The 72,089-nt window shown below is 37.5% G+C and overlaps 2 protein-coding genes across 3 annotated transcripts; one reads left to right on the forward strand and one right to left on the reverse strand.

Moving 5' to 3' along the window:
* Positions 1-36,630: 36,630 nt before the first annotated feature.
* Positions 36,631-48,089, forward strand: LOC110665350 (succinate dehydrogenase subunit 6, mitochondrial). The gene is made up of 3 exons (XM_021825412.2): positions 36,631-36,999; positions 40,245-40,347; positions 47,786-48,089. Exons 1-3 carry the CDS (start codon positions 36,817-36,819, stop codon positions 47,938-47,940), a joined length of 441 nt encoding a protein of 146 aa, XP_021681104.1. The 5' UTR covers positions 36,631-36,816; the 3' UTR covers positions 47,941-48,089.
* Positions 48,090-65,978: 17,889 nt separating this feature from the next.
* On the reverse strand, positions 65,979-71,490 carry LOC110665351 (E3 ubiquitin-protein ligase RHF2A). 2 transcript variants are annotated; one of them, XR_002496855.2, is made up of 10 exons: positions 71,306-71,477; positions 70,188-70,322; positions 70,059-70,105; positions 68,811-68,873; positions 68,618-68,726; positions 68,126-68,514; positions 67,822-67,929; positions 67,351-67,715; positions 66,496-66,559; positions 65,979-66,352 (listed from the first exon to the last, which is right to left on the reverse strand). XR_002496855.2 is itself a non-coding variant. In XM_021825414.2 (9 exons), exons 1-8 carry the CDS (start codon positions 71,309-71,311, stop codon positions 67,397-67,399), a joined length of 1,176 nt encoding a protein of 391 aa, XP_021681106.1. In that variant the 5' UTR covers positions 71,312-71,490; the 3' UTR covers positions 65,979-66,352; positions 67,351-67,396. The 2 variants fall into 2 exon arrangements, 1 of the variants encoding a protein (XP_021681106.1); XM_021825414.2 differs by lacking the exon at positions 66,496-66,559 and having other exon boundaries at positions 71,306-71,490.
* Between the last annotated feature and the right edge of the window lie 599 nt (positions 71,491-72,089).

The raw sequence follows: 72,089 nt of genomic DNA on the forward strand, positions 1-72,089 counted from the left end.
TCTCCAACACTCCCCCTTATGCCATTTCAGGCAGTGTGGACATGCAGAAGATGTTGGGGCTAGTCCCCTGAACCCCATCCACTGGAGCGCCTTGATGGTGTGGGTGACCTCTCCTAGGGTAAAGCGTGGCACAGGCCCCTGAGGTGACCACGACCTTGTGGCTGACCCGAACTCTGTGCAGATGGACCTCTGAACTTCTTCCCAGGTGCAAGAGATGAGCTAGACTGACCTGGTCCCCTCTTCTGCTGTCTCTCCCTTCTGGTTTGCTCACTTATTCTTACTTTTTCAACCCTTATTGCAGCTTCCACTAACTTGCTAAATTCTGTAATTCTCAAGGCAGTGAGCTGAATCTTTATGTTGTCATTTAGTCCCTCTTCAAATCTCTTACATCTTTCAGCTTCATTGGGGACTATCTCCCTTCCATAGCGGCTTAATCGGACGAATTCCTTCTCATACTCGGCCACTGACAACTGTCTCTGCCTCAGATTAATGAACTCTCTTCTTCTCTCTTCCAAGTATACAGTACCCACATATTTCTTCTTGAATTCTGAGAGAAAGAAGTCCCAAGTTATAGCTTCTGGCTGCACTTCACTGGACACAGTATCCCACCATTCGTAGGCATCATCTTGCAACAAAGATATGGCAGCTTCCAGGTTTTGCTCTGGAGTGCAGTGGAGTTGTTTTAGAACTCCGCCTATTCTGTTCAACCAATTCTCTGCTGCAACAGAATCATCTTCTCTCTTACCGAAAAAGTCCACTGCTCCAAACTTTCTTAGCCTTTCCAGGTGTGATTTCTGCTGTGGAGCTGGTGGTGGTGGTGGTGGCATTACTCCAGCCATTTGCTGGAACATGGCCTGTGGAGGCTGAGCAGGCTCTGCTTGAGCTGGTAGAGTAGGTTCTCCCCTACCCCCAGTCTCAGCTGCTGCAGGTGCAGCATGACTCTCCACTTCCTCCTCGACTGTTCTCTGTGATGAAGGGTCCATATCCTATTCAAAATAAGAAAGACAAACAGATCTGCATTAGTGTCACCTCGACTCTTACAAATGCAATGCATGGTATGGACTCAATCTAGGCCCAGAAACGCCTAAACCGTGCTCTGATACCACTAAATGTGACACCCCTTACACGGCTACAGTATATCCAAGTAAGATATGTCACACGGTGTACCGGCACACTCTATTTTACCTTAATTAATTTTTGTCATAGTTTTGAATATAGTTTATGAAATATAATTTATTTAAGCCATTTATCAAAAGTATTATTTATTTGAGGTTCCGAAAATTTTAAAGAAAATCTGGCATAGTACTGGCTAAAAATGGAGAAAACAGTTCTTCGAAACCTGTGAAAAACACTTCCAATATTCATGTCTCATCATCTCAAACTCCAATATCAAAATCTCAACAACATTCTTCAATTTCAGTTCTCAATCATCCATCATATGTGATAATCAAGTATAAATCACAATTAGATATTTACTTTTCCATTCACAAATACAATTTTCATAATTTACATGAACATCCAAATACATTACATAATTCTAAATACATATGAGAAAATAAAAATTTAGTTACAAAATGACAAAATGACACTTAGTGTCCTACCAATGCACAGCAGAAGTTGAGGTGACACGGACACTGTGCAGAACTGCAGGATGGACTCACCCAGTCTGTGGTCTACTGGGCTCACGATCTGTATCTCCAGAACCTACGCGTGGCAAAAGCAACGCGCTAAGCAATAATGCTTAGTGGTGCAATAATAAAATAAAAGAAATAGTAAGAAATAAATATGTAGTGAAAGTATATGTTTTATTTGTTTTGAATTTGTGTATCATTAACTTTGTCCACTTTCATTCATTTGTTTGCCCAAGTAACCTACACTAGATGACTGGACTGGATAAACGGGTAAACTGGCACTGGGTATCAAGTACCTCGGGCCGTCACACCATCGGTCACATATGCATCTCCCGGTGTGCAACAGAACAGCTAACAAGCTGTGATAACATCAGGCACAAGGCCAAATCTCAATACAAGGTCAGAATGGCTAAAAGCCATAAAATCACAGAATGACATATTGCCATGTGCAGTACTGCTAACTGAACCCTATTGGCATGCCAAACTATCCAAACCAATCTTGTTAGGTATACTAGGGCATTTGAAACTTTTAAATTCTTCAATTTGTGAATTTCAAGTTTTGGTGTCACTATTTACCCCATTGGTCAACAAAAATGTTGACTTTTGGATAGAAAATAGGTATATTGGTTGTGACACTCCCAACATACCACATTTTGCATTTAAAACTTGTTGGAATTAACCCCTAAATCCATTTCCAAACCTAAAACCTAGAGAGCAGAATTTTCAATTTTTATGACCCAAATTTTTGTTCTATTGGGCCCTATTGTAGTGGGAATTTGAGGAAATGGTAAACATGAAAGTTGTTCCTTATTTTGTCTAGTTGAATTTCCTTTTTTGAATCACTCCATTTGGAGTTTTTTAGCTCTAGATATGGTCCAAAAACCGCAGCTGGCCGGATTGAAAAAACTACAGAATTACCAAATCTACAGTACCATAAATAGTGACTATGACTGCCATTTGGGTTAGGTTCTGGTCATAATTTGGGGTAGGTTTCTGCATGAAAGTTGTTTGTCTATCTCTTAACTTGTTGCTGTAAAAATTTCAGGTCAATTGACCATATCTACAGTGAGTTATGGCCAAATGAACAGTTACTATTCATTTGGTCATTTCTGCAGTCTTTGGGTATCCGGATTGGGGCCAACTTTTGGTCCTCTTTCTTTGGTCTTTTGGGCATGGTTTCTTCAGAAAAAATGTGCCATTATAAGCCTAGTTTCATGTCCAATTGTCCAAACACCAATTGGACCAACACAGACAAAGATATGGCTGTCTAAGTGGGCTGGAATCACAGCCACCCTTGCTGCTGTCCCTAGGCAACATACTCATTCACTTTGCCATGCTATATTTCAGTCCAAATTATGGTCAACTTACCTAAAATGGTCACTAATTGACCATTAAAATGTTCTCTAACAATTTCCTAAGCCAAGCCAAATTTTCACTTCTTAAAACCCTAATTCCCATATGAGTTTTCACAACATGCTTTAATTAACTAACTAATCCATTATACTTATATTTACATACTTTAAACATAATCTCTAGTGCACTCCAAGTCCATCAAAACACTCAATCTTGTTCCTTACTTAGGGGCAGCTGAAATCCATGGGCTACATACACTTAACTTTTGTTCATTTAAGTCACAAGTTCATGTTGATTTCAAGTCCCTAACATAGAAAATAAGAGTTTTAAATAGATAGGTGCACTAACCTCTTGTAGGCAGATTTTTTCCAAGCTCAAAACTTCACTTTCTTTCCTTTTCTAGGCTGCCAAACACTTTCCCAAGAGGTGTGGTCAAGTTTTAATGAAAGGGGTTTAGGGTTTAGTGGTGTAACAAAGGGAGAAATGAAGCTTTTTGGTTGAACATCAATGGAGGGAGAAGAGGGAGAGGTTTCGGCTGGTAAGAGGGAAGAGGATGGCTGCTGTATTTTTTTTATTTCTTTGGTCATATTTGTCACTTTTTATTATGTCGACACCATATTTTGGCCGATCCCCAGAATCAACAAGCTTCGAAACCGATCCCTAGCACTAAGTCTCTCCTTGCCATCTAACCACGGTTCCGATCTCTCTTCACAGAAAGTTGAGTCAATGCTAAGTCCTCATATCAATCAAAGCCTTACCGGTCTCTCAAATTATTCACCGATCTCTCAAGCCCATTGTCAAATATCCTGACCAGTTAACTACATTCCCGATCTCTCTTGTCAGACGAAATTGAACTAACACTAGAACCTTGCTGCCAGTATTCATGGTCGACCTCCCTTTTAAAAGTTTAGGAATAATCGAGCTAAGCTTCTAATTCGGTTTAATGAAGATCCCGATCTTAGATGTTCAAGCCAAATTTTCAATTAAGTTCTGTTTAACGTTGGTTCTTTACTAATCTCATGCATATTGTGTTTTCCGATCTCTCATACTTAGGATAATAATCGCTTCCAGTTATTTCAATATACTCAGACAGACAAGGGTTTAGAAATTTTCTGATCACAACCATTCATCGAACAAAAAGGCATTCTATTTCATTTCATTGCAAAATTTGTACAAGTTATTCGGCTGGGGGTACATTTCGCTCATCCTCTCCCTCCTCTTCACTATCCTCACCCTCGCCCCCGAGAGCCAGGTCGGCCATCCAAGAGAAGTCCTCTTCTGGGTGACGCTTCTGGAGTTCGGCCAAGAGGTCCTTGTGAGCATTCACATAGGCACCAGCTATCCCTGTCACCATTTCTTCGTCTTTCGCCTTAAACTCCTCGATAAGTTGAGCGACCTGAGAAGCTTCGTTGGCCCGGAGCGCCCGGACTTCCTCGAGAGCACGATCCCTTTCAGCCAGAATATGATTCTGTTCGGCCAGCCTGTCTTCATAGAACTTCGCCCGCCCCTCAACTTGAGATATGTAATCCTGAGCGGATGCGAGTTGGGATCGGAGGGAAGTCACTTCCTGATTCTTCTTCTCGACCTCCTTGCCCAGGCGATGAGCCTTCTCCCGAACTATGGTCTGGTTCACCAGACACTCCACGTTCAGGCTCATGGATCGAGTCAAGATATCGTCAAGGCTGTCCGGGGATAGCCTGTCCCGATCCTCCCGAAGGCAGATGGAAGACCCCAAGACTTTGGCAAAACCGGGGTTCTCCCGAATAGTCCGGTTATTCTTCAGGGACTCGATCAACGTTTGAGCGCCACGAGAAGAGGCTCTCATAGAAGATTGAGAAGGACCCCTTTCTGTGCTTAGAGCAACTGGAGGAGGTGGACCCGGCTCTTCCTGTTGAGGATGAGATCGGACAACTTCAGTGATCGGCGGCCCGAAAGGTCGGGACGGGCCTCCTTGCGTCTCCCCTGGTTCATGGCCGGGAGTTCGAAGCATTTCCGAACGCTTCATCTCCTTTACTTTCCGGGAGATCTCTCTTTCTTTCTTCCGCTTCCTAGAACCCTCATCACCCGCCATACCTGCACAAAGAAGAGGTCAGTGAGATCGCTAAGGTCCTGAGATCTGAGATGTAGAAAATACCAGTGCCGAGGTCAGAGAGTGGAAGTTCGCGATCTTGGCCGGTGAGCAGCTGTATGGTCCAATGGTGCAGCTCGGTGATCACCGCATCTAAACAGGAATACTTTTGAGTGGTAGCCTGATTCTTCAGATCCATCACTATTAAGCTTTCCTCCTGGTTTAGGTTAATGCGCTTCGGAAGTAAGGGCCCCTAGTGCCACCAGCTACGGGGGAAGTCCTCAAAGCAGGTCGGATTTTTGCTCCTCAGAATAAAGAAGCGGTTCTTCCAATTTTTAAGGGAGGAGGGCAGATCGGTGAAGAGCCCGCAATGAGGCTTCGCCTGAAAGAACCAGTGCTCGTCATCCTTTCGGCGAGTTAGCCTGTGCAGTTCGGCGAACACCTTAGCCGTAGGTCTGATTCCCTTAGCTCGGCATAGGCCTTGGAAGGCTACTAAGATCCGCCATGAGTTAGGGTGAACTTGAGCAATGCACACTCAATGAAGTTTTAGGACCTCCTTGAAGAAGTCATCCAGAGGGAACCGGAGACCGGCCTTTAACTGTTCCTCGTATACCATAACCATGTCATTCTCTTCAAAGAAGTGATCGGCTCGGTGATCGCCGTGACACCGGATAAGTTTGTACGAATCAGGACTAATATTGTACTCCTGACTAAACGATTGCAGATCGGACTCTTACAAGATCGATGGCAGCTCGTCCATAGGGAGATTCTCCCTCCCTGAAGAAGGTGCATGCCTTGATGGTGCGATCCGCCCCCGAGCTGGAACGGAGACCCTAGTAGGTTCTGGTTGCGCGCTTGGCCCGACCACCTCTTCTTCGTCAGACGACCACGAGAACTGAATGGAAGGAGGGCTCGCCGCTCTCTGACCCTCGGCACCTCTCATTTTCAAAGGAAATAAAGAACTTAAGCTAAAAAGAAGATCAAAGCCCTTACCGGAGTCTGATCGACGTCGGAAGAACTTGAGCAAACGAGAGAACTTTGAGGTTGTGAGCGAGAGATTGAAAATGACATACAGGAGCAAATGGCTAACCCCTCACCCCTATTTATACTCTTCCGAGCATTTAATGCTCACGAGGTTCCAGGCAGCGCATCGATTAGTGGGACTCGCCAGCTGTTCTGACACGTCTCACGAATATTCCCAAGATTCCATAAAGAGATCGGTTAATTATAGAGCGGTAGATCCAGGTGTTTCGAATTACAGATCGGATAAGTGTCATTCAGGTAAAGAATTACAGATTGGATAATCATATTAGAGCTCGGAAAATAATTAATAAGATAATAATTGACAAAATAAAATCTTTATTTCCAAAAGATCGGATTACATCATTTGGGCGATCTCAAGAGATCGGAGCACATTTCCAAAAATCAGATTACATCATTTGGGCGATCTCAAGATCGGATTACATCTGATTACATCAAAAGGCTGACCTCTAAAGATCAGCGGAACATCCTATCTAAAGAAGCCCATGTCAATAGCCAACATTGGTGATCCACGAGTGTCGCCGATCGGAGCTTAACCATTGTCGGAACACCCAATGTGGAGAAACATTGTCGGAACACCCAATGTGGTGAGAAGCGAATAAGCTCGGAAGGCGTCGCGAGGATCGGCGAACATTAGCAATCAGCTCACCGAAATCGGTTCGATTATTCCGATTGGCGACTCGAGATCGGCACGATCGAAGTCCGCAACCCAGATCGGTCAATCGATTCAGTTCTCTCACCATCATCAGTTAAGGTTTTCACGATTGTTCGATCACTGGGATCGTAAATTTTCAGTCGGTGGATAAAGAAGCCCATCGGAAAAAGATCAAAAGCCACGATGCGTGGCGGAATCAACTGCGAGCAGTTAAAACAAGAAAGAAAAAGCAAGAAAGGAAAATCGAATGAGGGTTTCCTTACATCGTGGAGTTATATATAGGGGAAAATCGGGCATTTATTGCTAAGCAGAAAACGAAGCGGACGTTTCGGGAATCGAGAGGAATTAATGCTTCGACCGAACCAGGGCTGATTAAGGGATCTGAAGAATAGAGATCGGAAAATGGGGGATCAGTAAGAGAGATCGGGATAGGAGCATGGGAGGGATCGGAAGGCAAAAAGAATAAGAAAAATCCTCAAATAACCGTCGTAAATCGAGAATGCGAGGTAGTTAAAGCGTGGCGACGAGATCTCCACCGCACGCCTAAGAATTGCCGCAATCTTGTGAGTGCCGGAGTATGTCATGGCGATCCTGTACATCCCAATCTCCACCGTTGATCTCACTTGTAAGGACAAACCCGGAACCCTTGGATCAAGAGAGAAGACGACAAGACCAGCGTCTTTCGCTCTTAGCCCTCAGATCGTTCCGGACAAGAGGATTTAAGACCGTCAGATTGAAAGCAGAAAAGGACAAATATTCTGAAGAATAATCTCAGCCATTCATTTTGATTCTCTTTAATTCCTGAACATCCGATCATGTCCTTCGAAATCTTGACCCTCCATCTCCCTCAAAATGAATCCTGACCCTTCATGGGGAGCACCCGATTCCTATAAATACCTGCATGAAAAACTGTTCAAGGGACGGGCAAAAAAAAAGAGAGGTAGTTATTATAGCGGAAGAACTCTGAAACTTGATTCAGTTTGTTACTCTGATACTTTGAAGTTTTGATTAGAAAACTGAAGTGTTTTCTTGAAAAGGATTCTGAATACTGAAACTCTACATTTTCAGTTTGTTCATTATCTGGTCACACTCTCACTTTCAGCCTTTTATTATTTCTGCCTTCATTCCCATTATCCAAGCTCAGTTTCATTTCATTCGGTTTTTATCTTAATCTGATTGCATTTTAGCTAAGCACCCTTCAGTTCACAACGAACATCAGCCCTCAAGCTAATTAGTCTGCTGTCTTATTACTATTTGTCACCCCGTAGTCATTTCAATAGATTTGGCTCCTTACAGGTAAGAGCTCATATTGCCATTTTGTTAAGTGTTTACGTTTACTTTTCGCATTTTCTTTGCTTTTTTATGCATGTGATTTTCTCCAAGTTCATTTAGTGCCAAAGAACCTTAAAGAATGTTACTCTCGAGTTTATTTCTTTAGTGATCAGTCTATCATTTTATTAACCTTCGCCGTTTCTGAATACAAATTTTCTAGTTCCTAGTAGCGTGTAAGTGGTTGGGTAAAACGTAGATGACTGCAACTTAAGGGTCTCTTTTAAGAGAGAGAGCCTGAATAACACGTCAGGAAAATAGCCAAACTATTAGGCTGACGTAAACGGCAATTCGGCAATATGCCATAAAGTGGAATAAAACCAAAGTAAACGAAACAGAATAGATCGGACATTAATAGGTACTGGTAAAGTGACCTTAGGGAAGTCGACAAAATTCATCCGACTTCTCTTATTTAGTCACAAAATATCAATTAGAAGCCTTACCCCCCCCCCCCCCAACACCTTAGAACGTCAGAATCCTTAGCTTTAGGACCTTATGACATGTAGCTGAAATTAAAATTTGGGAGATTGGAAAGATCCCATTAAGGTTCCTGTTAATTTAAAAAGAGATCGGAAGAGGGTTCTTATCCGATTCTCAACTCAAAACTTTAATTAAATAGAGATCGGAGGAGAGTTCTTATCCGGTCTCAAATCAAAATTTAAATAAATACTTAATAGAGATCGGAAGAGAGTTCTTATCCGATTCTCAACTCAAAATTCAAAATAAATAGAAATCGGAGGAGAGTTCTTATCCGGTCTCAACTCAAAATTTTAATAAATATTAAATAGAGATCGGAGGAGAGTTCTTATCCGGTCTCAACTCAAAATTTTAATAAACATTAAATAGAAATTGGAGGAAAATTCTTATCCGATCCCTGAGCTAAAATTTTAATGAATACTTAAAAGAGATCGGAGGAGAGTTCTTATCCGATCCTCAATCCTAAATTTTAAATACCCCAAAAGAGACCGGAGGAGGATTCTTATCCGATCTCCTCTCAGAATTTAAGAGAGATCGGAGGAGAGTTCTTATCCGATTCTCACACCTAATTTTAACCTACACGCAAAACAAACCCAAAACCAAAAATGATATGCGACGTCAATTCACTAAGGTTGTCTCATTTACTTATGTATCTGGGTGATCCAAATTTAGTGAAAAATCAAATGTTCCTTTAGTCAAAAGGATTAACATGCCCATTCAAGCCCTTCTAACTAACGCAAAGTTAAATCTACTTACCCTTATTAAGGGACGAGGTGGGGTGCCTAACACCTTTCCCACCTGTTTACGGACCCCGAACCTAGAATCTCTGTCTTGAAGTGGTTTCATTTCAATTTATTTTCACAAATGGTTTTCTTTAGTTTCCCTCAAAACTAAGGTGGCGACTCCTCACTCATTCCCACTTCGGTGAGGGTTCGTTCAGGCGACCACAAAATCTCCTGCGACAGCTTGGCGACTCCACTGGGGAGGTACAAAGACTGACTTAACCCCGGTCTAGTGGTCCAAAAGTAGATTTAATTTTGTCCGATCAAATTATAGTTAGATGGGCTCATTTAGCGATGTTTTATACGTTAATTATTGTTATTGCGGCTAACTATTTTGCTTGTTTTGCCTGTTTTATTTCCTACAGTGCTCTTTGTTTCAAAAAAAAATGAAAAAAGGGAAAAATGGAAAAATAAAATCCCCCTGAGTTGGGAAGAGGTAAAGGTGTCCCTTCACACACTGAACACTCACACGATGTCCTCACACACTTTGGCCCTATACCCGGGCTTTCTTACCCTTTTAGGAAAGTAGGAGGGAGTCATGTAGCGGTACCCGTGGGTTCTACCCCGTTAGTATCCGTGAAGGCTTCTGCTCAAATTGAAACTTGTTCTATTCACTGTGATACTCGTGGAATTTTCCCGATAATATCATGGTTATAGAATGGGGCCCTCTTGTTCTGATGAGGGCAATTTGGGAACCTGTGGCTTTTAGAAAATTAGATCCTGAGCTAAACTATCATGATAGCTGAAAGCCGTAGTAAGCTACCTTGTAAGATAGAACTATCCAAATAGGTAGCGCTCGTCCGATATCAGGAGTCTCCCTATTATAGGACAAAAGGGGCATACTTACTCTTATCCTTTTCTGCTTTAATTTCCTTTTGTTCATTTTTGTGAGGGTAATCTTGAATTCTACTAAAACGCCTACACATTTTCCTACTTTGATAAATGTGTACATGTCATCCTGTCAACAGTATGATTCAAAATTACCCTAATTTATCTTGCTAACGAGTTTTCCCGCAGGCATTACCAAACCAAGAGTCTATAAAAGGATAGGCATCATATTTATCATGGCATCCTCGAGTCAGTCGGCAGAAGAAGTTCAGAATGCTGAACTTTGGTCCAAATCGATTCATACTCCAGTACCCCCACAAAATGATGTTTCCAAGGCACATGCTAGCTTACTACCTTCATTAGATCTGAATAAAATTGAAGTCAGAATGAACAGCCTCGAGGGTCTGTCTAATGGATGGAGGTCGCTTCCCGATCCGGTCAAGGCACGATTTGAAGAGAAGTATGGGAGGATTGCAACCTTAATGCGAGTCAGGGTCCAAATCCCGGCATTAAAGGCCATGTTGTCGGTTTGGAACCCTAAGTACGGGGTATTCTCTTTCAATGATATTGATACAGTTCCCACTATGGAAGAATATCAGGCATTATTAGGGATTCCTTATTCAACACAGAATCGGATCTACCTACACCTTGAGCATAGGCAGACCTAGAAACAATTAACACATTTGTTGGGCATCCCTTCGGAGGAGGCAAAGTCAAAAGAAACTGTCAAAGGAAACACACATGGTTGGTATTGGACATATCTCCAGAAGTGGTTAGATCAGTACCTCCAAGAGAAACAGTGGAATCAAGCTTCAGTGGCACTCGCCTTGGGAATCTATGGTCTGATTTTGTTCTCGGGACCATTGGGAATCGTAACTTGCAGCGCGGTAGAAGTATTATGGACGGTAGAAAGGCAGGAGATCAATCCGATACCGGCAATTCTTGCGGAAACCTTGTTAACCCTAACCTACTACAGACAACAGGGGAAAGGGTCCATTAAGTGTTGTTCTCAGTTGCTATACCTCTAGATTATCAGTCACATGTGTCCTGTGGAGACAAAGGGATTAACTTGGTACCTTGACCAGCCTCCCATCGAGAAGATGACCCGGTTAGTAATCAGTCCGAAGAATGAACAGCAGTGGTGGGAATGGATTTTGAGTTTCAATAGCCATGATTACTGTTGGAGGAAGCTGTGGACGTCAGGCCAACCCGTTTTGATCGGTACGAGAGGTAATCAGTTGGTATCCCTAATCGGAGTAACCGGATATACAAGTTACACTCCGGCATTGGTAATGAGGCAGTTTGGCTCAACGCAGTCCATGATCAACATTGAAGAATACCACCAAGGTCACTTCTACCATGAGCTCAAGGAAGAGGAAGGATTGAAACTGGCTCGCAAGTCTTGGGAAAACATTACTCTGATGGAGAGATCGCCTAAAGGCCCAAGTGCCTCGAGCGATTATCTTAAATGGAGAGCTGACAGGGACCGAGAACACTCAACTACAGAATTCGAGGACAGCAACCCTCGCCAAAACGTCCTATTAGAAGAAGCTGATAATCGTCTGCTTGACTCACTACAAAAAGCAAACACCGAGAACTCACAACTGCAAGAAAAAATAAAACAGTTGGAGGACCAACAGCAGAAACTTAAAAGAAAAGTGAGAAGGCTCAAGGAAGAGGCAAGGGCCGAAAGGATGGGGTTCGAAGAGCAAGAGGAACAGTGGGAAAAGGAAAAAGACTCTCTCCAAGCTGAGGTGAAAGAAGTGAAAGTGCAAAATAGTAAGCTTCAGGAAAAGATGAAATACCAAGAGGTGCTCGTTGAAGAGTATAAATAGGAAAACAAAAAGAAGAAGCTCGAATTGAAAGAACAGGCACTACTCATCAACGATATCTTGAAAGAGTGTGCTAAGGAAAGGAAAGAGAAAGAAAAACAAGCTGCTCTCTATGGATTGAAAGAGAATGTTGACCAGCTGGAAAGAACGATAGCACAGGGAAAACAAGAACTATTACTTGAATCCGAATATGCTCTCAAAGCATTCGACCCTGCCAAACAAGAAGAAAGGTTATATGAGTATCTTAGGAAATGTCATCTCATTATAAAGAACCTTCCAGAGCCTAGGCCAATGTAAAGAGTACGAATTATTCGGTTAATGAAATGATTTTTGGACCATTGTTTAGCAAATTTGTGAATGAATAATATGACTCCCGTAGGAACTCCCTCGCTAGGGTTATGTGAAAAATTGAATGCGCTATATGGACAGGTATCATAAATGCGCATTCAATCCAGTCATTCACAGTCAGACTATCGAACGATGCCATGATAAAATTGATGCGATTATCCTTTTACAGATTTCAACCTGGCTCTCAAATGCCACTGTATCCTTCGTCCAGACCAGGACTTTTAGTTTCTTTGCAAAATTCAAAGTTCATTTAAAATTTTCTTTTTTGGCTCCTTACAGGAAATCAATATTGCTTCAAACAAGGCAAGTCTGACCAAGCACACGGTTCAGCCCAAGCGAGTGTACTTAACAAGATCTCGGACAAAGAAGATAATGGAAGATCAGGAATAAGTACAGAACCTACAGGGGCAAGTTTCCGAATTGAAAGATCAGGTCTCAGAACTTATGAGACTAATGAGGGAAATGTCCCAGAATAAACCCACAACAGAGCCTAGCCTACCACTACCTCCTCCACCTCCTACAACAAATGATCCTCACCAAGCTTCAACTTATTTTACCTTTCAGTCTCCCATCCCGGACCCGACAATCACTGTCAATCCGGTTACCACAAATAATGACCTACCTTACTCTCATTACCCAACCGTTCCAAACACCGACCCATACCCTTCAAATATAATCTCTCCCATTCACTTCACCCCTCATCTCCCAACTGGGGGAGTATTCCACGCAGTGGGAGGAGAAAATAAGTCAAAAGAAAGTGAGAAACTATCTGCTCTAGAAGAGAGATTGAGAGCAATTGAAGGGCTGAATATGTATGGTTCAGTCGACGTGGCATCGCTTAGATTGGTTCCCGATGTGGTGGTGCCTCCCAAGTTCAAGGTCCCTGATTTCGACAAGTACACAGGGAATTCAGATCCTCGCATTCACTTGGCCACCTATATCGCCAAGATGTCTGCTCTGACAGAGGACGATAGACTGCTGGTCCACTTCTTTCATGAGAGCCTCTCAGGGGCAGCTTTGAGGTGGTGTATTCAGTTGGACAGGAGCAAACTGCGCTCCTAGAAGGATTTAGCTGATGCCTTCTTAAAGCAGTACAAATTTAACTGCGATGTGGCCCCCACAAGGAGGGACCTCCAGAACCTGGTACAGAAAGACAGAGAAAGCTTCAAGGAATATGCCCAGAGATGGAGAGAAAAGGCATCAGCTATGCTCCCCCGGTGACCGACAATGAGCTATGCTCTCTGTTTATCGAAACTTTGAAGGCCCCTTACTTCAACTTGATGATTGGGAACACTTCCAACAGCTTCTCTGACATCATACAGGCTGGTGAAAGAATAGAGGTCAACCTAAGAATGGGACGATTGCAGGAGTTGGTTGAGAACCCTGCAAAGAAAACTGCCAATTTTGGCAAGAAAAAGGAGGGTGATGTCCATTCAATCACCCGGCAGAATAATTACTCTCCACTACCTCAAAACAATTATCGGCCATATCCTCCCCCTCATGGGCAGACAGTTGCAAACATTCCACCTCCTTTCCCTAATTATCCACACCCACGCCCACAATACCCTCCACCTACAAATTACTAACCAAGACCATCTCTTCCTCTCGCTCAATCAAGACCACCACTAAACAACCCAAGACCCCCAAGAAACCCTGATCCACCTCTAGTGAAATATACCGATACCTTGTCGGTATAAACCAAATCGTACCAGTCCCCCTAGATCCAATTCAGCCTCCATACCCCAGGTGGTATGATACCACTGCCCGTTGTGAGTATCATGGAGGGGCACAAGGGCACTCAACCGATAACTGCGGGGCACTCAGGAGGAGAGTGCACGCTTTAATCAGAAACGGGTGGTTGAAGATTGAGGGAAATGGTTCCCTCCCCAATGTTACCTCAAACCCACTGCCTAACCATAATGCAGGCAGTGGTGTAAATATGATAGAGCCTGATGAAGGAGGATCAACGCTGGAAGTAGACAAGCTGGTTCCTTACTTTAAGGAAATTTTTGCTCTGGCAATGAGGGAAGGCTACCTCTGCCCTTAGGTAGCGGGATTGGAAGAGAGTACGGGGTGTCCTTATCATGGAGGCGGTGATCACGAGTGCGAGTGTGAGGATTCGAGCAAGAGGTTCGAAACTTATTGTCTCTCAAGGTTCTGAGATGCCAGAAAAGGTCGAAGATGGAAGAGGGAGTGAATACCACTAGATATAGCCAAAATGCTCCCCCCCCCTAAACCCAGAATCACTTTCTCACCCCCGGTAGCCTCACCACCGGTAACGGTTATCCGAGCCCCATCTCAGCTCCCTGTTACCAACACCCACGCCATACCTTGGAACTACAATTTCCAAGTCTTCACTCAAGGAGCGTCAAGCAGTATACCGGCTCCTAGCCTTGCTTCACCTCCGGCACCTCCTAAGCCATGTTTCACTCCTCATGCACACTTTCAGATGACTTATGCTGGACCTACCACTAGTGCTACTCCCCAGATCGATCCCCAACCCGTCACTGCCACAAAGCCCTCCTCCCTTGAGCAAGAGGTCGAGTTCATAACTCGAAGTGGGAGGTGTTACAGTAATGAAGAAAAAGAAAAGAGAAAAGGGAAAGTAAAGGTGGGAGAGTCATGGAAGAATGCAGAAGAGGATGTAGAGAAGACAGAGGAAGCAGTGCCTACTGAGCATAAAGAAGAGGAGGAGTTGTTACTCCAAATAATGAAGCAAAGTGAGTATGATGTGGTGGAACAGTTGAGGAAGACGCTTTGCCACAATTTCACTGCATCACCGATCTTGAGCTCAGAGGTGCACCGTCAAGCCTGCAGAGAATGCAGATCGGGCCTTTGTGAGCCCAGATCATCACCAGGCAGTTTGAAAAGATAGTGGGGCAAATCCAGGCATCCAGTTTTGTCACTTTCTCGGAGGATGAGATAGATCCTGCGGGTTTAAGGCACACTAAAGCTCTGCATGTAACAGTAAAGTGTAAGGGTTGTATAGTAGCCAAGGTACTTATTGATAACGGGTCAGCTCTCAATGTACTCCCTAGCACTACCTTAGCTAGGTTGCCAGTTGACCAATCGGACATACGTCAAAGTGCTATGGTGGTAAGAGCCTTCGACGGTACCAGAAGAGAAGTGTTGGGAGATATTGACTTGCCGCTTCAGATTGGCGCATGCACTTTCAACGTCACATTCCAGGTGATGAACATTGAGCCTGCCTATACTATGCTGCTGGGGAGGCCTTGGATCCATTCCGCGAATGCCGTTCCATCAACTCTGCACCAGAAAATAAAATACATCATGGACGGCAAAATCGTCACAGTAAAAGGAGAGGAGGCCTTGCTAGTCACCAAGCCACAATCACTTCCTTATGTGGAGGCAGCTGAGGAGTCATTGGAAAGCTCCTTCCAAGCCCTCGAGTTACAAGAAACCATCTCAGGAAATGGAGGGGCTATGGCTATGGTAGCCAAAATAATGACAAGGAGTGGGCACAAAGAAGGCAAAGGCCTAGGCGCCACATTACAGGGAATCGTTAAACCCATACCGGCTATCCAGAAGGTAGGCCGCTGCGGTTTGGGTTATGAGGAAGATGCCCTTATGGATGGGCATTTCTGGATGAGGAAAATGCTCTGGGATCAAAGGTTCGATCGGAAAATGGGAAAGATGGAAGTAGACCCGAGAATTACGGAGATCTTCACTAAACCGGTCATTCAACATCCGGCAAATACAGAAGAATCACCCGATGATCCATCCATAGATGTCATCCAACTGGATTCCTTGTATGAGGCCCTAGTCTCGCCAATGACTGAGGGGCAAGAGCTGAACAACTGGACGACCGAGGACATCCCTGTACTCAATTTCGAGTAAAGTACCTTTGGTTATCTACACTTGATCATTTTGTCCATGGTGGCAAGTGTAATATTGTAAATGGACCTTTTTCTTATGGCATAAATATTAATGAATTAATAGCGCATTTTAAATCCAATTCTCTTTTCCTTTCCTTTTGAATTCCATCCTTATAATATGTTCTATTTTCATTCATTTAGGACCATTCATCAATTAACACCTAATAATCCAATAGACTCAGAAATTCCTCTGGTTAATTTTGAAATCCCCATAACTGCCATTACTTCAAGTGATTCTGAGGAAGACCTTACAGAAGAAAGCAATGAAAAGGATGAACCCTCCCTAGTGCCTTGTGGAGACGAAACGCACACCATAAATTTAGGCACAGAAGAAATAAAAAGGGAACTTAAGGTAGTGGAGAGTGAAGAATTGGGAGATATGATCGGTTTGCTCAAAGAATTCCTCGACGTATTTTCCTGGAGCTATGATAATATGGTGGGTTTGGACCCTCAGATAGTGACACACAAAATTCCCCTAATTCCGGGGACAGTCCCAGTAAAGCAGAAGTTAAGGAGAATCAATCCCGACACACTGCTCAAAGTTCGGGATGAAGTCAAGAAACAATATGATGCTGGGTTCCTGGAAGTGGTCAAATATCCCCAATGGGTGGCTAACGTCGTCCCGGTAATGAAGAAGGACGGGAGAGTCAGGGTGTGCGTTGACTACAGGGATCTTAATAAAGCAAGCTTGAAAGATGATTTCCCTCTCCCCCACATTGATGTGTTGGTAGATAATGCTGCGGGATTGGGCAGGTGCTCATGCATTGATGGGGCATCTGGGTACAATCAAATCCCAATGGATGAGGAAGACAAAGAAAAAACCGCTTTCATCACTCAATGGGGAGTCTTTTGCTATCGGGTCATGCCTTTCGGGTTGAAGAATGCCGGTGCTACTTACCAGTGCGCAATGGTCACATTATTCCACGATATGATGCATAAAGAAGTGGAGGTGTATGTGGATGATATGATCATTAAATCCAGGGGAGAAGAAAGCCACGTACAGGTGATGAGAAAAGTATTCGAAAGGCTCAGGAAATACCAGCTGAAACTGAACCCTGCCAAATGCATATTCGAAGCGAGATCGGGAAAGTTGTTGGGATTCATAGTAAGCGAGAGGGGAATAGAGGTTGATCCAGACAAGGTTCGAGCTATTCAAGAAATGCCAACCCCAAAAACAGAAAGGGAGGTGCGCAGTTTTCTGGGAAAGTTAAACTACATTTCGAGATTTATTTCTAATCTCACTGCCAAAGCTGAGCCTATTTTCAGACTACTCCGGAAGAATAATTCCACCCAATGGGATTCAGTTTGTCAAAAGGCTTTCGAGACAATCAAGCAGTATTTGTCAAACCCACCAGTGTTGGTTCCACCCGTGGCGGGGAGGCCTCTTATCCTGTATATGGCAGTCCAGCAGAATTCGATGGGATGTGTTTTGGGACAACATGATGATACCGGCCGAAAAGAGAGGATCATTTATTACTTGAGCAAGAAATTCAATGAATGTGAGTCAAGGTACTCTTTCTTAGAAAAGACTTGCTGCGCGTTAGCCTAGACAGCAAATCGCCTCAAGCACTACATGTTGAATCACAAGACATGGCTCATCTCCAGGATGGATCCTATCAAGTACGTATTCGAAAGCCCATTCGTGCCGGGTAGGATAGCCAAGTGGCAGGTTATACTCTCCCAATACGACATAGTCTACATGACCCGGAAAGCGGTGAAAGGTAGCGTGATCGCTGACCTCCTAGCAGAAAATCCTATCCAAGATTATGAAGCTCTGGATTTTGAATTCCCTGATGAGCATATTAATGAAATAGACTGCGAAGAAGAGGGGCCAGCTGATGTATGGGAAATGTATTTCTACGGAGCTGTCAATTTGTCCGGTAATGGAATTGGAGCTGTATTGATATCCCCAGATGGAAAGCACTTCCCGATAGCCATTAAGTTGAGATTTGACTGCACCAACAACGTCACAGAATATGAAGCTTGTGTGAGGGGTCTACAGGCTGCAATCAAAATGAAAATCAAGAAGTTGGAGGTATATGGAGACTCAGCCCTGATTATATACCAAGCCAAGGGAGAATGGTAAACCAAGGATCCCAAGCTAATCCCATATCAGAAGTACTTACTGGAGCTGATTAAGAAATTCGAAGAGATCTCTTTCACTCACCTTAGTAGAGACAAGAATCAATTTGCTGATGCTTTAGCTACTCTAGCTGTTATGGCTCAAATCGAAGAGGGTCAGATGATTCAGACATTGAAGATTAAAGCAAGAAATGAGCCAGCATATTGCTTCATGATTGAAGAAGAGCCCGATGGTAAACCTTGGTATCATGACATCCTGGTCTACTGCGAGAACTGCAGAATTCCTCGAGGGCAAACCGAAACGAAAAGAGGATGCTTCGGAGATTAGCGTTGGGATACTTCCCCAGTGGTGAAACCCTATACAAGAGAAGCTCCAGCGACGAATTGTTAAGGTGTGTGGACGCAAAAGAGGCGAAGAAAATCCTTTTTGAGACTCATGAGGGAAACTGTGCAACCCATGCCAATGGGAACATTATGGCTAAGCAAATCATGCGACGGGGATATTTTTGGACTACAATGGAAAAGGACTACATCGAATATTTCCGGAAATGCCATAAGTGTCAGATCTACGCAGATCCGATAAATGTGCCACCTCACAAATTGTTCAACCTCGTCTCACCATGGCCTTTCGCAATGTGGGGCATTGATGTGATTGGTCCCATCAATCCCAAGGCATCCAATGGGCACAGATTCATCCTTGTAGCAATCGACTATTTCTCCAAGTGGGTCGAAGCCACGTCATACGCCCATATCACGCAAAACACGTTCCTCAAATTCCTCAGAAATAATATCATCTGCCGGCATGGTCTCCCCAATGAAATCGTCACTGACAATGCCAAGAATCTGAATGGTCCGAAGATCCAGAAATTGTGTGATCAATACAAAATCCGACACCTCAATTCCTCCCCATACCGTCCCCAGATGAATGGAGCGGTGGAGGCTGCGAACAAAAATCTCAAGAGGATAATCCGGAAAATGACAGTCACATATAGGGATTGGCACGATATGCTTCCTTACGCTCTCCACGCATATCGAACTTCTGTAAGAACCTCAATGGGGGCAACTCCATACTCACTGGTTTACGGGATGGAAGCGGTATCACCTATTGAAGTTGAAATTCCTTCCCTAAGGATTCTGAAGGAGTCAGGAATTGATGAGTCAGAATGGATCCAGTCAAGGTTAGATCAGTTAAACTTGCTTGACGAGAAAAGGTTAGCAGCAGTATGTCATGGGCAGTTATACCAGATGAGAATGGCTAGAGCATTTGACAAAAATGTTCGCCCGCGTGAATTCCAACCCGGGGACCTAGTTACAAGAAAGTCTTTGTCGAATCAAAAGCGACCCGGGGCAAATGGTCACCAACCTACGAGGGACCCTATGTGGTTAAAAAGGCATTTTCTGGAGGAGCCTTGATCTTGACCCACATGGACGGTGAAGAGTTTCCGAGACCTGTGAATGCTGACACCGTCAAGAGATACTATGCCTAAAAAAAAAAAAAAAAAAAAAGTAGGAGCGAAAACCCGAAAGGGCGCTCCTAGCAAAATGTGTAAAAGAAGGCGAAAACCCCGAAGGGCGCTTTCTGTAAAATGAGTGAAGGATGAAAACCCGAAGAGGCATCCTGAAAAAGTGAGTAATCCAAAAAAAAAAAAAAATCTAGGGGTGAAAACCCGAAAGGGCATCCCGAGAACAAAAAGGGAGAAATAAGGAATGGGGGGGGCATGAAACCAGGATGAAGAGGGAACTGTCACGGCATGAGGCTTTAGAGAACTTGAAATAATGGCATTTAAGGGATTTCAAAATCAGCCACAGGGAATATGTGAGATCTATCCTTGTACCCTTCTTCTTTGAAACTTCTTCTCTGTTTATATTAAACCGTAATAAAATCACACTTCATTCCCCATGTTTCTATCTTTCCCTTATATTTATCTTTCTGCAATCTCGTTATTTAATGCGCTATTTAAATCAGTTAAAATTTTTGCCATAAGATTAAGATTTGACAATTGATAACCTCATGTACTTTACTATGAGATTTGCAGGGAATGACAAAAAAAAAAAAAAAAAAAAAACTAGAGGTGAAAACCTGAAAGGGCATTTCTAGTCATATACACGAAGGGGAAGTGAAAACCCGCAAGGGCGCTTTTTCGGAGAAAGAAAAAACAGAAATGGGGCATTTGAAGAAGGAGGCCATAGGTCAAGTCTTGCAACTCGTCCTCCATTCGTCATTGCTCTTCGGGATTCTGTTAAGTACACTTCATTGGGGAAGAACTTCTTGTGTCCGGATCAGGTTTGCTTTGTGAGTGCAATTTAAATTTCCCGCCGATTTTAATTTCTTGCAATTTAAATTTCCTGTTATAATTTCTTGCAATTTACATTTCCTGTTATCAACCTCTGGTTCTTTGATCTAAGTTGATTTTAATTTCCTGCATTTAAATTTCTCGTTATCAACCTCTGGTTCCTTGATCTAAGTTGATTTTAATTTCCTGCATTTTAATTTCCCGTTATCAACCTCTGGTTCCTTGATCTAAGTTGATTTTAATTTCCCGCATTTAAATTTCCCGTTATCAACCTCTAGTTCCTTGATCTAAGTTGATTTTAATTTCTCGCATTTAAATTTCCTGTTATCAACCTCTGGTTCCTTGATCTAAGTTGATTTTAATTTCCCGCATTTAAATTTTCTGTTATCAACCTCTGGTTCCTTGATCTAAGTTGATTTTAATTTCCTGCATTTAAATTTCCCGTTATCAACCTTTGGTTCCTTGATCTAAGTTGATTTTAATTTCCTGCATTTAAATTTCCCGTTATCAACCTCTGGTTCCTTGATCTAAGTTGATTTTAATTTCCTACATTTAAATTTCCTGTTGTCGACCTCTGGTTCCTTGATCTAAGTTGATTTTAATTTCCGGCAATTTAAATTTCCTGTTATCAACCTCTGGTTCCTTGATCTAAGTTGATTTTAATTTCCTGCAATTTAAATTTCCTGTTATCAACCTCTGGTTCCTTGATCTAAGTTGATTTTAATTTCCTGCATTTAAATTTCCTGTTATCAACCTCTGGTTCCTTGATCTAAGTTGATTTTAATTTCCTGCATTTAAATTTCCCGTTATCAACCTCTGGTTCCTTGATCTTAGTTGATTTTAATTTCTGGCAATTTAAATTTCTTGTTATCAACCTCTGGTTCCTTGATCTAAGTCGATTTTAATTTCTAGCAATTTACATTTCCTGTTGTCGACCTCTGGTTCCTTGATCCAAGTTGATTTTAATTTTTTAGTCTTTTAACTTCTGTTGCCTATCTCTAGGTCACTGATTTAGGTATGCATTAGTTCCCTAACTTCGAGCACTTAATCGTCCAAAATATGGGTCTGAATCTTTACATAATTCTTACACGGGAAATCCTTTTCCCTTTGATAAAAATTATGTAAAGAGGGGCAGCTGTCGACACCATATTTTGGCCGATCCCCAGAATCAACAAGCTTCGAAACCGATCCCTAGCACTAAGTCTCTCCTTGCCATCTAACCACGGTCCCGATCTCTCTTCACAGAAAGTTGAGTCAATGCTAAGTCCTCATATCAGTCAAAGCCTTACCGGTCTCTCAAATCATTCACCGATCTCTCAAGCCCATTGTCAAATATCCTGACCAGTTAACTACATTCCCGATCTCTCTTGTCAGACGAAATTGAACTAACACTAGAACCTTGCTGCCAGTATTCATGGTCGACCTCCCTTTTAAAAGTTTAGGAATAATCGAGCTAAGCTTCTAATTCGGTTTAATGAAGATCCCGATCTTAGATGTTCAAGCCAAATTTTCAATTAAGTTCTGTTTAACGTTGGCTCTTTACCAATCTCATGCATATTGTGTTTTCCGATCTCTCATACTTAGGATAATAATCGCTTCCAGTTATTTCAATGTACTCAGACAGACAAGGGTTTAGAAATTTTCCGATCACAACCATTCATCGAACAAAAAGGCATTCTATTTCATTTCATTGCAAAATTTGTAGAAGTTATTCGGCTGGAGGATCACCCCCAGCCTGATCTACATTTCGCTCATCCTCTCCCTCCTCTTCACTATCCTCACCCTCGCCCCCGGGAGCCAGGTCGGCCATCCAAGAGAAGTCCTCGTCCGGGTAACGCTTCTGGAGTTCGGCCAAGAGGTCCTTGTGAGCATTCACATAGGCACCAGCTATCCCTGTCACCATTTCTTCGTCTTTCGCCTTAAGCTCCTCGATAAGTTGAGCGACCTGAGAAGCTTCGTTGGCCCGGAGCGCCCGGACTTCCTCGAGAGCACGATCCCTTTTAGCCAGAATATGATTCTGTTCGGCCAGCCTGTCTTCATAGAACTTCGCCCACCCCTCAACTTGAGATATGTAATCCTGAGCGGATGTGAGTTGGGATCGGAGGGAAGTCACTTCCTGATTCTTCTTCTTGACCTCCTTGCCCAGGCGATGAGCCTTCTCCCGAACTATGGTCTGGTTCACCAGACACTCCACATTCAGGCTCATGGATCGAGTCAAGATATCGTCAAGGCTGTCCGGGGATAGCCTATCCCGATCCTCCCGAAGGCAGATGGAAGACCCCAAGACTTTAGCAAAACCGGGGTTCTCCCGAACAGTCCGATTATTCTTCAGGGACTCGATCAACGTTTGAGCGCCACGAGAAGAGGCTCTCATAGAAGATTGAGAAGGACCCCTTTCTGCGCTTGGAGCAACTGGAGGAGGTGGAGCCGGCTCTTCCTGTTGAGGAGGAGATCGGACAGCTTCAGTGATCGGCGGCCCCGAAGGTCGGGACGGGCCTCCTTGCGTCTCCCCTGGTTCATGGCCGGGAGTTCGAAGCATTTCCGAACGCTTCATCTCCTTTACTTTCCGGGAGATCTCTCTTTCTTTCTTCCGCTTCCTAGAACCCTCATCACCCTCCATACCTGCACAAAGAAGAGGTCAGTGAGATCGCTAAGGTCCTGAGATCTGAGATGTAGAAAATACCGATCTTAGGTCAGAGAGCGGAAGTTCGCGATCTTGGCCGGTGAGCAGCTGTATGGTCCAATGGTGCAGCTCGGCGGTCACCGCATCTAAACAGGAATACTTTTGAGTGGCAGCCTGATTCTTCAGATCCATCACTATTAAGCTTTCCTCCTGGTTCAGGTTAATGCGCTTCGGAAGCAAGGGCCCCTGGTGCCACCAGCTACGGGGGAAGTCCTCAAAACAGGTCGGATTTTTGCTCCTCAGAATAAAGAAGCCGTTCTTCCAATTTTTAAGGGAGGAGGGCATATCGGTGAAGAGCCCGCAATGAGGCTTCGCCTGAAAGAACCAGTGCTCGTCGTCCTTTCGGCGAGTTAGCCTGTGCAGTTCGGCGAACACCTTAGCCGTAGGTCTGATTCTCTTAGCTCGGCATAGGCCTCGAAAGGCTACTAAGATCCGCCACGAGTTAGGGTGAACTTGAGCAATGCACACTCGGTGAAGTTTTAGGACCTCCTTGAAGAAGTCATCCAGAGGGAACCGGAGACCGGCCTTTAACTGTTCCTTGTATACCATAACCATGTCATTCTCTTCAAAGAAGTGATCGGCTCGATGATCGCCGTGACACTGGATAAGTTCGTACGAATCAGGACTAATATTGTACTCCTGGCTAAATGATTGCAGATCGGACTCTTGCAAGATCGATGGCAGCTCGACCATAGGGAGATTCTCCCTCCCTGAAGAAGGTGCATGCCTTGATGGTGCGATCCGCCCCCGAGCTGGAACGGAGACCCTAGTAGGTTCTGGTTGCGCGCTTGGCCCGACCACCTCTTCTTCATCAGACAACCACGAGAACTGAATGGAAGGAGGGCTCGCCGCTCTCTGACCCTCGGCACCGCTCATTTTCAAAGGAAATAAAGAACTTAAGCTAAAAAGAATATCAAAGCCCTTACCAGAGTCTGATCGGCGTCGGAAGAACTTGAGCAAACGAGAGAACTTTGAGGTTGTGAGCGAGAGATTGAAAATGACATACGAGAGCAAATGGCTAAACCCTCACCCCTATTTATACTCGTCCGAGCATTTAATGCTCACGAGGTTCCAGGCAGCGCATCGATTAGTGGGACTCACCAGCTGTTCTGACACGTCTCATGAATATTCCCAAGATTCCATAAAGAGATCGGTTAATTATAGAGCGGTAGATCCAGGTGTTTCGAATTACAGATCGGATAAGTGTCATTCAGGTAAAGAATTACAGATCGGATAATCATATTAGAGCTCGAAAAATAATTAATAAGATAATAATTGACAAAATAAAATCTTTATTTCCAAAAGATCGGATTACATCATTTGGGCGATCTCAAGAGATCGGAGCACATTTCCAAAAATCAGATTACATCATTTGGGCGATCTCAAGATCGGATTACATCTGATTACATCAAAAGGCCGACCTCTAAAGATCAGCGGAACATCCTATCTAAAGAAGCCTATGTCAATAGCCAACATTGTGACTGATCCACAGGGTGTCACCGATCGGAGCTTAACCCGCTGTCGGAACACCCAATGTGGAGGGAAACCGCTGTCGGAACACCCAATGTGGTGAGAAGCTGAATAAGCTCAGAAGGGCGATCGCCAGGGATCGGCCGAACATTAGCAATCAGCTCACCCGAAATCGATTCGCTGATTATTCCAGTTGAGCGACTCGAGATCGGCACGATCGAAGTCCGCAACCCAGATCCGTCAATCGATTCAGTTCTCTCACCATAATCAGTTAAGGTTTTCACGATTGCTCGATCACCGGGATCGTAAATTTTCAGTCGGTGGATAAAGAAGCCCATCGGAAAAAGATCAAAAGCCACAGTCGTAGCCGGAATCACTGCCGGAACAGTTAAAACAAGAAAGAAAAAGCAAGAAAGGAAAATCGAATGAGGGGGGTTTCCTTCTGTCAGGGGTATATATAGGGGAAAATCGGGCATTTATTGCTAAGCAGAAAACGAAGCGGACGTTTCGGGAATCGAGAGGAATTAATGCTTCGACCGGACCAGGGCTGATTAAGGGATCTGAAGAATAGAGATCGGAAAATGGGGGATCAGCAAGAGAGATCGGGATAGGAGCATGGGAGGGATCGGAAGGCAAAAAGAATAAGACAAATCCCCAAATAACCGTCGTCAGAATCAGAGCCGAGGTAGTTAAAGCGTGGCAGACGAGATCTCCACCGCACGCCTAAGAATCGCCCGCAATGCTGACAGGTGCCAGGGTATGTCATGACAGTCCTGTACATCCCAATCTCCACCGTTGATCTCACTTGTAAGGACAAACCCGGAACCCTTGGATCAAGAGAGAAGACGACAAGACCAGCGTCTTTCGCTCTTAGCCCTCAGATCGTTCCGGACAAGAGGATTTAAGACCGCCGTCAGTTGAAGCGAGAAAGGACAAATATTCTGAAGAATAATCTCAGCCATTCATTTTGATTCTCTTTAATTCCTGAACATCCGATCATGTCCTTCGAAATCTTGACCCTCCATCTCCCTCAAAATAAATCCTGACCCTTCATGGGGAGCACCCGATTCCTATAAATACCTGCATGAAAAACTGTTCAAGGGACGGGCAAAAAAAAAAGAGAGGTAGTTATTATAGCGGAAGAACTCTGAAACTTGATTCAGTTTGTTACTCTACTACTTTGATGTTTTGATTAGAAAGACTTTTGAAACTAGTTTTCTGAAGTGTTTTCTTGAAAAGGATTCTGAATACTGAAACTCTACATTTTCAGTTTGTTCATTATCTGGTCACACTCTCACTTTCAGCCTTTTATTATCTCTGTCTTCATTCCCATTATCCAAGCTCAATTTCATTTCATTCGGTTTTTATCTTAATCTGATTGCATTTTAGCTAAGCACCCTTCAGTTCACAACGAACATCAGCCCTCAAGCTAATCAGTCTGCTGTCTTATTACTATTTGTCACCCCGTAGTCATTTCAATAGATTTGGCTCCTTACAGGTAAGAGCTCATATTGCCGTTTTGTTAAGTGTTTACGTTTACTTTTCGCATTTTCTTTGCTTTTTTATGCATGTGATTTTCTCCAAGTTCATTTAGTGCCAAAGAACCTTAAAGAATGTTACTCTTGAGTTTATTTCTTTAGTGATCAGTCTATCATTTTATTAACCTTCGCCGTTTCTGAATACAAATTTTCTAGTTCCTAGTAGCGTGTAAGTGGTTGGGTAAAACGTAGATAACTGCAACTTAAGGGTCTCTTTTAAGAGAGAGAGCCTGAATAACACGTCAGGAAAATAGCCAAACTATTAGGCTGACATAAACGGCAATTCGGCAAGATGCCATAAAGTGGAATAAAACCAAAGTAAACGAAACAGAATAGATCAGACATTAATAGGTACTGGTAAAGTGACCTTAGGGGAAGTCAGCAAAATTCACCCAAATTTTCTCTTATTTAGTCACAAAATATCAATTAGAAGCCTTACCCCCCCAACACCTTAGAACGTCAGAATCTTTAGCTTTAGGACCTTATGACATGTAGCTGAAATTAAAATTTGGGAGATCGGAAAGATCCCATTAAGGTTCCTGTTAATTTAAAAAGAGATCGGAAGAGGGTTCTTATCCGATTCTCAACTCAAAACTTTAATTAAATAGAGATCGGAGGAGAGTTCTTATCCGATCTCAAATCAAAATTTAAATAAATACTTAATAGAGATCGGAAGAGAGTTCTTATCCGATTCTCAACTCAAAATTCAAAATAAATAGAGATCGGAGGAGAGTTCTTATCCGGTCTCAACTCAAAATTTTAATAAATATTAAATAGAGATCGGAGGAGAGTTCTTATCCGGTCTCAACTCAAAATTTTAATAAACATTAAATAGAAATTGGAGGAAAATTCTTATCCGATCCCTGAGCTAAAATTTTAATGAATACTTAAAAGAGATCGGAGGAGAGTTCTTATCCGATCCTCAATCCTAAATTTTAAATATCCCAAAAGAGACCGGAGGAGGATTCTTATCCGATCTCCTCTCAGAATTTAAGAGAGATCGGAGGAGAGTTCTTATCCGATTCTCACACCTAATTTTAACCTACACGCAAAACAAACCCAAAACCAAAAATGATATGCGACGTCAATTCACTAAGGTTGTCTCATTTACTTATGTATCTGGGTGATCCAAATTTAGTGAAAAATCAAATGTTCCTTTAGTCAAAAGGATTAACATGCCCATTCAAGCCCTTCTAACTAATGCAAAGTTAAATCTACTTACCCTTATTAAGGGACGAGGTGGGGTGCCTAACACCTTCCCCACCCGTTTACGGACCCCGAACCTAGAATCTCTGTCTTGAAGTGGTTTCATTTCAATTTATTTTCACAAATGGTTTTCTTTAGTTTCTCTCAAAACTAAGGTGGCGACTCCTCACTCATTTCCACTTCGGTGAGGGTTCGTTCAGGCGACCGCAAAATCCCCTGCGACATATTAGTTAGTTAATTGATTGTTTGAATGCAATTGGTTGTAACTTTTAATGACATCACATTATGTCATAATTTGCTTTTCATTTCATTTTTCTTTTCTTTTCATCACTACTCATTTTCAATTTAATTTTTAGTAATGTTTATTCATATTTTATGTCATATTAATTATTTACTCAACTGGACAAGTCGGCCAAAAATCACCTCTGAAGGCGAAATGACCAAAATGCCCTCCGTTTGGCTTAACGAGTCAAAATTGTCTATACCGATTGAAAAATTTTTCTAGGTATTTTCTTGGCATTCTAATGCCATAGGAACCTCAATGACCCTTCTCTGGAGTCCCAAAAATTATTTTATGAATTTTCTCTCGGGTCTAGGGCTCCTAGTTGCGAGAACCGCAACTTCCCTCTGGGTTACCCATCGCTAGGGCACCGGCTCGATTAACTTGGTTGTATTTTATTTCTAAAATTTTTCCTAAATTTTTCTTATTAATATTTGAGTTAATTATGGTTCCTGAATTTAGTTTAAATGTTTTTCCGGACGTTCTAATTGTCTGGACCGACACCGGTCACCGGAACAGTAGAATGTACGGAGTTGCTACCGGGAGGGTGTTACAGTATCAGCTGAGGGGATTAGAGTGGATCCTAAAAAGATAGAAGCAGCGATGGAATGGAAGCCTCCCAGAAATACAACTGAGGTCAGAAGTTTCTTAGGGCTAGTTGGGTATTACATAAGATTTGTGAAGGGGTTCTCTCTTATAGCTGCTCCAATGACTAAGTTGTTACACAAAAATGTGAAATTTAGCTAGAACGATAAGTGCCAAGCCAGTTTTGAGAGGCTAAAGGCTATGTTGACAGAAGCACCAGTGTTAACACAGCCAGTGTCAGGGAAAGACTTTGTGGTCTATAGTGATGCCTTGCATAATGGGCTAGGGTGTGTATTGATGCAAGAGGGGAAAGTGGTCGCCTATGCTTTCAGGCAGTTAAGGCCACATGAACAGAACTACCCTACTCATAACCTGGAGTTAGCAGCAATTATCTTTGCACTGAAAATATGGAGGCATCATTTATATGGTGAAAAATGCTACATCTATATAGACCACAAGAGTCTAAAATATTTGCCAACCCAGAAGGAGCTCAATCTTAGACAGAGGCAAAGGATTGAGTTCCTAAAGGACTATGATTGTGTGATAGATTATCATCCTGGGAAGGCAAATGTAGTTGCTGATGCTTTAAGCAGGAAGTCCATCACAGCTTTAAGATCACTAAATGCCTGTTTGTCCTTAGCTCAAGATGGAGCTATTTTGGCTGAGTTGCAAGTGAGGCCAACCCTGCTACAGCAGATACAAGATGGGCAGAGGGCAGATGAAAAACTAATGACCATTGTGGGTAAAATTCTTGAGGAGAAGGAAACTGAATATGAGGTGAAAGCATATGGGTGTCTGTACTATAGAGAAAGAGTGTGTGTACCAGATGATGGGGAACTAAAGACTAGTATTCTGAAAGAAGCACACACTAGTGTTTATGCTATGCACCCGGGGAGCACAAAAATGTATAATGATTTGAAGCTTCATTATTGGTGGCCTGGTATGAAGAGGGATAGAGCTAACTATGTGACTAAATGTTTGACATGCCAACAAGTTAAAACAGAACATCAAGTTCCATCAGGATTGCTACAGCCTATAAACATACCTGAATGGAAATGGGACCGGGTCACTATGGATTTTGTTAGTGGTCTACCTCTCACCCAAAAGAAGCATGATGCAGTGTGGGTGATAGTGGATAGATTGACGAAGTCAGCACATTTTCTGCCAGTTAGGACTGACTACTCACTGGAGAAGCTAGCAGAATTGTATATCAGTGAGATAGTTAGACTACACGGAATCCCACTTTCCATCATATCTTACCGAGACCCAAGGTTTACATCGAGATTCTAAAAAAAGTTACAAGAAGCCTTGGGCACACAACTCCGTTTTAGCACGGCTTTTCATCCTTAGACGGATGGACAGTCAGAACGAGTAATCCAGGTAAACCTAAGAACTAATTGAATTTTCGCAATTAATAAATTGAAATGATAGTAACAATGTGAATTATGTGATAGATCCTGGAGGATATGCTAAGGAGTTGTGTCATTGAGTTTGAGGAGTCGATAGATACCTCCAACCGCGCACTGTGATATAACAATAGCTACCAAGCTAGCATTCAAATGGCTCCGTATGAAGCACTGTATGGGAGGAAATGTAGAACCCCTGTGTGTTGGACTGAATTGGGTGAAGATAAGCTGGTAGGACCAGACCTGGTGAAACAGACTGAGGAGAAAGTGAAGATAATCAAAGCTAACATGAAGGTTGCCTCAGATAGATAGAGATCTTATGCCGACTTGAAGAGAAAAGAGATAGAGTATACAGTTGGCGATAAAGTGTTTCTCAAAGTCTCACCATGGAAGAAAGTACTGAGATTTGGAAGAAAGGGTAAGTTAAGCCCTAGGTTCATTGGCCCATATAAAGTCATTGAACATGTGAGACCAGTGGCCTATCGACTAGCTTTACCACTAGAATTGGATAAAATTCATAATGTATTCCATGTTTCCATGCTGAGAAGGTATCGCTCAGACCCTTCACATGTCATTTCCATGGAAGAGATTGAAATCCAACCGGACTTGACATATCCAGAAGAACCTATACAGATCCTAGCTCGGGAAGTGAAGGAACTGAGAAATAAACAAATTCCACTGGTGAAAGTGCTTTAGAGGCACCACAACACTGAAGAGGCAACTTGGGAAAGTGAAGAGGTAGTGAGGCAACAGTTCCCTAAATTGTTTGCATCAGGTAAATTTCGAGGATGAAATTTTTATTAGACGGGAAGAGTTGTAACATCCTCATTTTAGCTAGTCTATACAGTCTACTATTTCGGTGACCAGTGTCGGTCTGGACAGCTAGAACGTTCGGAAAAAAAAAATATATTTAAACTAAAGTAAGGAACCAAAAATTAACTCAAATATTAATAAGAAAAAAAATTTGGAAAAAATTATAAAATAATTTTTGGGACTCCAGAGAAGGGTCATTGAGGTTCATATGGCATTAGAATGCCAAGAAAATACTTAGAAAATTTTTTCAATCGGTACAGACAATTTTGGCCCGTTAAGCCAGACGGAGGGCATTTTGGTCATTTCGTCTTCAGATATGATTTTTGGGCCAACTTGTCCAGTTAAATAAATAATTTATATAACATAAAATATAAATAAATATAGTTAAAAATTTAATTGCAATTAAATAGACAAGAAATAGAGAGAAAATGAAAGAAAATGGATTTATGACATCATCATTATGTCATTAAAAACTCACCCAACCAATCCAATGTTGACACATGGCATAAGTTTACTTAAAAGAGACAAATGGGCTGGAAAAGGAATAAAAAAAAAATCAGACTTCTTCTCCCTTTCTCCTTCCTTAAGTGACATACCCACCATAGCCACATTTTCAAGCTTTTTCAAAGCTTGATTTCACTAGTTCTCACCCCACTAAACCCTAAACTCCCAACACAAAAAAGTGTTCTTGCATCTTGGAGATTCTTTTGAGAGCAAAAAGAAGAGGAAAACATGAGCTTTAGCAAGTGAGAAAATCTCACTCCTTTGAGGTTAGTGACCTAACCATGAATTTTTCTTTAAATTCATGTTAAAAACTTTGAATATGTGTAAATTGCAAAAAAAAATTATTGAACACCATTTGGATGGAAACCCTAAATTCATGGCAGCCATGGTTAGAGTTTGTTTGTAGTGAGTTAATGAAGTTAAAAGACCATCATGGCAGCCCACAATATGTACCCACTAAGTGGATTGATGAAATGCAAGTTAAATGCATGATTTGAGATATTAGGGTTAGGGTTTGGGTATAAAATGGAGGCTTGAATTATGTAATTATGAAAGTGAGTTTTAATGGTCAATTAGTGACCATTTGGTTATGTGTAAATAAGAAATGAGGTGGTTTGATTAGTGGGAATTGCAGTTGGTGTGGCTGCCCAAGGTGACCTGCAGAATTGGATATGAGTTCAACAGGTTTGGGTAGCCATAAATTGAATTGTAGAGGTTCAATTGGTGCAAAGCCAATTGGACATAAAACTAGACACATAATGTCACAACTTTGGTGAAGAAACCATGCCTATAAAACCAAACAAAGTGGACCAAAAGCTTGCCCTAATCCGGGTGAACTGCAGTCTGTTTTTGCAGAATGACCATTGTTCATTTGGCCATAACTCAGTGTAGAATAGTCCAATTGACCTAAAATTTTACCAGCAATAAGTTGAGATATATACCAACAACTTTCATGAAGAAACCTAACCCAAATTATGACTAGAACCTATCCAACAAGTGAGTTGCAGTCACTATTCACTGCACTGTAGATATGGTCAGTCCAGAAAAATTTCAATCCAGCCAGTTGTGGTTTTCGGACCATAACTTGAGCTACAAAACTCCAAATGGAGTGATTCAAAAAAGGAAATTAAACTAGACAAAATAAGGAACAACTTTCATGTTGATCATTTTGCCAAATTCCCACTGCAAAAATGACAAATATAACAGTAAAGATAAGGTATGAAAACTGAAAATTCTGCTCAATTAACTTTAAGCTTAGAAATGGTATTGGCAACCAATACCAACAAATTTTGAATGCAAAATGTGGTATGTTGGGAGTATAAAAACCAATATACCTATTGTCTATGCAAAAGTCAACATTTTGGTTGACTAATGAAGTGAATAGTAACATCAAAACTTGAAATTCAAAAATTGTAAAACTTAAAAGTGTAAAATGCCCTAGTATACCTAACAAGATTGGTTTGGATAGCTTGGCATGCCAATAGGGTTTTGTTAGCAGTACTGCATATGGCTTCATGCCATTCTATGTTTCATGGTTTTCCCATGTCATTCTGTGAAATAATAGTCTTTGACTATGTTATTTGAGTTGATATGCTTGGGTTTTGACCCTAATAATTATTACAGTTTATTAGCTGTTCTGTTGCACACCAGAAGACACAATGTGATCGATGGTGTGATGGTCCGAGGTACTTAGTACCCAGTGCCGGTTTACCCATTTATCCAGTCCAGTCAACTAGTATGGGTTACTCGGGCAATGATAATAAACTTTATCAATTTTTAAGTGAATAATACTACAAATAATACCAGAAATTAAGTCTACAATAAAATGAAATCATACATTCTGCATAATTATTTTATTTTATTTTATTTTATTTTATTTTATTTTATATTGTCACCACTAAGCAGAATTGCTTAGTGCGTCGCCTTTACCACGCCGCAGTAATCAAGACCTAGCCGGGAGCCCCGCAGACATCGGGACGGTGAGCCTTCGTGAGTGCATCCGGGGTCCAGAGTCACCTCACATCTGCACTGCATATGGTAGGACATTAGGATTATAGGTGGCCTTTTTGTATTTTTGCATTTTGTATTAGTTTGGATTGTAACTACAAACTCCTGTAATTATATATTAATGGTAATATATGAAATTTCATATTATTGAGATTTTCTGCCTAATTTATGTTGATAAATGAAATGTTGAGAATTATTTGTGAATATGCTTCAAGTGATGAAGTGAACAGAAAAGTTTTGAAAATAATATTGTGATTTTGAGATTGACTTGAATGTGTATAATGGAGTTTAGATTTGGAAATTATTTTGGAAGTGTTTTTAAACAGGTTCAGAAGAACTGTTTTTCCAATTTACAGCCGGCACTCTACCGGATTTTCTATAAAATTGCGGATAAATTCAGACTTATCAAAATTAAAAAATAAATGAATTATAAAGGGATAAATTGTAATAGAAACATAAATTGGTGCTCCGGCACACTGAGTGACATAATTTGCTCGGCTACACTGTAAACGGGTAAGGGGTATCACATATTGGGAGTATTAAAACCAATGTACCTATTGTCTATGCAAAAGTCAACATTTTAGTTGACTAATGAAATGAATAGTAGCACCTTAACTTAAATTCAAAGAATTGAAAATTTCAAAAGTGTAAAATGCCCTAGTACACCTAACAAGATTGGTTTGGATAGGTTGACATGCCAATAGGGTTCGGTTAGCAGTACTGCACATGGCATTATGCCATTCTGTGATTTTATGGCTTTTAGCTATTCTGACATTGTGATGATACTTGGCCTTGTGCCTAATATTTATTACAGCTTATTAGCTATTATGTTGCACACTGAGAGATACATATGTGACCGATGGTGTGACGGCTCGAGGTACTTGATACCCAGTGCCAATTTACCCGTTTATCCAGTCCAGTCATCTAGTATAGGTTACTTGGGCAACCAAAAATGAAAGTGAATAAATTTAATGAAATTATGAAAATAACAAGTACAAAATAAATAAGATTACCAATAGTGATCGAAAAATTATCAGCATAAGACATCAGAACATGCATTGCATATTTATTTTCTGTTAGTTTTTTTTTATTTTATTATTGACACCACTAAGCATTATTGTTTAGCGCGTTACTTTTTGCCACGCGTAGGTTCTGGAGAGATAGACAGAGAGCCCAGCAGACCACAGACTGGGTGAGGTCACAGATCTACTTAGAGTCAGAGTCACCTCTCATCTACAGTGCATCATTGGTTGGACATTTAGGTTTCTTTTGAAATTATGTTTTTGTATTTTGTAATAGGTAGTAGTTTGTGATTTGTAAATTATGAACTCATGTAAATAGTAAATTTATGAAATCATATGTTGATGTACATATTTTGAAAAATTTTGTTAATTAATATAATTTGAGAATATCTTCATGAAATTTTAGTTGATTTTGAATTTGAATGAAATTGTGGATTAATGTTGAGAATTTGAAATGATTGCTAATGTTGAGACTATGTTGATGGTTATTGGAGTTTGAGAATGATTGAAAATGATTATTGGAAGTGTTTTTCACAAGTTCCGAAGAACTGTTTTCTCCATTTTTAGCTGGTACTCTGTCGAATTTTTTATAAAATTTTCGGAACCTCAAATAAATTTATAATTTCAATAAATGATTTAAATGAATTATATTTCACAAATTGCACTTCATAACCATTAGAAATAAATTAAGAAAGAATAAAAAAAATTGATTGAAATAAAATATGGTGTTTCGATACACTGTGTGACATATCTTACTCGGCTATGTTGTAGACGGGTAAGGGGTGTTACAGAAAATTACCATTATAGGAGCTAAATAATTCGATGGTAAAGAGTTTATATGATTGTGTTTTTTTAAATTAAGAGATTAAATGAATTTTAAACTAATGCTTAAAATGATTGAAGCTAATAAAGAGTAAACAAAATAAAATAGGCCAAATGTTATAAAAAAAAAATCTAAAACCTTATGCGTTTTTGTAATTATAGCAAAAACTTTTTTTTAGGGTCAAATTTAGTCTAATTTGAAAGTTTAATATTTATTATAGTCCGGTCAAAATTTAGGATTTGAGGAGCACTAACATGGCGGCTAACATGTCAAAATATTATTATTTTATATGTTATTATTGACATGACATAATTTTAATGATTAAAAAAATTAAAATTTTTTTGACTTTTGTCGATTATAACCGATTCTATAAGTTTATTTTATTTGTACTCAATTGATTATTTTTTATTTAATTTGGTCAAGATTAATATTTTATTACTTAATAAAATTGTTAAAAATGAATATTTATATTATTTAGAATAACAAAAAAAATATTCTCTCTTTTTTTTATTTTGGTATTTATGTACCTTATTTATGAAAATAAATAAATTTTTATTTATTTAAAATTAAAATATCCCATCACTCATCTCTCTCTCTTCTTACCCATTGTTATCTCTCTCTCTTTTCCTACCCATTGGCATATATATATATATATATATACACCCTCCACCCACTTTTTTCCCTTTATATAATATCCCTGTATCTACCCCTCTCTCTTTCTCTCCCACCCACTATCAACCAATAATATATAGACATTTAACCATATATATATAGACATATATATATATATATATATATATATATATATATATATATATATATATATATATATATATATATATATATATATATATACACCCTCCACCCACTTTTTTCCCTTTATATAATATCCCTGTATCTACCCCTCTCTCTTTCTCTCCCACCCACTATCAACCAATAATATATAGACATTTAACCACCTATTTATTATTATTATTATTATTATTATTATTATTATTATTATTATTATTATTATTATTAACTAAAATGATGAATATTGTTATTATTGACATTTTTATATGAATTTTTAATTTTTAAATAAATAAAAACATATAAAGAGAGAGAAACAGGAAATTAATTTTTTATTATATTAAGTAACATAAATATTTATTTTTGTAATTTTATTAGGTAATAAAATATTAATTTTTATTAAATTAGATCAAAATTAATCAATTAACTATAAATAAAATAAAATTATAAATTAAAAATTATAAATTTTTTTAATTATTAAAATTATGTCATATCAATAATAATATATAAAATAAAAATATTTTTATCACGTCAATAAAAACATAAAAATTATTATCATATTAGTAATAATATAGTAAAAAATAATATTTTTATCACATCAATCACCGTATCAGTACCTCAAATTTTCAATTTTAATTAGACCATAATAAATATTTAACTTTTACATTAGATCAAAATTGATAAAATAAAAATTCTATAATTTTAAAAATATGTAAAATTTTGAATTTTTTTAAATATTAAGCTAATGTTTGTGCTAACCAAACATATTTTTAAAATAGTTATAATAAAATAGAGGTTTTCCTTGAATAAATAAAAAGCAAAATTTATTTTTTTTAATATAAATTTTTATTAATTTAATGGCCCTTAAAAAAGAGGAATCTCGGGGAGAGTAGGGTTTAAATGAACAATATTTTTTTATTAACCATTTTGTCAGCATCGTAACGAAACGTGGCATGCCCTTTTCTCTCGGTAATTTTCAATAAAATAAGCATATTAGCAGACAAGCAGACAGAGAGAGCAAGACGGTGATAATTTGATTCTTCAAGTCTTTGATTGAAGGTGAAAGAGAAGAAGATGGCAGATGATTCAGAGTCATTCTTTAGGAAGCACTGGGAAGGTTACAAGGAGTTTTGGGGTGAGAGATTTTCCTTTCTAGAGAATTATTCAAGGTTCATCAAGCGCGATAACCCTCTTCCCTCTTGGTCTGCCTCTGATGTTGAAGAGTTTATTGCTTCAGATCCCGTTCATGGCCCTACTGTAATATTCTTTTTCCCTCTCTATATAGATTAGAGGCTGTCATTTTATGTTCATTTGGGCTCTTCTTATTAGACTTGATTTGGATTCCTGCCCTTTATTTTTTTGTTGTTGTTGTTGGATAGATTTCTGCTATCGCTTTGTAAGATCTTCATCTAAGTATCTCATATTATGGGCTATGGCTTATCCTTTTTGTTTTTTGCTGTTTGTTTCTACTGGCTTGGATTGGCTTTTAATTTTCGTTTTGATGCTCTTGGATTCCATTCATTTTGTTTGTGCCTTTTTTTTTCCTTGGCCTGCTTCTTCGTATATGTTGAGAATTAGAATTTTGTCACTATTGCTGAATTATCATATTGGGCATATCTCAGTACGGCCATGGCTTTTACTTGTCTTGACTTATGTGTCTGTGATTAGTCTTATCTTTGGTTGTTCATTGGATATCTTTTTTTTTTTTTTTTTCCTTTGATTTTGTTAATTTTGTTAAATTACTTTTTGTGTTTGATTCTTAGTTGTTGTACTATGACTCTCTTTGTAATGGGTTGCATATTTGGTGGTATTGGTAGGATGGCTTCTCTTTCGTAATTGGCTTCTAAGTATAACACTCTTAATTAGTTTGTATTCACAGTAATACATGTTAATTTTAATAGCTTGTAGATTTGTAGACTGTTTAGATGAGGTGAGATTGAACTTCAATCTCTTCTTGAGTCTTGACAAGAAGAATATACAAATGCATGTTGAAGGCAATTTTTATGCTTATGATTATGTTTTTGCTATGGTACACTACCAGCTTAAATGTTTCAGCCAACAAGATAGTGAGTGTTTTTCTAAAGAAAATTGTTATTTGTAACCAAATAATGAACGGGACAAGAGAAATTCATTGGTTATCTTCTTGGCAAAGAGGTGGGAAATCTGAAGAAGGGCAGAAGTTGAGACGTGGAAAGGCTCATCACATGATCGGCATATAAATGCATGTCAAAGGCAATTTTCATGTTTATTATCATGTTTGTTACTATGGTACGCTACCAGCTTGAATGTTTCAGCCAACAAGATAACGAGTGTTCTTCTAAAGAAAATTGTTCTTTGTAACCAAATAATGAAAGGGACAAGAGAAATTGGTTGGTAGTCTTCTTGGCAAAGAGGTAGGTGATCTGAAGAAGGGCAGAAGTTGAGATGTGGAAAGGTTCATCACATGATCAGCATGTAACTAGAATGAAATTTTGTAGCCTGGTCTGCTGCTGCTTCATCCTTTAATAGTCAAATTTTAAACCACATCTTTTTCATATCTTTTAAAAAAAACTATTGAATCTTACCTTCTCTTTTATTTTGTGACTCTCTTTCTAAGGTGAGGGAGCAGGATTTAGGAAGGATGTTGTTCTCTTAACAGTACCAATTCTGAAGTATCACCTCAGAATTATATGAAACCCTTTTTCGTTGAATGGTAATTGTGGGACATATCTAAAAAGATTCAGACAAAGGCCTGATTTTACTTTTAACCTTGGTTGCTTATGGGCATATGCTACAAATACTCTTTTGGTTTTGTCAAGATTTCAGATTTAATTCCTTGCCTAGAAACTACAACGATTCAGTCTACCTAGAAACTACAACAATTCAGTCTATCTTGTTGTTCTTACTAGAGAGCTTGAGCTGTTTTCATGGCAGCACATTGAAGGACTGTTAGTGCATTTAAGTGCATCTAAATGCTTTAGAAAATAATTTTTCATGACCATATTTGCCTTGTTTACCAAGGTAAAAAAAAGAACTAGTGTGTTGGAATTGCTTTTATTTATTTATTTATTTTAAAATCCTCCTCTGGTGTGCATTTAAGTGCATCTAAATGCTTTAGAAAATAATTTTTCATGACCATATTTGCCTTGTTACCAAGGTAAAAAAAAGAACTAGTGTGTTGGAATTGCTTTTATTTATTTATTTATTTTAAAATCCTCCTCTGGTATCTTCTTACGTGCCATATGTTCAGTGGTGGCTATCAATCACTAGAACTAAAACTGTTTTGCTGTTCCTGGCCTTCTCTTACCATCCAATCGCAAATTATATAAAAATTTGATCTGGGCATCTAATTTATTTTTAGTTTAGAGTCTAATGAGTAATGATTCTAATCTCATCTTTCTAAAAGTTGTAGGAAGAATTGATCTTCTTAATTTTCTTTTTTTTTTTTAAAGAAAAAAAGGAACTGTGGTCACTTGCGATTTGGTTCCCAGTCTATACCAATAAATTTTTCTTAAAGGAAAAAAATATATATATATTTAAAAATATTTTAAATTATTCTCTTGCCCAATCTTACTAGTTTGAAGATTTTTTTTTTTTTTTTTTTTAAGTATTACGTTTTGGAGAAGTACTATAGAGTCAAAGGGCTTTAAGTTTAGTAGAACGAAGACAGAATACGTGCATTACAAGTTCAGTGAAAGCCGAACTGGTGATAGGGAAAGCGTTAGTTTGGATGGAGTGGTATTGTCCCAAAGTAATCACTTTAAATATCTCGGCTCAATCCTGCAAGTAGATGGAAGATGTGAGAAGGATGTTACTCATTGGATTAAAGTCGGATGGCTGAAGTGGAGATGTGCCACGGGAGTTTTATACGATCGCAAGATTCTCAATAAGTTAAAAGGAAAATTTTACCGTACAGCTATACGACCGACCATGTTATATGGTAGTGAATGTTGGGCAATGAATGACCGTATGTGTCTAAGATGAGAATTGCGGGGATGAGAATGTTAAGGTGGACGAGTGGCCATACTAGACTAGATAAAGTTCGTAATGAGAGTATTAGAGAAAATGTAAGAGTGGTACCAATTGAGGATAAGTTGAGAGAAGGGAGATTGAGGTGATTTAGTCATGTGAAGCGTAGACATACGGAGACTCCAGTTAGATAAGTAGAGCACATTGGGTTAGAGGATAGAAGGCAAAGAAGGGGTAGACCTAAACTGACTTGGAGAAGAGTAGTACAACATGACCTAAGCATTACACATTTATGAGAATTTAACCTTAAAATCGTTTAGGGTGGAGAAAGAGAATCCATATAGCCGACCCCACTAAATTTTTAAGATAAAGGCTTTGTTGAGTTGAGTTGAGTATTACGTTTTATGATCTAATCTTACACTGAAATTTCATAGACCCTTACAATTCTACTTCTAGATGTATCATTTCATGTGTTCAGATGATTCCTATGCTATTGAATATCTAGTGCATCTTCTTTGCTATGAAAAGATTGATTAACACTTTTTTTTCCCCAGCTGAAGACTGCTCGGGAAGCAGCAAAGTTTGGCCTTGCAGGAAGTGTTATTGGAGCAGTATCAACTGCTGGTGTTGCCTGGAAATATTCAAGGAGTTTTCATGGTAGTTACTGCCTTTTCTTTGTAGCTGTTAATCTGTTATGGAGAAAGTTAGAATTGAAATGTTTCTGATTTCTATAAAATGAAAGAGGATATAAAGCATCTATTACTTTGATGGAACGTGGAAGCATATGTGATTGTAATAAGTCATTGAACATAGTTTTTAAAATGCAGATACTGTTATTCTGATCATGAATTCAGCTAAAAGTATGCTTAGATTTCACTTCTATTGATGTAGGGCTTGGGTTGATTTGAAAATATAGAAATGAGTAGAAATTCATGAGGAATAAAGACAACTAGAGTATGTAAACAAATATGATAGGAAGCAAAATAATGCAAGACAAACTTGTAAATGCTACCTGTCAACTGTGTTTTCTGGAAAGTTGAAGAAATTGATATTGTTTGTTTATGTTTTGGTGTAGGGGAATTTCAACCCATATCATATTGAATTTTACTTGTGTGAGGCAGCATCATACTTAGGGTTGATTTGCATGAGACAATTCAAAGCAGCAACATTGTTGGAACTCATTAAATTTTATTGATTGATTCACTGGAAGCAAACACTCAAGCATACAGAATGTATGGGCCCAAAATAACTTTAAACCCAGAGGTTTAAAGTTGTAAACCATATAGGCCTTTGACTCCAAATTTAAAACTGCACTAAGCTTTCGCACACTAGTTGGAGATGGCTTTGTGGATCATTTTTCTCTTTCCACTTGATATAGGTCTGCATCTTCAAAAAGATTTAGGGCCATTTAATCCTTTTCACTACTTCCTCCTGTGTCATTCTAGGTTTGCTCTCACTTTCTGATCTCTTATGTAGAAAGAGATGATTCTCCTTAATTTCAATTAATCTGTACATGGGTATATGTATACAATTGATTCCTATAATTGTGTTCTACTAATTAGGAAGAAATCCTAAATAAGAAATCCTAAATAGGAATACAAAATACAGAATATACAAAGAAATAATATAGTGATTGACTTCCAATAACACTCCCTCTCAAGTTGGAGCATAGATGTTAATCATGCCCAACTTGTTACAAATGTAGTCAATCATAGCTCCATTCAGAGCTTTTGTGAAAATATCTCCTAACTGCTCTCCAGTTTTGATGTGTCCTGTTGAGATGATCTGTTGTTGAATCTTTTCACGAACAAAGTGACAATCAATCTCAATATGTTTGGTCCGCTCATGAAACACCGGATTAGAAGCAATATGGAGAGCAGCTTGATTATCACACCACAATTTTGCAGCAAAGGTGTCTTAAAACCTGTCTCATCTAGTAATTGAAGTATCCACATTACCTCACATACTGATTGTGCCATGGCTCTGTATTCGGATTCAGCACTAGATCGAGAAACTACACTTTGCTTCTTGCTTCTCCAAGATACCAAATTTCCTCCAACAAAAACGCAATATCCCGTAGTTGACCTCCTATCAACCTTAGATTCAGCTCAGTCAGCATCTGAAAAACATTCAACATTCAAATGCCCATGATTACCATAAAACAAACCTCTTCCTGGAGCGTCCTTCAGATAACACATGATTTGTCCCAAGGCTTCCCAATGAGCAACATTTGGGGAAGACATAAATTGACTTACCACACTAACGGCGTAAGCAATGTCAGGACGAGTGACTGTAAGGTAGTTCAATTTTCCTACCAATCTCCTGTATCTCTCTGGATCTTCAAACAACTCACTATCCCCTGCTAACAGTTGTAAATTTAGAGTCATTGATGCATTACAAGGCTTAGCACCTATTTTCCTGTCTCTGTCAATAAATTGAGGACATATTTTCTTTGAGACAAGAAAATACCCTTATTACTTCTCATAACTTTAATACCCAAGAAATACTTTAATAATCCCAAGTCTTTGGTCCGAAACTGGGCTTGGAGGAAGGTTTAAGAGATGAAATACCTGCAGAGTCACTCCCAATTATGACAATGTCATCCACATAGACTACTAGGAGAATTAGACCAGCCTCGGATTGCCTATAAAATACTGAGTGATCGCACTTACTCTTTTGCATACCAAATTCCTGTACTGCTTCACTGAATCTCCTAAACCAGGCCCTAGGACTTTGTTTCAAGCCATAAAGAGACTTTCGAAGCTTACAAACTTTAGTCAACTCCCCCTGAGCAACAAACCTATGTGATTGCTCCATATACACCTCCTCCTGAAGATTACCATGAAGGAAAGCATTCTTGATATCTAATTGGTTCAGGGGCCAATCATATGTAGCTGCTAAAGAGATAAACAAACGAACAGAAGTAAGTTTAGCTACAGGAGAAAAAGTGCCAGAGTAATCGACCCCATATGTCTGAGCATATCCTTTTGCTACAAGGCGTGCTTTTAACCTAGCCAGAGAACCATCAGGATTTACCTTTATTGTAAATATCCATTTGCAACCAATAGCTTTCTTACTAGTGGGCAAAGGCAACAGTTCCCATGTACCATTAGTATCTAAAGCCTTCATTTCCTCTTTCATAGCAGCACACCAGCCAGGATGAGACAGTGCCTCACCAACAGTATTAGGGATAGGAACAGAGTCTAAAGAAGTAACAAAATACTGAGAACAAGAAGACAATTGATTATAAGAAATAAAAGAAGAGATAGGGTAAGTACATGAACGTTTACCTTTACGAAGAGCAATGGGTAAGTCTAGATCAGAATCATGATCAGTATGAGGTACAAGATCTCCCAACGAAGTAGCTAGTGGAGGATTTGAGTCAGGAATCTCCAATCTTCTGAAATAAACATGAACAACGGGAGGTCGAGTAGGCCTAGAGACAGAAGGAACAGGCTGTTGGAGAGGACTAGACATTGGTTGGATAGTATATATTAAGAGATCATCCTCCTCCCCCTGACTCTCATACACAGATGATTGAGGAAAAAATGGAATGAACTCAAAAAATGTGACATCTGCAGAAATAAGATAATGATTAAGAGTATGAGAGAAACAACGGTACTCTTTTTGCAGCCAGGAGTACCCAAGGAAGACACATTTGAGAGATTTTGGATCCAATTTAGTAACCTGTGGACGAACATCACGCACAAAACAGGTACAACAAAAAATACGGGGTTCAACAGGGAACAAAGATTTTGTAGAAAACAAAGCAGTATAAGGAATATTCCCATTAAGGACAGAAGACGGCATACGATTGATCAAAAAACATGCCGTAGAAACTGCATCCGCCCAAAAATGTTTAGGAACTTTCATCTGAAAAAGAAGATCATGAGTTACCTCAAGAAGATGCCGATTTTTTCTTTCGGCCACGCCATTTTGGGATAGGGTATCCACACAGGAAGACTGATGAAGAATGTCATTTTGTGTCATATAAGACTGAAATTATGTTGAAAAGTATTCTTTGGCATTGTCACTTCTTAACATTTGCACAAAAATATTAAATTGAGTTTTGATTTCATTACAAAAGGCACAAAAGATAGAAAACAACTCATAACGATTCTTCATTAAATATAACCAGGTAACACGAGAGTAATCATCAACAAAAGTAACAAAATAACGAAATTCAGTTTTAGAAATAACAGAACAAGGACCCCAAACATCAGAATAAACTAACTCAAAAGGGGATGAAGCCCGTTTATTGACTATAGACACAGAAGGCAAACGATGATGTTTTGCAAACTGACACGACTCACATTCTAGTATTGATAAAGATTGAAACTGAGGACATAGATTTTTCATGGTTGACAAAGAAGGATGACCAAATCTACAATGAGCTTCAAGAGGTGTTAAGGTACTAGAGAAAACAAGTGACCGCGGTACATGATTTTCCAGAATGTAGAGACCACTTGACTCACATCCTCTACCAATAATCTATTTCGTCGTAAGATCCTGAAACAAACACTGGTCAGGAAAAAAGGAAACAGAACAATTTAAGGTACGTGTAAGTTTACTAACAGAAAGTAGATTAAAAGAGAATTTTGGTAGACACAAAACAGATGACAAAGAAATTGACGAAGTCGGATTCGCAGTTCAAGAACTCATGACACAAGAAGTAGAATCATCAGTTAAAGTAACAGTAGAGGAAGTGAGATTAGACTGAAAAGCAGATAGAAGACTAGAATTACCTGTCATGTGATATGTTGCACTAGAATCAATAACCCATTTGGATAAGGAAGACACAAGGCATATAGTGGATTTACCTGACTCAGTGATCGCAGTGACAAGGGAACTGGTAGGCTTTAGAGATGCCTGATACTGGGAAAATTGTGCAAAATCCTCTGCAGATACCAAAATAGTTTTCTCAGAGGAAGATACTGTAGAATCCTCTGCTGCCATATTTGCCATCTATGATCGTTGATTTTTCCCCTGAAGTTGCAGACAATTATATTTTGTATGGCCAGGCTCATGGCAATAATAACAAATGACTCATTTTGAGTCCTGATTAGAACTAGCCTCTCCATTACGCTGATTATTTCTGTTGCCGGTAATTCCTCCTCTACTTCCTCTTCTATTATTTGGATTACGGCTAATAAGAGCACTAATGACAAGCTGTGAAGATTGGGTATTCTCTGTACGAAGGACCCGTGTGAATGTTTCATGCAAAGAGGAAATCTCAAAACTGGAGAGAATATGAGATTTAACAGTCTCATACTCTGAAGGGAGGCCTGCAAGAAAACACATAACAGCCAGTTACTCCTGTTGGGCCTGCTGAACTTTCACATCATGATTAAAAGGTAACAATACATTAAGTTCCTCATATACGCGTTTAAAATCCATAAAATAAGCCATGAGACACTTATCCTCTTTCTCAGCACGGTAGAATGCCTTACAAACATCATAAATACGGGAGATATTCCTTTTATCAGAATATAAAAAATCTAAGTAATTCATCAATTCCTTAACAAATTCACAGTGATTAATTAAACTAATTGCCTCACTGTGAATCGAGTTTCGAAGCTGCAAAAACAACCAAGCATCTTCCGTTAGCCAAGTTTGTCGTATATCATCTGTAGGTGGATCTTTAGTAAGGTGATCCTCCTTATCAATGCTACGCAAATAGACCCTAAAAGTCTTACTCCACTCCAAGTAATTCGAACCGTTAAGTTTGTGTTCCGTGATCTTAGTCGTCACCGGAATCACATCAGAAATAATATTCTTATTTTCTGCCATTTGTTGAGACAAAAAAAACTAACCGAAACGCTAATCCAAAGTGCTTACAACAACAAAATAACCCAAAATCACAAATCCAGCAAATACCAAAATAGAATCTGAGAGCCAAACCTCAGAAGTCCTTTAATGGTATACTGGATCTGGCAACCGCACACAGTGGTAGAATGAGGGGGTTGAGGCGACGCCGGCAATGTTGACCGGAGTCGAAACGGCCGGTCGGCGGCCAAGGTCTCTCCTGAGTTGGGCGGTGAGAACAAATAGTCACCCTAGATAGATGACCTGCTCTGATACCATGTAGAAAGAGATGATTCTCCTTAATTTCAATTAATCTGTACATGGGTATATATATACAATTGATTCCTATAATTGTGTTCTACTAATTAGGAAGAAATCCTAAATAGGAATACAGAATACAGAATATATAAAGAAATAATATAGTGATTGACTTTCCATAACATCTTACAACTTCAATATGCTCAAACTTTTGCACTAGTGTCTTTCACTGGTACACTATGCATCCGTCCAAACATCTCAACCTCTCTTGTCACAACTTTTTCTCAATGGGTGTTAGTTTTGCTTTCCTATGAATGCATTAATTCCATTTTTTTGGTTCATACAGAATTTCTTCACATCCATGCTAACATCATCATTTCTGCTAAGCTAATCTTGTGTATTTATTTGTTTTTTCACTGCCTTGTATAATAACTGGTCAAACGACAATCCTGTAAAACTCTCTCCAATGTTGTTGATGTTTTGCTGTCACATAGGACTCTTGTTGCACTTCTCCGCTGCACCAATTATGGTTTAATTCTGTTTTTGACATTTTCTTTACTTTTACCATCCCTTTGAATGATAGAGCATAGGTGTTTGAAGTTTGTGCTTTGCGACCTTCGCGCCATCCAAGTTAGCCCCACTTTAATTACTTCCCTTTCCATTAAAAAATTTTGATGCTTATACCCTGTCTCAATTTTACTCAACTTGAAATCTTTGGGATCTGGGGCGCTCTTTTATAACTTCTTGTTAATGTCATTGTCAAGTCAGGTTTCACCTAAAATTATGTTATTCTTGAACAACATGCATGGATGTCCTCTTGTTCATGCTTGCTAACTATTGATGACCAAAGCAGGAAGGTTCAACACCAAATATCTCTTAGATTATAAATATAAATGAAGACCTAATTAAAGGGTAAGGCTCAAATTTGAGCCAAAACATAACATCCTGCCCATTCCAGCTAAGCAATAAATTATTAAAGTACCCCAATCCATTTAAATGAACATACATTTAAGACTCAAAAGGATAAGAAAGTGCTCTATTGATGTCACAAATAAGCTCTAAGACTGTAATTCTAAATCTCTCCACTTGTTCTGGAGTTCTTATTAAGGATAGCAGAATGGCATTGCTAAGCAAATGCATTATCATAAATAATGGATAAATATAATTCTACAGGTTGGAAAGATGATCATGGGAAGGTAGCAGGTATATTGTACAAGTTAAGAGTCTTATAACTTTTTATTAATTTTACTTTCTTATTATTTGTTTTACGCATGAAGAGTGTTTCTTGTATTGTTTGAAGTTTCTGCTTTCATCTTTAGCAAGGGTTGAATTTTGGTTACCCTACAATCCTGAGGTGGTGATATGAAATCCTGAACTAGTCATTAAAGAAATAGTGAAATAGTGTTAGAGAGCTACTGTTGTGGCTATCTGCATTTGTTTGATCCAAAACAATGATTTTTATAAGCTGTAGTGCAGAAAGAATACTCTGAAAATAGAAAGAAAACAATAAGCCTAGAACTTTTATCCATAGGATCTATTTGATAGGGGAAGCATTGCGAAAATCAATCTGCAAGGTTTCTCATGATATTTCCATTTTATGGGAGGCTTTCTGGATGGTGCTAGTTCTAGCTTGTTTGGACTTCTTAATATTGGAGATTTAGCTTCATTTTTCGTTTTCTCCCCCTCTAATGTGTTAAATATTTGCCATGATTTTAGTCTGTGTGATTGATATAATCAATTAACCTGTTCATGTTGCATGAATATGATTGACCGTTTTTTGGACTTTAGATGGCCAATTTGTCAAAATTGATTTTTATACTAATGGCTTCATTTATATGATTGCCATTGTGAGAACTTGATACTTCAACAATTGCAAAACAGTGAGGCCAATTAGCCAAGGTAGAAAAAAATGTAGAAATGTGGGAACCAACTTTTATAATTGTTTCTTTCATGGCGGGAACAAAACTTTGGAATTAATTCTTTCACAGAAAGATGGAAATTGTTTATTTTCTTACCCTAGTCTGATTTGCAGGTGCTGGACTGTCCTTTCTTGCTGGAGGTGTTTTTGGTTGGACCTTTGGACAGGAAATTGCAAATCACTGGCTGCAACTCTACAGGTTGGACACCATGGCTGCACAAGTTAAGTTCATGGAGTGGTGGGAGAATAAATGTGATAGGCGGGATTAAGTTTGCAGGCTGTTGAATGCAGTATTATGAAATCTGTTCACCTTTTCTACAATAATAATCAAATTTCCCATGTTAAAAATGTAATGGTTTTTTGCTGTACTTTTGTTTGACATTAGAACAATAAAAAATTTTGATGGGATTTACAATCATATTTCCTTTCATGGGATGGAAACTGATGATATTGCAGTTCGTTAGCAGTTTATGCTGTTCATGAAAAGATGATTATGGTTTTTATCTTTGACATGATTGTCCTGGATTAACAAAGAGCACCATTAGGTCGTGATTATAGTGAACTTTTGGTTTGGTTAGACGCAACTTTTTCGCATTAACTATTGGCCATTGTAATGTCTATTCAATTGCCAAAACACCTTGTGCAACAGTTGTAGAATGCACTCTGTGAAAATTATCAACAGTGTCATAGCTAATTTACATCATTATGAGAATCAAATTGAGTGATCTTGAAAATTATGTGCTTGAATAAGTAAATTAATTACTTATTTGCTAGAAAATTAAATATTGCGCTTAAAAATGTAAAATATTGCTAACTATTGTAAAAGCAGTATTTAAAAGGTAAGCCTATGCTACAAAAGTAACTGAGAGCTGTAATGAACTTGAATTGAAAACTGAATTGCTCAAAAAAGTAAAATGTGATTGACAATTAAAATAAATTGAAAGTTGAACTAAACTACTAAATGATTGAATTGAACTAAAGAATTGAAAAGTCAAATTTATCTGTATTATTGATTGGATTAGAGGGGGATCAGACGCTGTATGCATTGCTCCTTTTATAGTTGCTCCTTATTTGGTAAGCCTGCATATAGAAACCATGTTCTTTGTTTCCTTTAACTGCTCTTGAAGAAAGGCCATGTCTTATAGTTGTTGCACGCTATTATTGCACCTTTTCTTTTATCTGCAGCTAACTCACGTTCTTAATTTGCTCCAAGGTAATTGCATTCAATTTTAGGTTCTTATGTCTTGCTTGGTTACCAGTCAAATTAATGGATCATGGATCTTGAAGAACTATAGGATAAATAGATCATGAGCCAAGCTACACATGGAGCTTTATGAACTTCAATTAATTGCAATATTAGATTCAATTAATTTTTGAGACTAAAAGCATTAATTGTCGAGTAAACAAAAAGAAAGTAGATAAAAAGGTATAAAAATAGACGCTAAAGAAGTTTCATATTCATGAAAAGCTATGCCAGATTTTTTTTTAAATTTATTAATATTTAATTAATTTATTTAAAAATGTCTGGACTCTCCTGATGAATGATGAGGGTTAAGTCAATCATGAAAAATGACATGCGCAGGCCTCATGAAAATTTAAAATAAGGGGTATTTAGAGGAAAATATTCACAGTTGAATATATAGGAAAGCTAACATGTAGGTCTCAATGAATTTAGGTTGAATATATAAATTTACCCTTAAACTTTATAAAAAATTTTTTCGTAACACTTCAAAATTTTAAAATATCTCATGATATATCTCAATTTTTGTAAATATCTCATAACATACCTCAATTTTTGTAAAAGTGAAATTAAGATATCTTTCAAATTCTAGTTAGTAGATCGTCATGTCAGCGCGATTGGAATTAATGCTCGATTTTAAAGATATCTTAATTTCACCATGTAGAAGTTGAGAGGCGTTATGAGATATTTTAAAAATTCAGGGTGCCACACAATATCTTTTTGATAAAGTTTATGTATAAAATGATATATTCGATTTTTAATTGTTGAGTAAAACTCCGCCTAAGTAGTTTGCGCTTAGTCGGTCCCAAGCCCGGATAAAGGAGGAGGGTTGCGGTAGGTGACAACCAGCGTAAAAATTTCGTCACACCCTATGATATAGATTCAAATGATATAAACGTTGGGGCGTCCTCTACTAACGACGCGCTACATCGGAGCCCGGGTGTAGTGAGAAATATACAAAGGTGTAGGGCGTTCACCGAAAGCGACGCCCCATGCCGGCGCCCGGGTGTGGTGTTAAGTGAGCAAGGGTTCCCACATCATAGACGGGTATGGATAAAAAAGTTAGTCCATAGGACAGATAGTAGAATAAATAGTGTAACAGAACACAAGATAGACATAGAAAACAATAGAAGATATCATAGAAGGAGACCAATTAGGAAGGAGCAGGATAGGAGGAGGATCAGGGTTGGTACTTGGAATGTTGGATCACTTACAGGAAAATTAATGGAGCTTGTGGATACCTTGGAAAGGAGAATGGTGAATATTGCTTGCATTCAATATACTAAATGGGTAGGAGAGAAAAGTAAGGAAGTAAGTAATTCAGGGTATAAACTGTGGTTTACCGAAAAGGAGAGAAACAAGAACGGAGTGGGCATAATCATAGACAAGACATTGAAAGATGCAGTAATAGCTGTGAAAAGAGTAGGAGATAGAATTATACTAGTAAAGCTAGTACTAGAAGGAGAAACAATAAATATAGTTAGTGCTTATGCCCCACAAATAGGACTAGACAGTGAGAGTAAACAAAGGTTTTGGGAAGATATGGATGATTTAATTCAAAGCATACCAAATGAAGAGAATGTTTTCATTGGTGGAGATTTGAATGGACATGTAGGAAGTGATAGACAAGGTTATGAGAATTTTCATGGAAGTTTTGGTTTTGGCAGTCGAAATGAGGAGGAAAAAAGCATTCTGGATTTTGCTATGGCATACGACCTAATACTAGCAAATACCTACTATATAAAAAGAGAATCACATTTAGTGACTTTCAAAAGTGGGCAATATAGAAGCCAAATCGACTTCCTCTTAACCAGGAAGACAAATAGAGCTCTATGCAAAGATTGCAAGGTCATTCCAGGAGAGGCTTTAACAAGTCAACATCGGCTGGTGGTCTTGGATGTCAAGTTTAGAAACAATTCAAGTAAGGTCAGAAGAAATAGTGTAGCTCGAACAAAGTGGTGGGAGTTCAAAGGAGTAAAGCAAGTGAAGTTCAAAAATGAGCTTCTCGAGTCTGAAGTATGAAAGCTGGATATGTAGGCCAATGATATGTGGATACAGATGGCATCAAAGATTAGAGAAGTAGCTAGAAAAGTACTTGGAGAGTCTAAAGGACATGGACTACCCCCAAAAGAGAGATGGTGGTGGAATGAGGAAGTACAAAAGGCAGTGAAGAGAAAAAGGGAATGGTATAAGAAATTACCTAAATGTGATAATAATGAGGCATATGAACAATACAAGATAGCAAAGAAAGAGGCAAAAAAGGCAGTTAGTCAAGCAAGAGCACAGGCCTTTCAAAAGTTATATGAGAAACTTGAAACTAAAGAAGGGGAGAAAGATATTTATAGATTAGTAAGGAGGAGAGAAAGGAAATGTCAAGATCTCAATCAAGTTAGGTGCATTAAGAATAAAGACGGAAAAGTGTTGGTGAAAGATGAGGACATTAAAGAAAGATGGAGAAATTTTTTTAATGATCTCTTTAATAATAGTCAAAATAGTAATAGCGTGAATATAGATTATAGAACAATAGAAAAGAATGTGAATTATACTAGAAGGATTAGATCTTTAGAAGTAAAAGAAGCACTTAAGAGAATGAAAGTGGGTAAAGCCTGTGGACCCGATGAAATACCAATTGAAGTGTGGAAGTATTTGGGAGATATGGGAGTAGCATGGTTAACTAAATTATTTAATAAGATTCTAAACTCAAAGAAAATGCCTGATGAATGGAGGAAGAGTATTTTAGTACCTATTTTTAAAAATAAGGGAGACATACAGAGTTACTCAAACTATAGAGGAGTTAAACTCATGAGCAATACTATGAAGTTGTGGGAAAGAGTTGTGGAGCATCGACTACGTCATGATACTTCTATCTCTCTCAATCAATTTGGTTTCATGCCCAGTCGTTCAACTATGGAAGCGATCTTTCTCATTAGAAGCTTGATGGAGAAATATAGAGATGTGAAGAAAGATCTACACATGGTTTTTGTTGATTTGGAGAAGGCTTATGATAGTGTTCCAAGAGAGGTCTTATGGAATGTGTTAGAACAAAAGAGGGTATCTATTAGGTACATACAAGTATTGAAAGATATGTATGAAGGAGCAACTACTATTGTGCGCACAGTGGGAGGGACACGAGAGATTTTCCGATCTCAATTGGATTACACTAAGGATCAGCCATAAGCCCTTACCTTTTTACATTAGTTTTAGATAAAATGACGAAACATATACAAGAGAGTATTTCTTGGTGCATGATGTTTGCGGATGATATTATTCTGATAGATGAGACACGAGAAGGAGTCAATAGAAAGCTAGAACTTTGGAGAAGTACTCTAGAGTCAAAGGGTTTTAAGTTAAGTAGAACGAAGACAGAATACATGCATTGCAAGTTCAGTGAAGGCCAAATTAGTGATAGGGAAGGAGTGGTACTGTCCCAAAGTAATCACTTTAAATATCTAGGCTCAGTCCTTCAAGTAGATAGGGGATGTGAGGAGGATGTTAGTCATAGGATTAAAGCCGGATGGTTGAAGTAGAGACGTGCTATGGGAGTTTTATGTGATCGTAAGATTCCCAATAAATTGGAAGGAAAATTTTACCGTACAGCCATACAACCGGCTATGTTATATGGTAGTGAGTGTTGGGCACTGAAAGAGTCATATGCATCTAAGATAAGAGTTGCAGAGATGAGAATGTTAAGGTGGATGAGTGGCCATACTGGACTAGATAAAGTCCGTAATGAGAGTATTAGAGAAAAGGTAGGAGTGGTACTAATTGAAGATAAGTTGAGAGAAGGGAGATTGAGGTGGTTTGGCCATGTGAAGCGTAGATATACGGAGGCTTCAATTAGACAAGTAGAGCACATTAGGTTAAAGGATAGAAAGAAAAAAAGAGATAGACCTAAATTGACTTGGAAGAGAGTAGTACAATATGACCTAGAAGCATTACATATTTCTGAGGATTTAATCCAAAATCGTTCAAAGTAGAGAAAGCGAATCCATATAGCCAACCCCAAATTTTTGGGATAAAGGCTTAGTTGAGTTGAGTTGAGTTTAATTGTTGAGTAAATTTATCCTCGTAAACTGATATACAATAATGTATCTGAAAGAACGGAAGCGTGAAAAACACAAGTTTATACCATTGAATTCAAAATTTTTCACCTAGGGTCACATGCATTATGCAAGATTTATTTTTATCTATTTGATTTCAATGATAAACAACATATTAAAACTCTTTTAATATGTTTTTTGACATGTATTTGCCATTTAAGATTTTAAAATTAATCAGATTAATTTTATAACCCTAGATTAAATCAAGAACGATTACACTAACCTCTTGATGCACTGCAGCGTGTCTGCGCCTTTGAGATTTGTCTTTAGGACACCAAATGTTGTCCCTCTAGCTTGTCCACACCAAGAACACCTATGGCAGCCCTTGAATAGCTTCTAAAGCTTTTTATATTAATTAGAAATTTAAGTTCTGCCTTTTAAGAGATTAGAGATGTAAACAGGACACTAGAAACAATTTTTAGTGTTCTTAATTCAAGAGATTGATGGCTAATCTCTTTGAATTGATGAGAGATGAAGAAGAATAGATGGAGAGCCTCAAAATGGCGTGACAAAGGAGAAGAGTGGCTGCTGGTTGTTTTTTTTTTTCATAACAACACTTTAATAGCTAGGTTAACACATTAAACCCTTACCACATGTCACCCTTTGATTAGCTCTAGGTTTAAGTGACCCAATCACATTGTGCCAAGTGTCAAACCTATATTTAAATTGATTTTAATCATCTTACATGATTAAAAAACATTTGGCAAGCTTATGTGTAATCCCATGTGTCACCATCTCATGGTGCCATGTGTCACACTATGAAATGACCAAAATGCCCCTGTGTCTTAATTTTGAGTTCTTAACCCAAAATAATTATTTTTCTTCTTCTAATTTATATCAAATATAAATTAATTAATTAATCTCTATTAATTAATTTCTCATTAATTAAATTCATATTTAAACACTTTAAATATAAATTTAACTTATACTATACATCCAATAATCTAGATTTGGTTTCAAGTCATGCTAGGGACTTTGCAATTTAATTGTAAGCCAAACCTATTTAATTAATCAATTAAGCTCTTTAATTAATTAATTAAATCATATTTAAATAGGTGATAACTTGTGTATGTGTGTGACTTACTAGGCTTATCACTAATTGGCAATGAGACATGATATCAACTCTTAATATCATCAGAACTCTTTCTTACCATAAATGATTTCTCTAAATCATTTTATGAACCTCACAGACCATGGTTAACACCTAGCATAGCATGCCATGGCCACCCAATTAGTAATAAGGTTTACCTTAAATGAACCTATAATCATATGTTACCATGCACTAGAATCTCTCTGTTACAAAATCCCAACTCAAGCTGGAGTCATGGTTTATGTCAAACTCCATTTGCTATGAATATTATGTTCTCTTTTAATTCCAGTTCTTGATTAAAAGATTTTACTCATCGAAACTCTTTTACGAATAAATCTATCTGTCTGGCCAGAACTTGAAACATCAAGAACAATTAAATGAACATAGGATTTTATCTCTATTTACTTAGAGGAACAGATTCCATCTTGATCAACACCTACCTCCATATATAACTAGTAGGAGCCAACACATGCCCATATAACCATACACAGTACAAGTATGAAAGCATTATCAAACTCAAACTACCTATATACAAGATAACTGTGCTATCTCAGGTCTAAAGATTATATGCACTGATATGATTTATGACAAAACATTGACAAGAGTAAACTCCATGTGCTTGTCATAAGTGTCACTGGTTCGGCCTACTTATCATTTATAAGTGCCTATCATGTTTGTTATATGGCATGAGACTCACCATTCCATCTTATTTATATCTCATATAAATAACTTGGGAACAAATATGAATACAATCTTTCTGGATAAGTCATGTCCTTATTATGAAGTATCCTCGATTATGAACCTATTTATGATACTTTGTGCTAGAAATATTGTCACTCATATTCTTAACAACTTAAGAATAATATTTCTAACAAAATATCAATGGACCTTTTCTATTACACATAAATATATTATGTAAACGGAAAAGTGAAAATGCCTTTTATTAATAAAAATATGTATAAGATACATACTAAATGATATGCTCTAGGGCATACTACTAACAATCTCCCACTAGCACCAGAGCCATTCATTACAATATCTTAGACCTATCTTCTCAAGATGTCGGTCTAACTGAGTCTGTGACATAGGCTTAGTGAATGGATCAGCTGGATTTTCAGCTGATGCTATTTTCTGCATGGCTACATCGCCTCGCCCAACTATTTCTCTGATAATGTGGTAGTACCTTTCTATGTGTTTGGATTTCTGGTGAGACCTTGGTTCCTTAGCTCAGTATGATGCTCCATTGTTGTCACGGTGTAGTGGAACTCTTGACTCAATGGAAGGAACTCTGTAAGTTCTACATCACGAACTTCTTTATCAAAATAGCTTCCTTTACAAAGATCTCGATGCAGCAATATACTCACCTCGTAGTGGAATCTGCAATCGTGCTCTGTTTGGAACTCTTCCAACCGATCGCACCTCCATTACAAATGAACACATATCCAGAGGTAGACTTTCTATCATCAATATCGATTGGAAATCGTAATCGAGATAACTATCCAATTGCAAGTCTCCACCTCCATAAATCAAGAATAAATCCTTAGTTTTTCTCAAGTACTTAAGGATATTCTTGACAGCTATCCAGTGTTCCAAACCTAGATTGGATTGATACCTGCTAGTCAAACTAATAGCATATGCGATATCCGGCCTAGTACACAACATTGCATACATTAAACTTCCAATAGTCGAAGCATATGGAATCCTGGCCATCTTATCTCTTTCTTCAGGTGTCTTTGGAGATATATCTTTAGAAAGGTGGATACCATGTCTCACTGGTAACAATCCTCTCTTGGAATCAAGCATGTTAAACCTCTTTAACACCTTTTCCAAGTATAGACTTTGGGATAAACCAATTATTCTTTTCGCTCTATCTCTATATATGCGAATCCCAAGAATATAAGTTGTCTCTCCTAAGTCTTTCATGGAGAATGTATTTGATAACAATACCTTTATAGTTGTCAACATACCTGTGTCATTACCCATCAACAGTATGTCATCCACATATAAGTCAAGGAAAGTGATAGCACTGTCACTAACCTTCTTATATACACATGGCTCATCCTCATTTTTGATAAAACCAAAGGATTTAATGGCTTCATCAAAACGGATGTTTCAACTCCTCGAAGCTTGTTTCAACCCATAAATGGATCGCTTTAGCTTGCATACCTTGGAACCATCTTGGGATTCAAAACCCCTAGGTTGTTCCATGAAAATGTTTTCTTCAATGTATCCATTGAGAAAAGCTATTTTGACATCCATTTGCCAAATCTCATAATCATAGTATGCAGCTATTGCTAATAAAATCCTAATTGATTTAAGCATGGCAACAGGCGAGAAAGTCTCCTCATAGTCAACTCCTTGCCTTTGGCGAAACCCTTTCACTACTAGCCTTGCCTTATAGGTCTCTACCTTTCCATTAGAACCAATTTTCTTCTTGAAAACCCATTTGTTCCCTATAGGTACAATACCTTCAGGTGGGTCAACAAGATCCCAAACTTGATTCTTATACATGGAATCAATCTCGGATTTCATAGCATCAATCCATTTTGAAGAGTCTATATCTGATATAGCTTCTTCATAGGTAAGTGGATCATCTCCATGATCTACTTCTTCATGAGTAGACAACTCTTGTTCTTCTTCATGAAGAAAATCATATCTCACAGGTGGGTGAGATACCCTGGTTGTTCTACGAGGAACAGCTATAGACGTTTCATCAATGGGTATAGGTTGACTAGATGGATCTATATCCATCTGATCTGTTGGTTGGTCAGAATTCTCCAATTCTAACTCTATTTGCCTTCCTTTGCCTCCTTCTTGAACAAACTATTGTTTAAGAAATGTGGCATCTCTACTTATCACAACCTTTTGTGAAGTAGGCAAATAAAAATAATATCCAAAACTGTCTTTTGGATATCCAACAAATCGACCTTTTTCTGATCTGGTCTCCAATTTATCAGTGTTCAGCTTTTTGATATAAGCTGGACAACCCCAAATCTTAACATGCTTAAGACTTGGTTTTCTTCCATGCCATATCTGATAAGGTGTGGAAGAAACTGATTTTGATGGAATCCTATTCAGAATATACAAAGCTGATTCTAATGCAAATCCCCAAAAGAAGATTAGCATATCAGTATAGCTCATCATACTACGTACCATATCCAATAGGGTACGATTTCTCCTTTCAGATACAACATTCAGCTGTGGCGTTCCTGGAGGAGTCAGCTGAGAAACAATGCCATGCTCTCTCAAGTATTCATCAAATTCAATACTCAAATATTCACCTCCACGATCTGATCGAAGAGCTTTAATACTCTTTCCTGTTTGATTTTCTACTTCAGATTTAAATTCTTTAAACTTTTCAAAGGATTCATGTTTGTATTTCATCAAATACAAATACCTAAATCTTGATTTATCATCAGTAAAGGTAATAAAATAATGAAAGCCCCCTCTAGCCATTTCTTTAAATGGACCACATACATCACTATGTATTAGTTCCAAAATATTTTCAGCTCTTAGCCCTTGTCCAACAAAGGGTGATCTAGTCATTTTGCCCTGAAGGCAAGATTCACAAGTTGGAGTAGGCTTAGAGCCCAATAATATAGAATCCCCATTTTCTCCAGTTTTGCAATCTTATCTTCTGCAACATGACATAACCTTAAGTGCCAAATATATTTTGAACTTGAGTTGGTTTTCACCATGGCATTGCATTCTTTTAGATCACTTGCATTCAATTTGTGTTTGTCATTATTATCCAAATAATAAAGACCATCATTCATATAACTTGAACCAACATATTTATTTTCAAAATAAATATTGCAAACATCATCTGTGAACTGAAATTCATAGCCATTTCTAGTCAAACTAGATATAGAAATGATGTTCTTAAAAGCATCAGGTACATATAAAATATTATCCAAACACAAAACATGTCCAAACATGTAAAAAGATTTAGATCCTATGGCTAAAGCTTCAACAGTTGAGCCATTGCCAATCCGGACTCTAATATCTTGAGAACGCAAGCTGCTACTATTTGCTAGTTCCTGCATATCATTAGAAATGTGAGAACTGGCACCAATATCTAAAACCCAAGCTGTAGATGAACTATGAGTATCATCAGAATCTAAATAACAAGATATGGACATACCTTCCGAAGGTGTATCCTTCTTGTCCTTCAGAGAAGCAAGATACTCTGGGCAGTTCCTTTTTCAATGCCCATCCTTTTGGCAGTGGAAACACTTTCCTTTGCCTCCATCAACTTTAGTCTTCCTTTTTTACTTAGCTATTTTCTTGGAAGGACTAGGAATCTGAGGTTTCTTTTTCTTATTGCCCTTTTTCTTGTTGGACTTTCCAGCAGAAGAAGATGCAATCAAAGCTACCTCTTTTCCTTTATTGCCCGGCATATTCTTTTGGGCAATAACCAACATGTTGAGTAAACCAGCTAAGGTGCATTCTTGTTTAGTCATATGGAAATTTGTCACAAAATTCCCAAAAGACTCAGGAAGGGACTGAAGGATTAAATCCGTCTGTAGTTGAAAATCCATGTTGAAGTCAAGATGTTCCAACTGCTCAATCAGCCGAATCATCTTGTGGACATGATCCCCAATATTCTGTCCCTCAGACATCCTCATACGGAATAGCTGTCTAGATATTTCATACCTAGCATTCCTGTTGTGCTCACCATACAACTCTTGTAGGTGAAGGAGGATCTCACTCGCACTCAACATGTTCTCATGCTGCTTTTGTAACTCATTACTCATGGAAGCAAGCATGTAACACTTAGCTCTCATATCATGCTCCTTCCACTTATCCAAAGTTTGATGTTCCTCTTGTATGGCCTCTGGAGGTAAAGGACCAGGAACATTTGAATCTAGAACATATCCTATATGTTCAAGGTTCAGGACAAGTTTCAAATTTCTTAGCCAATCAAACAGATTAGGTCCTGTCAACCTATTGCGATCAAGTATGCTTGCAAGGATATTGGATGGTGGTGGTTGTTCTGTGCTCATTTTTATCAGAAAATTAACTGCAGAAAATAACCAGATTAATTAGTAAATATATCATGTAATTAACCAAAATGATTATGGTCTTTTAATCAAATTGGTCCTCCCACTAACTTAGCGAATCCTATACTTCCAAAGTAGAAAACAGAAATCCTAGTTGGATGGATTTCTAGTGGGTGATTGAATTCTTATAATTCTATTGATCATCCTTAGGTACATCCATTATTGGAATTACAATAAATTATAAGTGAGCAACTCCTTGCCCATCACATCTCATGTGAGGTTCAATCCTTTACTTAGCCCCTAATGTTCAAAATCTCAGGTACATCCATTATTGACTTATCTTGCATTAGTTAAGTTGATCCCATTGAGCCAGTAATTATACAAATAATTTTAATGTCCTCAGGTACATCCAATATTGGCCACCAAACTATTTACATATTTACAACATCTCATGCTTAACAATTATTCTTAAGAAAATCTCTTAAATTAATTACATCTTATGCAACTATTTAAAATTTCTTAAAATAATTGCCCCAATGGAGGGCCTATGTTATAATTACTTTAATTATAGCATTTCCAACTTAATCATTTGTTTGAAAGATTTTATGGTCATTCTAATTACTATTAAGGTCTCACATTGCACATTATCCAATTAGCATGCATATATCATATAATAACATATATTCCCATACATCTCATGCATTCATGGATAAGCAGTAAATATGGTATGATCATGGACTTTCTAAGGGATTTAATTCTGAGCCACTAAGAATTAAATCAGGGCATTCCTAGGTGCATTTCATTCATTCATTTTACAAGAGTTGCTGAAAGAGTACATAATCAACACTTGATCTTGAATTCCTCCCACTGGTCCCACAAATACTCTTGACCTTCTTGAACTTCTTGCAATCCAATATTATATAGTAATCCTTGGCATACTAAGGTGAATTTACAAGAACTTAAATAAATGAAATTACAACCCAAAAATTATTACAAACTTAATAATACATGCCCAAAATAAATTAAATTAAATTAATTAATTTACAATCCCAAAGAAACATAAAAGAAATAAATCCAATCACATTAGTCTTTTATAGTCCATGATCATCCATCATGCATATCACTATTTAACAATTAAATAAAACATACATACTTAAATTAAATTGAATATCTCATATTCAACTTAAAAATCCAGATTTGAATATGATTCAAATAAATTTAAAAATTCAGATTTAAATCTCATTCAAACAAATTTAAAAATTCAGATTTGAATCACATTCAAACAACTTTAAAAATTCAGATTTGAATCACATTCAAACATTTTTTAAAAAATCAGATTTGAATCACAATTCAAACATTTTTTTAAAAATCAGATATGAATTTTATTCAATCAATTTTAAAAAATCAGATTTAAATATGATTCAAACAACTTTAAAAATTCAGATTTGAATCACATTTAAACAACTTTTAAAATTCAGATTTGAATCACATTCAAACAATTTTTAAAATTCTGATTTGAATCATAATTTAATTGTGTGATAAAAATTCTAATTAAACAATTTAATTAGAAATAAAATGGATCTTAGATCATACAACAATTGCACATTCACCATCCATTTACCTTTGCACACCAATGTGGTGCATCAACCATGCGCACCATAGTGTTCATCATTTGTGCCGCCACCTTGGCTTTGCAACCAGCAATGAACTTTTGATCTCATGATCAATCACACAATTAAATCATATAAACATCAATTTAAATGGCAAATATAGTGGCTCTGATACCAATTGAAAAAATGGAAGCTGGAAAAACACAAGTTTATACTATTGAATTCAAAATTTTTCACCTAGGGTCACATGCATCATGCAAGATTTATTTTTATCTATTTGATTTCAATGATAAACAACATATTAAAACTCTTTTAATATGTTTTTGGATCTGTATTTGCCATTTAAGATTTTAAAATTAATCAGATTAATTTTAAAATCCTAGATTAAATCAAGAACGATTACACTAACCTCTTGATGCACTGCAGCATGTTTGCGCCTTTGAGATTTGTCTTCAGGACACCAAATGTTGTCCCTCTAGCTTGTCCGCACCAAGAACACCTATGGCAGCCCTTGAACAGCTTCTAAAGCTTTTTCTATTAATTAGAAATTCAAGTTCTGCCTTTTAAGAGATTAGAGATGTAAACAGGACACTAGAAACAATTTCTAGTGTTCTTAATTCAAGAGATTGATGGCTAATCTCTTTGAATTATGAGAGATGAAGAAGAATAGATGGAGAGCCTCAAAATGGCGTGACAAAGGAGAGGAGTGGCTGCTGTTTGTTTTTCTTTTTCATAACAACACTTATATAGCTAGGTTAACACATTAAACCCTTGCCATATGTCACCATTTGATTAGCTCTAGGTTTAAGTGACCCAATCACATTGTGCCAAGTGTCAAACCTATATTTAATCTTGATTTTAATCATCTTACATGATTAAAAAAAATTTGGTAAGCTTATGTGTAATCCCATGTGTCACCATTTCATGGTGCCACGTATCACACTGTGAAATGACCAAAATGCCCCTGTGTCTTAATTTTGAGTTCTTAACCCAAAATAATTATTTTTCTTCTTCTAATTTATATCAAATATAAATTAATTAATTAATCTTATTAATTAATTTCTCATTAATTAAATTCATATTTAAACACTTTAAATATAAATTTAACTTATACTATAAATCCAAAAATCTAGATTTGGTTTCAAGTCATGCTAGGGACTTTGCAATTTAATTGCAAACCAAACCTATTTAATTAATCAATTAAACTCTTTAATTAATTAATTAAATCATATTTAAATAGGTGATAACTTGTGTATGTGTGTGACTTACTAGGCTCATCACTAATTGGTAATGAAACATGATATCAACTCTTAATATCATCAGAACTCTTTCTTACCATAAATGATTTCTCTAAATCATTTTATGAACCTCATAGACCATGGTTAACACCTAGCATAGCATGCCATGGCCACCCAATTAGTAATAAGGTTTAACTTAAATGAACCTATAATCATATGTTACCATGCACTAGAATCTCTCTGTTACAAAATTCCAACTCAAGCTGGAGTCATAGTTTATGTTAAACTCCATTTGCTATGAATATTATGTTCTCTTTTAATTCCAGTTCTTGATTAAAAAGATTTTCTCATCAGAAACTCTTTTCTGAATAAATCTATCTGTCCTGGCCAGGAACTTGAAACATCAAGAACAATTAAATGAACATAGGATTTTATCTCTATTTACTTAGAGGAACATATTCCATTTTGATCAACACCTACCTCCATATATAACTAGTAGGAGCCAACAGATGCCCATATATCCATACACAGTACAAGTATGAAAGCAGTATCAAACTCAAACTACCTATATACAAGATAACTGTGCTATCTCAGGTCTAAAGATTATATGCACTGATATGATTTATGACAAAATATTGACAAGAGTAAACTCAATGTGCTTGTCATAAGTGTCACTGGTTCGGCCTACTTATCATATATAAGTGCCTATCATGTTTGTTATATGGCATGAGACTCACTATTCCATCTTATTTATATCTCATATAAATAACTTGGGAACAAATATGAATACAATCTTTCTGGATAAGTTATGTCCTTATTATGAAGTATCCTCGATTATGAACCTATTTATGATACTTTGTGCTAGAAATATTGTCACTCATATTCTTAACAACTTAAGAATAATATTTCTAATAAAATATCAATGGACCTTTCCTATTATACATAAATATATTATGTAAACGGAAAAGTGAAAATGCCTTTTATTAATAAAAATATGTACAAGATACATATTAAATGATATGCTCTAGGGCATACTACTAACAATATCAGTATCTGAGTAATTTCACTATGACCTTTGCTCCAGCATGTTTATTGTGAATCAGATTTTAATTACCAATTGCTAAAACTACCATTAGACTGAAGAGAACAATATCTCATCCACAGCATCCTGCATCTCGAAATGAGAAAAATGGAGATTGTATCGATACACAATTCTCACCTTATAAGAATACCACCATAGAAAACAAATAAGAACAGGGAAGCCACCTAAAACCCATGAGAGCATGGTATGGGAAATTCAAGCGAAAACATTTTCTATACAATTCTTTCGGTTGCATTTCACTGCAAAAAGACTTAGCAATTGCAAGACAAAGGATTCATATCTTTAGTGCTGTGAAAAAACAAAATCTAGTGGATTGATCCCTCGTAAACTTACTCTAGGGCAATTACTTGATTATTCAATTCTGCTACTCAATTCAGCTGAACTAAAGTTGTTTTTGGTATAATATAATGTAATTAAATATAATAAACTATGTAATAAAATTAAAGTTGTAATGTAATGCAATAGATTAAACATTACATTCTTCATTTGGAAGAACAAAAAATTAACGTAATTACCCTTGTAATCTCATTCTTGTTTATATGTATTGATGGAATTTAATCAAATTAGTAATAAAATTTTAATATGTAAAATTATTTTATTAGTTATTATTTTAATTTGAAATTATTATTTTATTTTATTAATATTAATGATAGTGGTAACTAAGTGATATTGGCGATGATGGCTATAGTTGTCAGGTGGTAGTGGTTAAGTAGTAGTGGGTTGATAATGGTGATGGGGTGGCAAAAATAGTGATAAAATATTGGTGATAGTAGTGGTGACAGCTGGATGATGGTGATAGTAGTGACAGCTAGGTAGGAGCGGAGCTAACAAATTGAATTAGTGGAGTCAATAAACTTTTATTTTGCTTAATTTTAAAAAAATATTATATATAATAATAAATTATAAAATAATAACGTATATAAATATGTAACAACTATTAAATAGAAAAAATAATTTTATAAAATAATAAATTCTCACTATAATTTTGAATTTATAATTGTTTTTCATGAGTTTTTATTTTTTTAAAGCATTACTTGATTTTTTCATTATTAATACTATAAAAAATATCTTTCAACACTTTACAATTAAATAATCATTCAACTCTATTATGCAATTGAGTCTTCATAATTTTCATTGTAGGAAATATTCTTTAGCACTTGCAATTGCAAAAATAATATTAATGCGAATTTCACTAGCTAACAAACTATTCAATACATTAAAATTTTCATATATTATATGTCAATTATTAAAATAATAATTAGAATAATTATCAATCTAAATGTTAATAATTATTATATAATAAGCACAATAATTGTCAAAAGAATAAGTGAATTTATTAAATATAATAATATTTTAACAGTTGCAATTGCAACCAATAATATCAACGCCAATTTCATTAGCTAGCAAACTAATTAATACACTAAATTTTTTATATATTACATGTCAATTATTAAAATAATAAGTAGAATAATTACTAATGTAAATTCTAATTATTATTATTATTATTATTATTATTATTATTATTATTATTATTATTATTATTATTATATAAAATATTATAATTATCAAAATAATAAGTGAATTCATTAAATATAATAATATTTTAATGAAAAAAATTATTCTAAATTTTTTTAAAAACTTCACAAATTAGATCTGCCCTTCAACTAGATGGTGATAATAATAATCTTAACAATAAAAAAAAATCAAAATAAATAATTATAATTACAATTATTATATATAGAATAATAATTACATTACTCAAAGTATAATTAATTACTTAATTACCATTCTATTATATTAAATTTTTTATTTTATCAAACAAAATAATCAAGTATTTACAGATTACGTTACTAGGCCTAAATTTTGATTCTTCACTACTCGCCACTTGTTAGGCCTTCTGTCTCAAAAGAGTTGTCACCTTTTATTTTTCGGAGTCTAAGAAAACAAATCCAACTAGTACTTAGGACAATCTTTTTATTGCAGAGGGAGTACAATATAGAAGCTCATATTACAGCCCGTGAAGTTCCTCCCTTCAACTTAGCTAGTATCCTCCTCATACTACTTTACAAATCCATCTTGATTTAATCTTATGGTTGACGTCATCCTCACATACCCATCTCTTTTTATGGTTGACATCAAGCTCAAACGACATCGTCTGTTTTATTTTTGCCAAAACCAAACCGAAGAATTGCAGCTCAAAACCTGTGCATTTCAGTTGTCGATCAAGATGACGAAATGAAAATTACAAATTAGAAGAAATATAATCTCTCGAGGAATATATTATATAATATGACGAATATGAGATTATCAAATTAAAATATACAATTTCACCATAAAAGCCACAAGATCACCTTCATATCACCTACAAAATCCCAAGTGGAACATACAGGGGACGTGCACTCGAGAAGCTGTTACATTAAGCGGCAGTTTTGTACAACTTTGACACAACCATGTGATGGGCTCTTAAAACAAATGAATAACAAGGAAAAATAGATTGGATGCCATGCAGGACCTCATTAGTTTTTCAATATTGTACAGTAATTAAGGAGGCCAGATTTTGAAAATGGAACAGAGGGAGTAGCTTGAACAAGAAAAAGAGGCTTTTTGACAAGTGAATAGTGAGATTAGATGCCATGGGGGACCTCATTAGCTTTTCAATATTTTCTAGTAAATCAAGATCGCCAGGTTTTGAAGAGGAATAAATGAATAGTTTGAGTAACAAGAGAACGATTGACACAGCAATCATTAGTTTTCGTAGTACGTATTTTGAAAAGAGAAGTGGGCTTAGAATAAAGTGCCAAAGGGAAATAATAACTCCAACTTAACTCTACCAATTGAGTTCTATCTTTAACCATTAGCCAAGCCAGCTTAGGCATGGTAAATATTATCTTGTGCACAAATAAATTGTAATTAAATCACTTGAGAAAAAAAAAAAGCAACCTTTTTGCAGATTAATCAATTGAATTAAGCATATTCAATCAGGTGGGGTTTAACTGAATTCTTTTACCTTAATCAAACCCAAACCACCTATTCAGTTTCAGTTTAACGACCAACCTTTATAGAACATGCACTTTCTGATTCAGTTTTAACTGGGTGGATTTTTCATTTTTGCGAACAGCCTCAGACGTGTGCTGGGAGATGCCATTTTTTTTTTTTATTACATATATTCGCGAAACAGAAACTGATCCTGGGAACGACATCAGTGATCCAGGAAGGACTGCAGCTTGCTAGGGTAGCAGAGAATGAGGTGACTCAGATTTTGCCAGTCACCAAGATCTTGTACTTGTCTTCAAAATACCTAATCATTATTTAACAAGAAGACTTCAAACAATCATCCAACAATGTATTAAACATCAAATAATTGTACTGATATCATCACCAGATTATCAAGTTTTATCAGATGATCATTAACATTATATAAAAAAAATAGTAAGTACTTACCTGCCATCACCAACAACTGCAATTCAATGTGACAATCATAATGACTACAGGGCTACAGATCAAGCTATAAAACCAAAAGGAATGTAACAAACATAAGGACAATAAAAAAGAAACAGGAAATTAATATAGATGACAGTGTTGATTGGGTTGAGCAGTAGTCATAGTAGAAACATTGTTATAACCTAGTATACAGTATGAGAAGCATAACAAAGAGAATTGAGGAAATGTAGTAAAAATAAATGGAGCTAGGAAGAAAGATGATGAGGTACACTAGTCCAAGTGGAGATATGCCACAATGCTAGGCATGACTCATGCACAGGAGAAGATGCAAAGATAGGATTAGGCCCAATTGAGCCATTATCATGGAGACAAGTGAAAGAAATTTTGAATTGATTGGCACTTTATAGAGTTAATGGGAGTGCCTTGACTTGAGTATTGTCATGTCTGCTCTCGCCAAATGAGTAAATGCTTCTTACACTTTCTTACATGAGAGAAATATTGTGGCAGCTCCCTCTATCCCAAGAAAAGTATTAATTAATAGTCTCATTGGACCCTTAAGCAAGCTTCCTAGTCGATTGATCCAGGCAACCTTACCTCTTTCGAAAGAGTTGAGTCTGAATGGAACATGGAATCTATGGGCATTGTGGGAATAGATACAATGATATTTTCAAGAAAAAAGGCAGCACCTAAATTTTCATGAGAATATGAATAAAATGCCATCAAGTGTTTTCAAAAAGATCATTGTTTCCTCCAAATATGCAGCAATTCAAAAGTTATTTCTTCAGTTTCAATATTTCAAATCCTAGGCCTGCACGTGCATCTATATAAGGATATATTACAAAAATTGCTACTTACTTTTATCTGAATTAACTCGAGGTTGATTCAATTGCAGAAATTATGCTTAATCTGAACCAGAACTTGCAGCACACGGAGCTTGCATATTGGCATTTGTATTACTCATAGGATCTCCACCACCAGTCTCTGATATTTGTTGGTTGTTTGATTCTGTTACTGAGCTATCTTCCTCACTGTTTGAAACAGAAGAAATACTGGTTCTATTGTTTTCTCTGGTTTCTAGTCGCTCCATCATTCGCGATACTGTTGCAATTCCAGCATTAACCTCTCTTCTAACCTCAGAACCAATATCTGCCATAGTATTGCTACGAGAAAAAAACCTCTCTCTCCATCCCCTAGTACTCTTTGAAATTGATTCTTTGTATCTAAAAGGAGTATAAATCAATTTCAGAATGCTAAACAAAAGCAGCAGAAATTCATTAACTTCACAAACCTTCAATTTTATAGAATGTTTTCCATATGATTGGATACCTCATTGAAACAGCATTTAACTTAGACTTCATAGAATCCGAAAAAGATTGTGATTCCGATGGTCCTGCTCTGTCTTGGCTATTTGGGGAAGACTGATTAGGAGACCTCCTAGAGTCACAATGTAACACAATTGCAAACAAATGTACTAAAATTAGATGTTTCACAAACAAAATTCATCTATGAAGCTAAGCTTATGTTCATCTATTGAAAGTAAACTATCAATAACAAAGCAAACAGGACTTCCGAAGAAACATGAATAAGGAACAGGGTACAGAGAGAGAACAGGCTTTAACAATAGTAATACCTATTGTTCAATAAATTTTCCCGTTCACTGGAAGCAAGAATACTAGATCCAGAAGAAGAAGCAGATGCGGGCTCAGCTTGGACATCAGATGATTGCGGTGTAATTGGCTGTAAAGATTCTTCCTGAACATTCGCAGGAAGGGATGATAGAGTGGGTATTGAGATTGTAGCAACAGGTTCACCTTCTCTCTGAGCTGGAGAGGAAGAAATTTGTCCAGCTGGTGCATTAGGATGACTTGAGAATACTAAAAACTGTGGACGACCTTGAGCTGATGATCTGTTCCTCTGACCTTCCCGTCTAGCAATGTGACGCCGTCCCATTGCAGCAGCAGCAGCTAAGTGCTGGATTATACGCTCTTCAAGTTCAGCATCATTTGCACCCACTGGCAACTGCATTTTGCTCAATCGGTGAATTAATCATGACTATATTTAAACATGATTTATTGAAGTAAGACAAACAAAAGTTTCCAACAGGTCAAGGTAAAGTACAAACGTGCTCTAATTCAAAATCGCCCAGAGTTGGATGATGAAATATAGTCGCATTTCTAGATGGATTAAACCTAAGACTCCTCTCACGCTCCACAGCCTCAAGCAATTCTTGACTGCAAAAGCAAGGCAAATGAGTAATTCCTCTTCAAATCATATATAAGAAGAGATAAAGCAAAATATAACAGCATAATATAAACCTTGTAGGATCCTTCAGGCTGATAGGTTGCCAGCACATAGGGCATTGGGAGCTTCTTTGACACCTGCAACATCATTATAAAATTAAAGTTGGGCCGTCTATTATTATGTTTGACCACAGAGGAAAAGCCAAAACCAGTAAAAAGGTCTAACCTTTATCTTATTTTACTTAAAAACAAGCATCAAAGGAACACCTAGATTAACTAGCATGATGAAAATATTTTCTTTCAACAATCAAATAAGTCTGAATAGGAGAGGCAGGCTCTACTGGCATTGCAGTTTCACCTGCATCTTAAATCCTTTTCCATTTTGGGGGCAAGAGGTTTCACCCACTGTTGGAAGGACCACTGACTTACTGACATCTTAGTCAAGCCTATATTCTGGAGTGCAAAGAAGCCTGCACTGCATTTCTAAACACACACTTTAGGCTCCTTTAACAAAATGTAAGAAGCTTAATATAGTAAGCTACCAATAATAGTTTCGGAAAAAGAAGAAAAGGGAGAAGGGGAGGGAGGGGGGGGGGGGGGGGTGTGGTTTGGTTGGTCTGTGTTACAAAAGAAGATAGGTTTCCAAGAACCCTTAAAATCCCAAAGTTGAAAAAGAAAAAAAGAAAAGAAGATGCAAAACTAGAGCAAACTTTAAAGGAAGAAAACAGTGATCATCCATTAATAGCACTATGATGTAGGCTTAAAGACAAGAACATTAAAAAGATAAAATGAGGGGGAATGGAGAAAAGGGAAAAAACAATTTGGAGAGGTGAACATTGCTAATATACATATAAGAACATCTATGATTGATGATACAACATTTACAAAAGAAAGATGGCAAATAGGTATGAACTATGATCACCCAAATTACTCCCATCACTTAAATCAAGATCACTGGCTAAATCAGAAGGTGCACTACAAAAACAACACTGTCTATCATAAATTCAAAACAGGATAAGAAATGAAGAATAGCTGAGAAAATCTTTCAAGCAAATTACACGTTAAGGGTAAAAAATGTTGTTTCCTGAACTGAAACAACTGGATAAGATAAATATAGTGTACATTTAGGTGCCAAAGCCAGGTCGATCATGGAAACTTAAACACGACAACATAAAAACCTATGTTTAATGTCCACTTCCTTGACTTTTTAAACTTAATTTCAGCTTCACAGTGGTATATAAAACTATGCAGATCTTCCCTGAGCTCAAGGTCATAATAAAAAAAAATACGAGAAATTCCAAAATTCATGATAAATAAATATACCATTCAAGAATGCATTGAAGATGGAACTCATGCTTGCAACTTGTTACCTGCAAAAGGAAAAACAAAATTTCTTAAAGGAACATTTATCAGATGCCAAATGAATAAAGCATTGATATTCATTACACATACAGTTGAAGGATCACTGTCACAGAAGGCTTCAAGGCATATGCTGCATGCATCATCACAGGCCTCCTGGATTCCACCTTCCACAAAAGCTGCAGCTGATGTCAAGTGTGCCTCTGACTTCACAGTCTCTTCCACTCCCTAGAATAGCAAACCAGAAAGCAGTGATTTACAATTCTCATATTAAATTACATGTGCATCATCATACTGATAAGAGTTTCGCATTCATATGGATCTAGAAAATAAAACAGTAAACCGTGAAGAATAACCCTTTATCCCAGAAGTTCAATTAGAAATACAACGACAAACAACTATAAAATCAATATACCCACAGAATTACATTAATTTTGCACACGTAACAATTACAAATTTGGATTGACTACACATATAAACAGGTTCACATGCGTGGAGTTTGTGGCAATAGAAATGAAGCTGAAAGACTCCTAATCTACTACATTCCCTGCAAATAAATAAAGCACCCATACCATTAGATTTTCAAAAAACCCCACATAATCTACAGACAAAAAAAAATCATACAAGCCCAAAATTCTTATGGTGATCTAGGAAATGTATAATAATCTAATAATCAATGAAAAAACCAAACCCCAAATATCCAATTTAGATATTTGCCATAAAAATTATATTAGAAAGCATTGCAAAACAAAAACTAAGTAAAAAGAATTTAAACTCACATCACGCCACTAAAAATGGTGCATCAATGGGAATCAAGTTGACATTGAAAATAAAAAATGGAAATGCAAAAAGACTAAAGCCCACTGTTAAGCTTTACACCATATATAATAAACTGAGACTAAGCACAGCAATAGCATCCAGGTGAACCATGAAAAAAAAACCATTCAGATTCATTGAATTGCAGAAAAATTCGAGTTTTCAACTGCTTTCAAAAACAAAACCACTTTCTAGACACATAAAACAAAAAGAAAATTTCCAAGACAATTTTAAAATCCCATAAAAGTCAGAGAGGAAAAAGAAAAACAAACCAAATTTAGACACTATCATCCAGTGACTGACAAACTAAGGAAATAAAGTAAAAATATTAATCAAATTTTCTTCCAAACCAAACACTAAAAAATAAAAAACAGAGACTTTTCCTCTTCTTATACCTCCATGAAACCTCGATGATCACAGAGATGAAGTTGAATAACAAACAAGTTGGAACCCTAGATTTGAAGAGAATGATAACGCGTAGAAAGAGAGAGATATATATTGTTGGAGTAAACAGAAATGGAAAGACTTGTGTGTGCTAATTTTCCTTCCTGTTAATTGGGTTTGTTTTGTTGATTAATTTGATTCGATGACTTCTTTTTTTATTTTTTTTTAATACCGCAATGACTTCAAAGTCTGAGGCTCAGATCAGCTCGGCTCGATCCTCTATCACTGTGATATCAACACGTGGAGTAGTGACGGTGCTACTGCTAATTATCCTTCGACGTGTCTTCACTCTCTCCCAAGTGGGTTTATCCACCATTTAACAAGGGAAGATGATTCTTCCTGTTTAATTGTAATATTATAATTTTTTAATTTAAAAATATAATATAAAATTTTATTAATTTTTAAATTTTATATAATAAATTTTTTTAATATTTAATTACTAATTTTGTAGTTAGATATTGATCTGGACAGTTTCAGTATAGAATTTAGTTAATATTTTTTTCTCTTAATTTATATGTAAATTGAATTATTTTCTCTATATAGACAGAATAATTTTTCATGCATAAAGAAAATAATTTTACACTTTACATAAGAGAGGAGAGAGAAATACTGATTAAACGCCATGTGTAAGTTATAAAAATTAGTAATTGAAAGTTAGAAGGATTTTACTGTGTAAAATTTGAAAGTTTAGAGAATTTTATATTACATTTTAAAGTTAAAAAACTGTAGCGTTAC

The sequence above is a fragment of the Hevea brasiliensis genome, chromosome 6 (assembly GCF_030052815.1).
Source record: "Hevea brasiliensis isolate MT/VB/25A 57/8 chromosome 6, ASM3005281v1, whole genome shotgun sequence".
NCBI lineage: Eukaryota > Viridiplantae > Streptophyta > Magnoliopsida > Malpighiales > Euphorbiaceae > Hevea > Hevea brasiliensis.

Coding starts and splice junctions, on each gene's coding strand:
- LOC110665350 (XM_021825412.2), top strand. CDS start 36,817: ATGGCAGATGATTCAGAGTCATTCTTTAGGAAGCACTGGGAAGGTTAC. Junction 37,000..40,244: donor ATCCCGTTCATGGCCCTACT/GTAATATTCTTT, acceptor TTTTTTCCCCAG/CTGAAGACTGCTCGGGAAGC. Junction 40,348..47,785: donor ATATTCAAGGAGTTTTCATG/GTAGTTACTGCC, acceptor TCTGATTTGCAG/GTGCTGGACTGTCCTTTCTT.
- LOC110665351 (XM_021825414.2), bottom strand. Junction 68,874..70,058: donor CTTCAATGCATTCTTGAATG/GTATATTTATTT, acceptor ATGATGTTGCAG/GTGTCAAAGAAGCTCCCAAT. Junction 67,716..67,821: donor TTAAATGCTGTTTCAATGAG/GTATCCAATCAT, acceptor TACTCCTTTTAG/ATACAAAGAATCAATTTCAA.